Source organism: Loxodonta africana, chromosome 18, assembly GCF_030014295.1.
Source record: "Loxodonta africana isolate mLoxAfr1 chromosome 18, mLoxAfr1.hap2, whole genome shotgun sequence".
Taxonomy (NCBI): domain Eukaryota; kingdom Metazoa; phylum Chordata; class Mammalia; order Proboscidea; family Elephantidae; genus Loxodonta; species Loxodonta africana.
Window position 1 is genome coordinate 68,178,037 of NC_087359.1, and position 60,948 is coordinate 68,238,984.

The 60,948-nt window shown below is 46.5% G+C and overlaps 1 protein-coding gene and 1 pseudogene across 1 annotated transcript; both read left to right on the forward strand.

The window, feature by feature from the left end:
• The first annotated feature begins 13,005 nt into the window (after positions 1-13,005).
• Positions 13,006-21,847, forward strand: LOC111752491 (NACHT, LRR and PYD domains-containing protein 1-like; annotated as a pseudogene).
• A 6,986-nt stretch (positions 21,848-28,833) lies between these two features.
• On the forward strand, positions 28,834-44,036 carry LOC100653868 (NACHT, LRR and PYD domains-containing protein 1). The gene is given in 11 exon segments (XM_023556142.2): positions 28,834-28,879; positions 29,044-29,330; positions 29,766-29,965; positions 31,626-31,857; positions 33,663-33,696; positions 37,840-37,899; positions 37,902-37,955; positions 37,958-38,097; positions 38,650-38,721; positions 43,014-43,185; positions 43,188-44,036. Coding segments are annotated over 11 exon segments (1,416 nt in total). The 3' UTR covers positions 43,307-44,036.
• Positions 44,037-60,948: the final 16,912 nt, after the last annotated feature.

Genomic DNA, 60,948 nt, shown 5'->3' on the forward strand with positions numbered 1-60,948 from the left:
GGAATATCGAAATAAGTAAGGTGTAATTCTTGTTCTCAAGCAGCTCATGGTCTGGGGAGGCGGGGGACAGATAAGTACACAGCTATCCATAATAGGAAATGAATAATGTATATGAGCCCAGAAAGGAACTCTCCCTGGGAAAATGGGGGAAAGCTTCCAGCAAATGGTGATGTTTGAACTGAATCTTGGATGAGAAGGAGTTCATTAAGTAGGAAAAACACATTCCAGATAGAGGGAACAGTCTGACCAAAGACACCAAGTTGATGATGAAATGTGGTGGTTGAGGAACGCTGAGAAGGCAGGGCTGGAGCAGACAGTGCATGGAGAGAGGGGTATAGAAAAGGTCTGGAATGTGTGTGAAGAACCTTGAACACCATATGGGCAACCACTGAAGGGGTTTAACCAGGGATGTGATATGACTATGACTCAGGCTTTTGTTCTAGAAAGATCTCTCTGGCCTCCCATGGAGAGAATGGATTGGAAGGTGTGAGATTGGAGACTGGGAGAAGAGTTTGGGAGGTGACTGTCTTAGCTATCTACTGTTGCTATAACAAAAATACCACAAGTGGGCGGTTTGAACAAGAAAAATCTATTCTCTCATAGTCTAGGAGGCTAGAAGTCTGAATTCAGGGTGCCAGCTCTGGAGGAAGGCTTTCTCTCTGTCGTCTCTGGGGGAAGGTCCTTGTCATTAATCTTTCAGGTCAAGGACTTTTTCAGCACAGGGACCCTGAGTCCAAAGGAAGTGCTGTTCTCTAGGCTCTTGTTTCTTGGTGGTATGAGGTTCCCCGTCTCTCTTCTCGTTTCTCTCTTATGTGTCTCAAAAGAGACTGACTTAAGACACAACCTAATCTTGTAGACTGAATCCTGCCTCATTAACAGAACTGGGGCTAATTTCACCTCATTAACATCATAGAGATAGAATTTACAACACATGGGAAAAATCACATCAGATGACAAAATGGTGGACAATCACACAATACTGGCCTAGCTAAGTTGACAGATGTTTTGAGGGCGGACACAATTCAATCCATGACAGTGCTTGTCACAGTAACCCAGAGGGAAAATGATAAAGAGCTAAACCAAGACAAGAGCAGTAGAGGTGGAGAGGAGGGGAGACCCAGGAAATGGAGACGTCTTGGAGAAAGATTGGTGTGAGCACTGGTGGAGGGATGCAGGCTCCTGGTACATGACCACTCACTGTGCTTCTGCAGTCTCAGTGTGTTTCCAAGGTGGTGTGGAGACCAGAGCTGAGCCCAGAGTGCTGAGGGTGGGTGCTCCAGAGCTTTACAAAGAGAGGGAGATTTGCCTTCTGATGTCCAATGCCCTGCCTGATGGACCTGGCCTTGGGAGCTCTTTTTGCTGCAGATATGCACTGGATGCGACATCAGAGTTCCCTGCATCATGGAAGAACTTTCAAGGTTTGAGTCATTTTTCCCAAATCACTCCCTGTATCCACCTCCTGGCTCAGCTACTTTGGGAGCCCTGAAATTTTCCCTCTTTACCCACTAGTTTCTGAGCTGGGCGGCAGAAAACTACTTTCCCCAGAGCCTATTTACTACACTGCAATCTTGGGTCTTAGAAACATGCTCCTAGCTCCACATTTTCTTCTTGATTCTTATCTTCTCCCTTTCGGTCCTGACCTTGTATTATGTGAGGGTCTGCGACAGTGAGAAGCAATAGAGAAGAACCAAGAAATGGCTCTTTTAGTCAACTCAGATGTGATTCCAACTCATGGCGACCCCACGTGTGTCAAGTAGAACTGCTCCGTAGGGTCTTCAATGCTCCACAGGGTTTTCAATTCAGAAGGAGATCACCAGGCCCTTCTTCCAAGGCAACACTGGTTGGATTCAAACCACCAGCCTTTCAGTTAGTAGTCGAGTGCTTAACCATTTACACCACCCAGGGACCCCTAAGTAAGCAAAAACAAGTGAAAGATAAATGGAAATAGGGATTCTTCACCTCCTACTCCTCGGCTGGTATGAACTGGGTAGTTCAGGGTGCCGAGTTTAGAGCCAGAGCTGTATGGTTCATCTCCTTTACACAGTCCTGCACAATTAGAAATTCAGCGTTGCCTTAGTTTCCTAGTGGTGCCATAACAAAATACCACAAAGTGGATGGCTTTAAAGCATAGAAATTTATTTTCTCACAGTTCTATCAGGGCTTCGGCAGGACCATGCTCTCTGACTCTCTCTCTGTCTACTCTAGAGGAAGACCCTTCCTTGTCTCTTTCAGCTTCTGGCAGCCCTGGGTGTTTCTTGCGTTCCTTAGCTTTTAGATGCATCTCCACTTGTGTGACACTCTCTCCGTGTCTGTTCTCCTTTTTCACACACCCCTCAGAAAGGATTAGGACCCACACTACTCCAGCATGACCTCATTAACTTCACTGATAATAAAAGAAAAACCCTGTTTCCTAAAAAGGTCACATTTGCAGGTACAGGGGTTAGAACATCAACGTATGTTTTGGGGGAACACAATTCAATGCATGACAAGCATCCCATATTGAGCACTTACTTTGTGCCTGGAATGGTGCCGGGCACTGTGAGCACTCGGAGACGGATCAGCCACACTCCCTGCCCCATGAATTGGCACCTTAAGTCCTTCTCAACGGGGCTCCAGCTCACTTCTCCAGCATCATCACCTGCTGCTTTCTCACCACACACCCTGCCTGTGATGACAAGGGAGAGGAAGGAACCGAGAACTAAAACCTCCACGGACGCAGATGACAGATGAGGCGCTTAACCCATCTCATGCAGAAAGAACCACTCTTTTGGGCCTGCATCAGCAGGCTCCTGGGTGGCCATCACGGGCACGGTAAGACTATTGAGCAAGTACATAATTCAAAAAATATGTGTGAGGCACCTCCTACGAAGGAAGCCTTGCGTATTTTGTGGCAAAGCCCTGGGGAAAAGTCAAGAAGCAAAGGACCAATCTGCCAAAAGAAGCCAGACTCTGGCAAAGAGCCTGCACAGCTCCATGGAACCCAGCTCTTGTCTTACTATTCATTCATTGCTTGTTCAACAATTACATAGTGAGCTTCTACTACATACAACTAACACACTGCAGCACGGATGTGGGTATGGTGGTGTACAAGTTAGACATTCTCCCTACCCTCAAAGAAGCCTCAATCTAGGGGCTAGACGGGCAAGAAGAAGTAAAAGATCAGTGGAATCTCCCTGTGGGTTTTATCCTTATAGCCACAGGCCATCCTAGTGGGCTCAGCTTCTGGAAGAAACTACGCAGATCAAAAGATCTTGACTTCATGGTTCCAGACCATGGCCTCCTTGACGAAGGGCACCTTCCTCATCTCCCCAAGACCCAGTGGGTAGCAGGGCCCTGTCCTGTGCTCTGACCAAAAGTGATCATGGCAGAAGCCCAGGAGACGTATACCTTGAGTGGCATCTTCTTCCTCCTCTGAGTTTCTGTTGCTCAGAGTTCCTCTCTAGGGCCTAACAGGAATAACTAAAGAACTCAACATCTGAATTGTACTTCAACCCACTCTGCAGGACCCCTGGGTTCACAGAAATGTTTCTGAGAACTATGAAGGTTAGGACCAGAGGAGCATCCCCTCTTTGTCCTAGAGCCTTCCAGGCTGCAAAATCACAACCCATTGTTGTTATTGTTGTTAGGTGCCGTTGAGTCGGTTCCAACTCATAGCGACCCTATGCACAACAGAACGAAACACTACCTGGTCCTTTGCCATCCTTACAATTGTTGTTATGCTTGAGTTCATTGTTGCAGTCACTATGTCAATCCACCTCATTGAGGGTCTTCCTCTTTTCCACTGACCTGTACCTTGCCAGGCATGATGTCCTTCTCCAGGGACTGATTCCTCCTGACAACACGTCCAAAGTGTGTAAGACGCAGTCTCACCATCCTTGTTTCCAAGGAGCATTCTGGTTGTACTTCTAAGACAGATTTGTTCATTCTGTTGGCAGTCCATGGTATATTCAATATTCTTCACCAACACCACAATTCAAAGACATCAACTCTTCTTCAGTCTTCTGTATTCATTGTCCAGCTTTCACATGCATATAATACAATTGAAAATACCATGGCTTGGGACAGGCTCACCTTAGTCTTCAAGGTGGCATTTTTGCCTTTCAACACTTTAAAGAGGTTCTTTTCGGCAGATATACCCAAACCAATGTGTCGTTTGATTTCTTGATTGCTGCTTCCATGGCTGTTGATTGTAGATCCAAGTAAAATGAAACCCTCAATAACTTCAATCTTTTCTCCGTATGTCATGATGTTGCTTATCGGTCCAGTTGTGAGGATTTTTGTTTTCTTTATACTGAGGTGCAATCCATACTGAAGGCTGTGGTCTTTGATCTTCATCAGTAAGTGCTTCAAGTCCTCTTCACTTTCAGCAAGAAAGATTGTGTCATCTGCATAACACAGATTGTTATTGAGTCTTCCTCCAATCCTGATGCCCCGTTCTTCTTCATATAGTCCAGCTTCTCAGATTATTTGATCAGCATACAGATTGAATAGTTATGGTGAAAGGATACAACCCTGACGCACACCTTTCCTGACTTTAAACCAATCAGTATCCCCTTGTTCTGTCCAAACAACTGCCTCTTGATCTATGCAAAGGTTCCTCATGAGCACAATTTAAAAAAAAAAATAAAAAGTGTTCTGGAATTCCCATTCTTCACAATGTTACCCATAGTTTGTTATGGTCCACACAGTCGAATGCCTTTGCATAGTCAATAAAACACAGGTTTTGTTTTTTTTTTTTTAAACATCCTTCTGGCATTCTCTGCTTTCAGCCAGGATCCATCTGACATCAGCAATGATATCCCTGGTTCCATGTCCTCTTCTGAAACCAGCCTGAATTTCTGGCAGCTCCATGTTGATATACTGCTGCAGCCATTTTTGAATGATCTTCAGCAAAATTTTGCTTGGGTGTGATATTAATGATATTGTTCTATAATTTCCACGTTCAGTTGGATCACCTTTCTTGGTAATAGGCATAAATATGGCTCTCTTTCTGTCAGTTGGCCAGGAAGCTATCTTCCTTATTTCTTGGCATAGACGGGTGAGCACCTCCAGCGCTGCATCCGTTGTTGAAACATCTCAATTGATATTCCATCAACTCCTGGAGCCTTGTTTTTTGCCAATGCCTTCAGAGCAGCTTGGACTTCTTCCTTCAATACCACTGGTTCCTGATCATATGCTACCTCTTGAAATGGTTGAACATGGATTAACTCTTCTTGGTATAATGCCTCTGTGTATTTCTTCCATCTTCTTTTGATGCTTCCTGCATCATTTAATATTTTCCCCCATAGAATCCTTCCCTATTGCAACTTAAGGCTTGAATGTTTTCTTCAGCTCTTTCAGCTTGAGAAACGCCATGCGGTCTTCTTCCTTTTTGGTTTTCTATCTCCAGCTCTTTGCACATGTCATTATAATACTTTACCTTGTCTTCTCAAGCCACCCTTTGAAATCTTCTGTTCAGTTCTTTCGCTTCATCCTTTCTTCCTTTTGCTTTAGCTGCTCGACGTTCGAGAGCAAGTTTCAGAGTCTCCTCTGGCATCCATCTTGTTCTTTTCTTTCTTTCCTGTCTTTTCAATGACCTCTTGCTTTCTTCATGTATAATGTCCTTGCACAACTAGTCTGTTCTTCAGTCACTAGTGTTCAATATGTCAAATCTATTCTTGAGATGGTCTCTAAATTCAAGTGGGATATACTCAAAGTCATATTTTGGCTCTCATGGACTTGCTCTGATTTTCTTCAGTTTCAGTTTGAACTTGCATATGAGCAATTGATGCTCTGTTCCACAGTCGGCCCCTGGCCTTGTTCTGACTGATGATATTGAGGTTTTCCATTGTCTCTTTCCACAGATGTAGTCAATTTGATTTCTGAGTGTTCCATCTGGCGCAGTCCACGTGCATAGTCCCTGTTTATATTGGTGAAAGAGGGTACTTGCAATGAAAAAATCATTGGTCTTGCAAAATTCAATCATTCGATCTCTGGCATTGTTTCTATCACCGAGGCCATATTTTCCAACTACCGATCCTTCTTCTTGGTTTCCAACTCTCGCATTCCAATCTCCATGATTATCAATGCATACTGATTGCATGTTCAATCAATCTCAGACTGCAGCAGCTGATAAAAATCTTCTATCTTTGGCCTTAGTGGTTGGTGTGTAAATTTGAATAATAGTCATAGTAATTAGTCTTCGTTGTAGGCATATGGATATTACCCTATCACTGACAACGTTGTACTTCAGGATAGATCTTGAAATGTTCTTTTTGACAATGAGTGCAACACCATTCCTCTTCAAGTTATCATTCCCGGCATAGTAGGCCATATGATTGTCCGATTCAAAATGGCCAGTAAAGTCCATTTCAGCTCACTAATGCCTAGGATATCGATGTTTATGCATTCCATTTAATTTCTGAGAATTTCCAATTTTCCTAGATTCATACTTTGTACCGATTATTAATGGATGTTTGCAGCTGTTTCTTCTCATTTTGAGTCATGCCACATCAGCAAATGAAGGTCCCGAAAGCTTGACTCTATCCACGTCATTAAGGTCAACTCTACTTTGAGGAGGCAGCTCTTCCCCAGTCATCTTTTGAGTGCCTTCCAACCTGCGGGGTCATCTTACAGCACTGTATCAGACAATGTTCCACTGCTATTCATAAGGTTTTCACTGGCTAATGCTTTTCAGAAGTAGACTCCCGGGTCCTTCTTCCTAGTCTGTCTTAATCTGGAAGCTCAGCTGAAACCTGTCCTCCATGGGTGACCCTGCTGGTATTTGAATACTGGCAGCATAGCTTCCGGCATCACAGCAACACGTCAGTCCTCACAGTACAGCAAACTGACAAGTGGGGAAGAACCCATTAGGGTTGCTTTTAATGCACGCTTATTGCTCAGAGAAGCCCTGCACATCCTTATTTCTGCTGAATTATCACCACCTGGTGGCCCTAAGATGAATTTTGTCAAGAAAGGACAGCTGGGAGTAATGGAGTTTAATGACCAGTTGACATGGCAGATTTGTAGTTTTCTAAAGAGGCTCGACGGGGCTGTCACAGGGGCCTTATTAATTCTCCATGCTTATCCCCAGACAGCTGAGGGTTTGGCCCGTTCTGAAAAGCTCCAAGGAGGGAATTCCATGCTTACCTCCCATAACTCAGCCCTGCATTTAGCACCTCTGACTGGGCAGAAGTCCTACCTCAGTGCTAATCCCAGTCCTCCTGCTACAATTAAAGCTCCTTTGCTTTGATTGACATCAGCGGGCCTGGATATATACCCAAAGTCATCATGTGATCTCTGTATTTTCAATTCAAAAATGCCCATTCCGCCCCCCCCAAAGTCCTTTAATGCAATGGATATAGGTGTGTTCCCAGAGGGTCAGGGCTCTCCTCACGATGGGGGCCAGAGTAGGCTCAAGGTGCACATCCGACCTGCATCCAAAATCACCCCTTGAGAAGCAATCTTAGGAGTGACAAGAGGATAAGCTTTCTAGAAACAGATAGGTTTTTTGGTAGGGGTCCTGGATGGCACGAGCGGTTTGCACTTGACTACTAACCGAAAGGTTAGATAAGATGAAACCACCTAACAGCACTGCGAAAGCATGCCCTGGCGACCTACTGCCATAAGATTACAGCCATTAAAAACCCTAGACTGTTCAGGTCTACTTGAAACACTCAGGGGTGCCACGAGTTGGAGTTGACTTGACGATAATGGGTTTTTGTTGTTGATGATGGTGTCACATTTGTTGGTGACCCTGAGAGAGCACCTCTCATCACGCTGGAGGCAGAACAATGCACGGGAATGAGGACATGGGCTCTGGAGTCCCACGGTCTAGGTCTGAGACTGGAGGAGCGGCCTTTGACAACCTTCTTCCCTTCCCTGAGCAGGAACTTCTTGTCTGCAGAATGAGGATGATGGATCCCAATCTTAGAGGGGCGTTGGGAAGATGGGGGGGTGGCTAGCTGTGCAAAACGCCTAGTCTGAAGCAGCTGTCACTCCATAGATGTCAATCACCTGCCCCCTCCCCCCTCCCAAGGCTGTCCTCAGAAATCTCAACTCGACCGATTTATAGTCTTGCGTACAGCCCATCTTGTTCTGAAATGACTCGGTGTACAAATTTATATACACATGAAGATAAAATGAAAATTTCATCAAGTTGGTACGTATGTCAAGCAAGGTTAAAATGAGCATAAGGAGGTGATAAGATGAAACAGGAGTAGAAGTAGTATGTGCATAATGTGCTTTAAGATTGCATTTTGTATATTTGTAAGAGGTGGGCAAACATTTTACCCAAAAGCTTCCTAGAAGACAAACCAAAAAAGCACATATGACAGTGCCTGAAAGAAAAAAATCAAAAAAGGACCTCATCTGTGAATCCTTTTAGGCATGTAAGGTGGGAGCCCATCACTGTTCTTGGTTGAGACTTAAATGCAAATAAGAATATCAGATGAGAAAGAGTGAGAGGTTGTGTTCCACTGTAAGCGATGTACATCAATTGTCCTTTGGAAGAACTATGCCCTGCAGGTTATGTTACAGAACTGTTTCATTTTTTTCTAAATCTGTATTGAGACTATTTTGCACCTCAACATAACGAAAAATCCTCACAACTGGATGAAAGAGCAACATCATGATAAATGGAGAAAATAGTGACGTTGTCAAGGATTTCATTTTACTTGACTCCACAATCAGTGACCATGGAAGCAGTAGTCGAGAAATCAAAGGTCGCGTCACATTGGGCAAATCTGCTGCAAAAGACCTCTTTAAAGTGTTGAAAAGCAAAGATGTCACTTTGAGGGCAAGGTACACCTGACCCAAGCCGTTGTATTTTCAATCACCTCTATGCATGTGAAAGCTAAACAATGAATAAGGAAGACCAAAGAAGAGTTGACACCTTTGAATTGTGGTGTCGGTGAAGAACATTGAATATACCATGGACTGCCAGGAGAACAAGAAGTTTGTCTTGGAAGAAGTACAGCCAGAGTGCTCCTTGGAAGCAAGGATGGCGAGACTTTGTCTCACGTACTTTGGATATGTTATCAGGAGGTAGGAGTCTCTGGAGAGGGGCATCATGCGTGGTAAGGTAGAGGATCAACGAAAAAGAGGAAGACCCTCGACAAGGTGGATTGACACAGTGGCTACAACAATTGAGGGGATGGCGCAGGACAGGGTAGTGTTTCATTCTGTTATACAAGGGTCACTCTGAGTTGGAAACAACTCGATGGCACCTAACAGCAACAACAGAGTATTGTTTGTTCTTGGAAACAGGGGATGTGTGTGTATGTGTTCTTGTCAAAGTTCACAGGAGATTAAAAACAGATCTTCGTAGGGGAGACACTGAGTGCCAATATTTTCTTCACAATGAAGGAAAGATTAGAATAAGGAGGAAGAGCAAGAGGAGGGTGACTGGATGGACTAGGTTATGTTTTTAAAGAAGATTTTGACATTGGTGTTCAGTGCACAGTTCTATAGAAGCCCGAAATCCACAGACTGTTGCCGAAGAAATTGTCAAACTGTTGTGATTGCCTTGTTGGGACCAGAGTGCCTGACCACAAACCTTAAGTGGGTAGACATTTCCACATTTATCATCCCGGAAGGAGGTTAATCCTGGAGCTGGCCTTAGGAGTGCGGTGGGGATGGGGAAGTATGTTCACTTTCTGGGACCGGAAGCCAGATTGGCCTGCCCTCCAAGGTGTGGAGGTGGCTAGGGAATCTCGGGGGCTGGGCGATGATCAACCCCTGTTAGATGTTGACCCGTCAGAGCTTCAGAGACTTTCAGCTGGAAAAGGTGCTCGAGGTAGTCCTGGACCTGTGGGCTCTGAGGACAGCATTGGCAGCAGCCACTCTAAGTGACCCACTGCTCTACTTACTTCCTCCTATCCCTGATCCTTCAAGAGAGTCTTGTTCAAAGCCACATCCTGGCCTTGGCTGGACTGTGGAGAATTGGAGACAGCCTCTCCCACACCTCAGAAGTGCTGGTCCCTTTAAGGACCAGAATTGGAAGATCAGCAAAGAACAGCTGGGCCCAGCAATCTCAGGAGGATAATGGACCACGGAGACAACAAAATGGTAGTAAGAGAAGAAAGTCGGGGAGAAACTAAGGCAACCCTGGGAAACTCCCAGGAACAGCCAGATGGAGGGAAATTTTGAAGAGGCTAATTTCCAAAAGGTCTCCAGATTTGAATTCACATCATAATAACTTGAAAATGAAATTAAAGTGTCACTTTAATCTGGTAGGAGGTGAGAGATACATTTTATTCTCATACAGTTAATTTTTATTTTTTTTATCATTATTTGAATAAAAGTGGGTTTTTAACGGGCTCCTAAGGATCCCTGAACAGCAGGAAAGAGGCAAGGACCCAAAGCACGTGTGGTGAAAGGATTTCCTTTATGTGGCCTTTTGCCTCAGTTCTTTGGAAAAACAGTTTGAGAGATTTTTCCCCTAAGCCCTGAGGAGTTACCTTCACCCTAGTTTTCTACCCCAGAGGATTTGTTACTTTTCTCCAGGTTGACTGATTGATGTTTCCTGGGTAAGCTGTAAACAACTTGTGGTTTGATACTTTTTGTCTGGTCCTGGGCTGCAGCCTACCCAATGATTGGTATCCACCTTGCAGGGATTGGTCAATAGACTATGCAAATGAGGTGACTATAGCCAGCTATGCAAATGAAGTGTCTGCGGCCTACGAAGAGGGGGTTTTTTTTTTCAGCTTGTGCCCCACCCACTGGGAGGGGCCATGCCTTGAAATTGACAAGAAGTATGTATATAAGCAGCCAAACCTGCAGAGGTTTTGGAGACAGAAAGAAGCAGGAATAGAAGCAGCAGGAAAATGCAGAAGGAAGAAAGAAGAAGCAGAGAGAGAGAGGAAGTAAGGAACCTCCCAGAAGAACTGTAACACAGGTCAAGGGCTGTAACACTCAAGACACCAAGAAGTCGGGAAGGGGCCCAGCAGTAGAATCAGTGATGACAAACAGCAGGGCCAAGAGAAGCCTGTCCTGAGATGGCCAATTGGAGGCCTGTACAGCCAAGGGGAGCTGAGAGAGCTGTCCTGCACTGAAGAAGGGAGACTTTGCCTACACGCTTCCTGACCTTGATCATGAGTTGTAGCTTGACACTTTCTTAACGAGCCATTTAACTGTAAGTACGGTCTGTGAATCCTGTGTGGTCGTTGCGACAGATTATCAAATCCAGCAGAGAAGCAGAGGGTGCCGTGGTGACGACAGCTGGCGTCAGAATTGCTAAAAAGTTTGGAGAGTGAAAGTATGACCTCTACCACATGGGACCAGCTTTGTGCTGATGGTAATTCTCATCATTCCACCTCGTGAATTTAGCCAGGTTCTGACGATGCTACTTCTACTATTCTCACCCTTTCGCTGTGCCCCCCAAAAAAGATTAAAAATTCAGGCTTCAAAAGAAGGGTGCCGATCTGTCTGTTGACAAAACCTATTGCTCTTTAAAGCACAGAAAGTACTTGAGTGCCATCTACTGGTCTGGGTGAGTAGTTGTTTAAAAGAATAAGGAAATCCTTCAATAGGTGCTCAACGTGTCCGGCATCTATCGTGCTGGTACGATGGATACACACTGTTTTAGGAACAGGGGATACAATAGTGAACCCCGTCTTTAGGGAGCTAACATTTTATTGGCGGCCATGGGTGACAGACAATAAACAAACAAACATATACCATCAGGTGGTGGTAAGTGCTGTGGAGAAGACTAAAACAGGGTAAGGAAACTAGATGGAGTCCCTAGGTGGTGCAAACAGTTAACACGCTCAGCTACTGTTAGGTTATCTAGTGCCGCTACAACAGAAATACCGCAAGTGGGTGGCTTTAACAAAGAGAAATTTATTCTCTCACAGCCTAAGAGGCTAGAAGTCTGAATTCAGGGTGCCAGCTCCCAGCGAAGGCTCTCTCTCTGTTGGCTCTGGGGAAAGGCCTTTGTCATCAGTCTTCCCCTGGGTCTAGAAGCTTCTCAGTGCAGGAACCCCACGTCCAAAGGATGCACGCTCCTGGCACTACTTTCTTGGTGATATGAGGTCCTTCTGTCTCTCTACCTGTTTCTCTCTTTTATATCTCAAAAGAGATTGGCTTAAAACACAACTTAATCTTGTAGATTGAGTCCTGCCATTAACATAACTGCCACTAATCCCACCTCATTAACATCACAGAGGTAGGATTTACAACACACAGGAAAATCACATCAAATGACAAAATGGTGGACAATCACACAATACTGAGATTCATGGCCTAGCCAAACGGATACACATTTTTGACAGACACCATCAATCCAAAACAGCTACTAACCGAGAGGTTGGTGATTCGAGTGCGCTCAGAGGCCCCTTGGAAGAAAAGCCTGGTGATCTACTTCCAAAACTTCAGCCATAGAAAGCCCTGTGGTGCAGTTCCACTCTGGCACATATGAGGTCACCACGAGTCAGAATTGACTTGACAGAAGCTGAGTATTTTTATATGGTGTGCTTATTGGCCATAAAAATAAAATTTAAAAGAACTTACATTTCTATTACATTTTTAAAGAGCAGTAAAAGCTTTTGCTTAATTTGAGCCTCTTGGCAAATCTGTGATGCCCCCATTTAATAGATAAGCAAACTGAGGCTCAGAGAAATGAAGCGAGTCAGTGTCCAAGCAATGAGTGAGCTGAAGCTCCTTAAGCCTGCTTCCAGCCTAGGTCAGGACATCTTCTAGAAGCTCCTGGCGCTATTACACAACAGCGAAGGAGTGGGTAATGTCATTCTTCAGCCTGGACTCCCCACCGTCTGTCTCTTCTACAAAAGAAAAAAGCCTGTGCCAGACTCCCCCAGGGCCTGGCTCTCCTTTCTGGTGGGAATGTTTACTAGCCAAAGCAGACAAAGCCCAACAGCCCCCTGAGCCTGGACCACACACCTCAGGGCCCCTCCTAGCACGGCAGGCCATGCGGTGGGGCTCAGGGAGCCCCCAAAACTGCAAGACACCAGGAAAGATACTCTCTGGGCTGGCTGTAATGTTTCCCGATTAGGAGCCACCCTGGCAGACATGGGGGCCCACCCATCTGGAGAGCATGGGACCCGGCCCCACACCCACCTGCCTGGAGAGTCTGCCCCCGGCCCTGTGGCGACTCTGGGCAATGGGCTGCAGGGCGTGGGGGAAGATTCCTGTGCCTGTATGTGCATGCAGGGCTGCACCTGGCGCCTTGTCAGCCTGTCTGCGCCTGTGGACACGGCCTGTCTGGAGTCTGGTTCTGAGCTGCTCTCTGCGTGTGCCTGTCCCTGCCCCCGTCCTCCCACTCCTGGCCACATCCCCATGTGCTTTCCTCTTGGTGACTATTGTTCCTGCTCTGGCTGGGTGAGGACTGTCCTCCCTGGCTGGTATCCCAGAAGGGGTCTAAAGAGGCCCTGCAAATGGACAGCCCTGATCTCCACACTGGGCTCTGGAAGCCGACCCAGCTTGGCCTGTCCCCCACCCCAGCCTACCAGAATTAAGGCTGAAGAGATGGTCCCAGGAGCCCAGGTCCCAGAAGAGGGAGGAATCTGAGGGACACAGAACAGTGAATGTCACACGCACACCCTCCTCCCTGGACCCCACCTCCAGGCGCCTGACCGCTTCCAGTACCTCCCACTCCCCTCCCAGCTCCTCCCTCCGATGGCTTTTCCTACCACTCCCCTTCCTCTCCCTCCTCCCAACACCATCTATTAGCAGGTGCCCAAAAAAGCCAAACCTGCTGCAGTTAAGGCAATTCCGACTCATAGCAACCCTATAGGACAGAGTAGAACTGCCCTATAGAGTTTCCAAAGAGCGCCTGGTGGATTCAAACTGCCAATCTTTTGGTTAGCAGACCTAGCACTTAACTACTGTGCCAACAAATTTTCCGGCAGGTGCCCTGGGGTTTACAGAGCTGGGTTCTGGATGCTGAATAGAAGTTTACCAGGGAAAGAGGAATGATCCCAGTGGGAGCTTGTGCTGGGAGATGGTAGGGGTCTAGGAGAAGGGAGAAACTCTTCTCTGCCTGCCTGACACCTGCCACTCTGGCCCCTAAACGTCCCCACCGCCCTCTTATGACAGAAATGGCTGGCAGAGTCCAGTGGTGGCTGGCCGGGTACTTGGAGGAACTGAGGAAGAAGGATTTTCAGCTTCAGCTGTCAATCGGTGGAGGCTCTCTCAGTGTATTCCCTGCTCAACCAGAAAAAGTAGGGGGCATGGAGGTGGCCTCATGACTGGTGGCTCAGTGTGGGGAGCAGAGGCCTTGGGACCTGGCCCTCCACACCTGGGAGAAGATGAGCCTGAGCAAGCTGTGCTCCCGGGCCTAAGGAGAGATGGCCTTGATGGCAGGTGAGTAGACAAAGGCCCTCTGCCCACTGTGGGTCCCTGGCCCCCACCCTCTCCCCTTAGAGCATCCTCCACTGAGTCCTCCCTACCAGGCCTTTCTCTGGGCAGTGACAAGGGACTCCCCTGGGCAGGGGAAGGGCACAGACTAGGCTGGAGCTGGTAGTCCTGCTGGGAGTCTCTTGCTGGACCTCAGGTCCCCACACCATCCCCTGTCCTCGCAGAACCTGGGAGGGAGCACTCAGAGGCCAGAGAGGGAAGAGGCTGCCATTCCAAAGGGTGCTGGGAAGGCTTGTATGGGTTTCACACCCAGCCCCTCAGCAAGGTACTTGCCTGGCATTGTAGTTATAAGTACAGACTGGGAATCGGGCAGGGGCAGGTTCCAGTCCTGGCTGGACCACTTTTTAGCTCACCCCATGGGACAAATCACTTCACCACTCTCTGCCTCTATTTCTCCATCTGTAAAATGGGAGAGTAAGAGTTAATGCCTGAATCATAGGACTGTGTGCTGGTGGAAATGATGATCCGTGTTAAGCATTTAGCATAGAGTCTAGTACATAGGACATAGGAAGTGCTCAATAAATAAGAGCTCTTGTCATTGTTGTTGCTGCTGCTGCTGTTACTGTTATTTTTATTATTCGTGTTAGCAATCTGGGGAAGCAGAAGCCCTTAGCTCCATATGAGAGGGCTGAGACTCAGAGAGGAGCGACTTACACAGAGAGGTAGGGTCAGAGCCAAGGCAAATCAAGCCCCTCGCCGTCGGGTCAACCCTGACTCATGGCAACCCCATATGTTACAGAGAAGATCCAAGCTCCATAGCCTCTTCTTGGCTGTAATCCCTGTGAAAGCAGATCACCGGGCCTTTCTTCCATGACGCCTCTGGTCGGGTTCAAACCGCCAGCCTCTCAGTTACTAGTTGAGCACAAACCTTTTGCATCACGCAGAGAGGAGAACCAAGACAAAGACACAAATTTCCTGGATCCCAGAGCAGGCCTTTTTGCCCAGTGGTGTTTGTGAGAGCATTATTCTCCAGATGAGCCCACCAGGGGCTTGTGAGACGGTTGCAACAGATTCACTGGTTTCTCTTGGCCCCTCCTGGGGAAGCCATGAGACTTGCCCAACATGAAGAGCCCCCATCCTCTTCGTCTCCAGACCCTTCTGCATTCCTCACCTCCCTGAGCACTCCCAACCTGGAATCCCACAGCTGGCCCACCGCCGCCAAGGTGCTGAGGTGCCTGGTTCCTTGGCGCCCCTCTAGGAAGAAAGGAGAGATTTTGAAGTTCCTGCCTGACACATCTGGACACAGCTGGAGAGGTGAGGCTTGCTGCATTGCATAGGCCCAAGGGCTCCTGGTGGGGCTGTAAGTCAGCAGCTGGGTCCCTACCCAGGTGAATATGTACCGGCATGGGGACCTGGGCTGGAGGAACTACAGAGGAGGGAAGGAGGAGCCAGGATGGGGCGGTGGGAGTAGTAGGCCTATAAATGGTCTTTCCGGGTCTTGATGCTAATATTACACTCTCTCCCATTTGACAGATGGGGAAACTGAGACCCATGTGGGCCAGGCAATTAGTCTTATTTACACCGGAAGCCATGTGTGACATGGTCCTTGCCCAGGCAGAGCTCAGCTCATTTTCTGGTGCTCTCTGGGGATTCTTGGAATCAGAGCAGTCCAGAAAGTTCCAAGGATGACCCTGTTCTGCACATGGGCCCCAAGAAGAGGCTAGGCTTATTCCTCAGCCCAAGCCAGTTCCCTCTCCTGACTCATCTTATTTTAATATCTGCCATCCTGAGCCACCCAGGCTGCAAACCGTGGCAACCCTCGCCTCTTCCTCTTCTCATGCCAGCACCAAGTGGCCATCTTTTCCCGCTGTAGAAGGGCTCCCATGGAAGGATACTGTCCAAGCTCACGCAGCTCTTAAGGCAAAGCCAGGGCTAGAACCCAGAACACCCCATTCCTGATACAGTGGTTTCCCCCTCCACCTTGCTGCTGCTTTGTGAAAGCTCCCCTCCCCCAGCTCCCCCCACCCCTCCCTTTCTCGTTCTCATCCTCCTGTGCCCCCTCTCACCCTCCCCCAAGCCTTGGCAGCAGTGGTTACTGAAGCTCAGTTGTCCTCAGATTTCACCCTGACTTCACCCATTTGCTGTGTGACCTGGAACAGGTAGCTTCATCCCTGTGACACAGTTTCCTCATCTGAGTCTTAATACGACCCCCATTGTTCTCTCTTCACACCACCTCCCAACCCACTGTACCGAAATTGCAACTCTTTGAGCTCTACACAAAAAATCCATTCGCACAAAAGTCTGAATGCATGGTATAGACTCTACTGAAGATATTTTCAGAGAGGATTAGACTGCTCACACTCTCTCTCCACACTGGTTCCCCCTCTTACACCCCACCAGCATTCTTCTTTCTCCTGCCCTTTCCCCACGCCTAGCCTCACTGGCTCTTCCATTCTCTAGGACACAGAGCAATTCCATTCTGCCCTCAATTTGTATGCCCCATGAGTTCTCATTGCCTTGTGAAACAGTGCCTGTCAGTAAACAGGACGCATCTTCCTCAGGTGCCACTTAGTAACTATTTGTTGTCACTCAGAATGGGGAGCTCAACCCTCCAAGTGGCTTATCAAAATCTTTCTACCTGATATACACTGTACTCCCCACCAAAAGGAAGTTTCATACCAGCTACTAAGAGATAAAATTGTATCTCTACCTTTACATGATTTTAAAAACAGGATCACCAACACTCATCTAACAGGATTGTTGTGTGAATTCAAAATACATGCGCCCGAAACACAATGGATACTCAGTAATTTCTGTCTTCTCATTCCCTCCAGAAAACCCTCCCTCCATCCTCTTCTTTCCCAGCTCCCCAGCCCACAGCTCTCCAAACCAAGAGTTGTCTAACACCCCCACCTCCACAGCAGTGCTGGGAGCCTGGGAGCCCCTACCTCAGTCCAGCACAGAACCCAGAGAGCAGGAGGATCCTAGGACTGGGTGGCCTCTGGGCGAAACATCTGGAAACGGCTGCACAGGTGAGACCCTGCTGAACTCCTGGAGAGGGGTGGGTGACTCAAAGGAGTGGACAAAGAATCCCCCGGGGGCTGGGTCGGCTGGCTGAGCACAAAGAAACTCTCCTGGAGGGGCGGTCATCACTCAGGGGCAGATAGGGGTGGAGACTAGCAAAAGTTAAGTGTGAGAGTCTAACCTACCCGCCAGATCAAAAAAAAAAATCGCTTCCCCTCTGAGAAGTAACTCTCCCATTTACCCGCCTCCTCCCTCTTCCCCCCACTCCAGTCCCAGTCTGGCTTTAGTGGTTGCCTTGTGGGAGACCCCTGGGCCAGAAGTGGGATCCCTTGCATGCCCAAAGCCATCCTCCCAGATTTGGAGAGGGAAAAATTAGCAAACAAATAACAGGAAAAAGTAATTTATCAGGACCTCAGAGCAGACATAGCTCCTTTGCCTAGACACAAGCATAAGGGGTCCAGGGACTTTGAACACCTTTCACCCCTGCCTAGACCTATGTGGGCCCATTTCAACAGTGTAGGCCCTCATTAGCATAGCACAACAGGGTACATACATACCTGAAGCCTATTTTTAACTGCAACAGGTAAGGGAGAGTGGCAGATTTGTGACATTTGACACCGTCCTACTTTTTTTTTTTTTTTTTTACCGGTTAAGCAGGGTCCTCACCTATCCACATCAGGGGACTGAGGACTGGTGGCTTCACCCACTCCACGTAGACACCAGAGACAGGGGTCTGAGCATAAGTGGTACCTCTCAGTTCTTACAGCCAACAGCACTGAGTGTCCAAAGTCCAGCTGCAAAACCCACCCACCTACATGCTCTAGGAAACAGGGACAGGCCTTCTACCCAGGCACTCAGGGACAGCTGTCAGCCCCCTACCTTGCTCAGCACATAACCCTTGACTGCAGCCAGATACCTGTGTCTGCTCCAATCACCCCTACGTAACCCTGCCCATCTAGGACTGTAGGTGAGATCCTGCACTGCATACTGAGTGACCGATAAAACTTTATTTATGGACACTGAAATATTGACTTGTACAGTTACCACATGTCATAAAATATTATTTTTCTTTTGATTTTTCCAACCATTTAAAAATGTAAAAACCGTTCTTAACTCACAGGTTGGACAAAAACAGGTGGTGGGCTGGATTTGACCTAGGGTCTATAGTTTGCCTACCCCTGGTCAAGGGCATAACTTTAAAATGTAACTTGTTAGAGGTATGTGGCAGGAAGAGGTTAAGATAAAACTTGATTCAAGAGGATGAGACATGTGGTAACAGATCCATAAAAGCCAGAACGTTCTGGAGAGCCTGACATGGAGAAGAGCCAAGCCCTCTCCTGGTATGTGAAGCAGACACAGCTCTCTGAGCAGGGCAGGTCATGGCATTACCCAATTTGGCCATCCCATTGCTCTTAGGAGATGTTCCTTGCCAGAAATATTCGCACAGGAGAGAATAAAGAATATCTATCGATATGGTTCCAGAAGTCGGGGTGGCCTTCTGACACCCCAGTCTCACCCAGTGCTGGAGACATAAAGTGACCCCACGGCCCCAACTCTCCCCAGAATTCCTTGGCATTCCTCAGATATATGCGGCATCTTCACGTGGCCATCTTCACCTGTGTGTTCCTCGGTGTCTGTTATCTTTTGTATAGGCAGCACTCAGATTGGGTTGAGATCCACCCTGCTCTGATAGGACCTCATATTAACTGATAAACTGTGATTCTTCCAAACAAGGTCAAATTCACAGGTGCTGGAGTTTAGGACTTTTAATATATCTTTTGAGGGGACATCAATCTGTAGTAGGGTTGTAACAATTATTTGGAATCTGACTAAGATATGAACTTGAAGTCCCACCCTGAGACACAATCTCTTAAATGTGCTCAGCTCTTCACAGTGCACAGGACACTTTCCCATCTCTGTCTTTACATGATTATAAGGTCTGTCTTATAATCCCCCAGAAGCAGACCCTGAGATAGAATGTGACTGCAGACAGTTTATTTGGTAGGTGATTTCCTGGAAGAAGAATGGAGAGTGCAGAAGGAAGGCAGGGAAGGGAAGCCAGACAAGGATGCATTATGGAGTGGGTTACCTCTGAGAGCAACTGAGGTTCAATCTAGCTGGGAATCTCTGGAAGACTATGTAGAGCACACCTCAGTGTTGTCTGTCCTGAGGGGCAAAGGACTCTTATCCATTGTTGGTCAAGGACTCCTCCTGAGGTGTTAATTGCCCAGCATTTCTGGCCTGCCCCACTCAAGGGTCAAGACATGGCCCTCACCCAGAGAACCACAGGTGCTTGCAGAAGGACATCGTTAGCTTGTACTGGTACAGCTGAGTGCTGGGGGAATACTGTCAGTAGCCAACAGCATCTACTATACCATCCATTTACCTCTTTCTTGAAGCACAACAGGTGTTGGCAGCCAAGCAGCTCAACAGCCCATTTCTTATGTGTAGGAGCCCAGCCAGTCCTCCATGACCTCTGACAAGGAGATAACACAATACCCAACTTACAGATGAGAAAACTGAGGCTTAATAGGGCTAATTTCCCAAGTCATGGACTTAATAAAGGCAAAGAGCTATGTTTGTTTTATTCTCTCTTTATCCCCAGCCCCTAGAGCAGTGCCTGGCCCATACCAAGCACTTGACAAATATTTGAAGAATTAAAGAAAGTCATATAGGGAGTATGACTTGATAGAGTCAAGACTTGAACGGAGATCTTCTTCCCCAAAGGCTATGTTCCTTTCACTACACTGGAGAGAAGGTACCCGTGTCTGTAGCCAGCAGTATGTGGCATAGAGTGGGTGCCTAAAACAGAGTTGAATGAATGAATGAACAGACGAACAAATCTATTTTATATCTTTATGTCACATCTTTCCCTCCCTTACTTAGGAAACAGAGAAAGCTACCAGAACCAGAGAGGAGAGAGGACCTGTCCCACATGAGGCCAGAATTCTCAGTCCTGGAAAAATGAGGATTTGCACCAAAAATCACACAGCTGCTGCTTCTACGCAAACCTCACCCCAAAGGCCATGAGCCCCTGGTGAGAGAAAGCTGGCATCATGGAGTAGTGGAGGAGCAAGGGCATTTGATTGAAGTCTAAGACTTATTTGGCCCAGGCCTGGGCACCCAGGAAGAGCCTCACAGTCATACTGCAGGGGGCTGCTGAATTGGGAAGTCAACACTGGCCAGGCAGGTGAAGGGAGCCTGGGAGCAAGGCCAGCTGTACAGGACCACTTCCAGCCGGTCTTCTACCTTGACTGCAGAGAGCTGGCCCAGTCCGCCGTGGGATGTCTCTCTGAGCTCATCACCAATGACTGGGCTACCGTTCTGGCTCCCATTGGACTGATCCTGTCTCAGCCAGAGCAGGTGCTGTTCATCCTGGACGGTCTGGATGAGCCAAAATAGGTCTCTGAGAAGCGGGCATCTGAGCTGTATCTGCACTGAAGCCAGCAGTAGCTTGTACTGGTGCTGCTGGGCAGTTTGCTGGGGAAAACCATACTGCCTGAGGCGTCCTTGTTGATCATGGCTCAGGCCACAGCTCTCGGCAAACTCATTCCTTCTTTGGAACAGCCACGTTGGGTGGAGGTGTTGGGGTTCTCTAAGGCCGGCAGGAAGAGCTATTTCTACAAATATTTCCCAGATGAAAGCCAAGCAGCCAGAGCCTTCAGCTTTGTTGAATCAAACCATGCCCTCTTGACCTTGTGTCTGATGCCCTGGGTGTCCTGGCTTGTCTGCACTTGCCTGAAGCTGCAGATGGTGCCGGGGAAGAACTTGCACTGACCTCCCCTACCACTACAGCCCTCTGCCTGCACTGCCTGGCCCAGGCTCTCCCAGCTCAGCCCCTGGGCCTTGTGCTCTCTGGCTGCTGAGGGCACCTGGTGAGGAAAGACACTGTTTAGTTCAAGAGACCTCAAGAAACATGGGTTAGGTGGGGCTGTCATCTCCACTTTCTTAAAGAGATGTTTTTCAAAAACACTCTACCTTTCTGAGCTACAGCTGCAGCCACCTGTGTTTCCAGGAATTCTTGGCAGCAATTCTTGGGGAGGAGGCAGATGGCAGTGATAATCTGGACAACATCAGAGTTGTTAGAAGTATAAGGAAAGCATGACCTGTTTGGGGCACCAAGCACGTGTTTCCTCTTCGGCCTTTTAAGTGAGCATGTGCCCAGGGAGAGAGAGAACATCTTCAACTGCCAGCTGTCTCGGGAGCCCCAGTGGGAACTGCGGGGGTGGGCTGAAGCAGAAATGCAGCACAAAGATCCTCCCTGCAGCTGTACTCTTTGGAGTTGCTCCACTGCTTGTATGAGATTCAGGACAAGGCATTTCTGACCCAAGCCATGGCCCACTTCCAAGATGCAAGGATGTGTGTTCACACAAACACGGAGCTCCTGATATTGGCTTTCTGCCTTAAATTCTGCCACAGTGTGAAGAGCCTGCAAGTGAATGGGAGCAGTCAGCATGGACAGGCATTGAGGCCCCCCAGTGTGGTTCTGTGGGCACTCCCACTGCCCCCTCTCTCCATCCCCTCTCTGTAGGTTCCATGAGCTGGAATGTCCTGAGCACCAGAGGCGTGCTCTTTAAGCCTCATGCCAAGGGCTCAAGGCTCAAGGTCACCAGTGATTTCTAACTGCCAAATGAGACCTCCATTCTCTGCCTAAATTCCTCTGCAGCATCTGACTCTGTGGATGGTGCTCTGCTGTGGCCCTGCCTTGACCTGCTGCCTCTCCTACCCCTGTGATGGCCTGGATGCACTTCCACCTTCACACTGACCCGAGTTCCCCTCGGCACTTCCCAAGGGGTTCAGGCAGCCACCTGCCTCTGCTCCTTTCTCTTGACACTTTCTTTTTCCTTTATCAGTTTCATCATATTAATACCCTAAAGCAGAAAAATCATAGGATTATCCCAACCGATGTAGGAAAACCATCTGATCAAGTATAGAACCTATTGATGATTAAAGCTCTTTGCAAACTAGGAATAGAAGAGAACTTCCCTAACTTAGTAAGTACGTCCACACTCAAGAGATAGGGAATTAAGCTCCAGTTCATCAAAGGAGGAGTATCAGAGAATTCCCAGGCACATTTTAAAACCCTCACAGATAACTGCCCATAAACAGGCAATTTACAGAAGAAGAAACCTCAAAGCCTATAAAGATATAATAACCTACAAAGGTATTGTCATCGATGATCAGAGCGACCATGGAAGAGTAGACTCTTGAGCCATTCTGGAGATATCTGTCAAGATTTAGCCATATTAAACATTTGCTTAAAGTCGATAAGGGGGCATTCATGAGCCTGTGGATTGCAATGGTTTGTGGTAGTAGGGAGTTGGAGAGATCACCCCATTGGCCTTGACATTATTTCTGTCCAAGAAATTGTCTTCTCAGCTGCTTCAGGGATCCCCTTGATGGGAATGACTGTTGGGAATGACATTGCACCTGGGATCTTCCCCCATCACCTTAGAATGCATGTGTCTGGAAGAGTCTCTACCTTACCTGCAAAATGGGCTTTGTTGTTTGTGTCAGTGATGTCACCACTGTCCCAGGAATTTGGCCTGAAACCACAACCTGAACATAACAGAGGAGCTTTCTCAAACCATCCCCCAATCCCAGCAAAACCATTAATTTCCACATCTAAGTTCCTCTACCTCCATTGCGGTATTGATCATATAGCATTTTTATGTGTCTAGCTCCCATTTTGCAGGGGGGCAGTGGTGGTTCAGTGCTAGAATTCTTGCCTTCTATGTTGGAGACCCTGGTTCAATTCCCAGCCAGTGCACCTCAAGCACTGCCACGACCCATCTGTCGGTGGAGGCTGGTGTGTTGCTGTGATACGAAACAGGTTTCAACTGAGCTTCCAGATTAAGACAGACTAGGAGGAAAGGCCTGGTGATCTACTTCTGAAAATCAGCCAGTGAAAACCATATGAATCTCAATGGCCAGCTCATGGGCATGGCGAAGGACTGGGCAGTGTTTCATTCATTATGCCTGTGGCCACCATGAGTCGAGGGCTGACCTGATGGCAGCGAACAATCTTCCCCTTTAGAGGATTTACACCTTAAGCATTTATTAAGCAATGATTTTATAGCAGGCCCTGAAGATAACAGGTTAATAAAATACGATAATAATCTCTGTCCTCAAAGAGCTCAAAATCTGGATGAGAAGATAGACGCCTACCCAAATAATTACAATAGAATGTGATGCCTAGAATAATAGAGGTATGAACTAGGTACTTCAGTGGTCTGAGGAAGGGAATGGTCACACAAGTGGGCCAAAAAAGGAAAGATTCACAGAGGAAGAAATGCTTGAGTTATATCTTTTAATTTCAGATTAAAAAAAAATCACAAAAAAGCAACCAACAGTCATCAAAGAAAAATAAGAATATATAGATAAGTAAAATGATAAAAATTAATATCAACCAGAATCCTATCACTCAGAGATGACCATCATTAAGAATTAAGGTATATCTTTCTAGTTTTTTTTTTTTTCTATGCACATTTCTACGGCAAAAATTGAACCACACTTATACAGTATTTTACGGTTTTGTTTTCTTTTTTAAATTCTGATGAAAATATACATAACAAAATATACTTTACAATCAGTTTCATTTTCATAATATACAGTGAAACCAGTGAGAGCTGGAACTCAATGGAACTGCCTTGTTTTTCCAGGTCTTGCAAGTTTTCCACGTTTGACAAGGTGCAGTCTTACTACTTTTCTGTCACCCTACGTTGGTGGAAAATATTTGAGTTTTCTTCTCTGACAGGTCTCCACCTTACACAGGTTTCAGCTCTTGCAGTTTTTACTGTATCAATTTCTGACAAAAAGGACTTTAAAGTTAAATCCACCACAAAGGATAAGGAAGGACACTATAAAATGATTAAAGGGACAGTATTTTTTTTATACCAGGAGGATATAACCATATTAAATATTTATGCACCCAATGACAGGGCTTCAAGATACATAAAACAAACTCTAACAGCATTGAAAAGTGAGATAGACAGCTCTACTATAATAGTAGGAGACTTCAACACACCACTTTCGGTGAAGGACAGGACATCCAGAAAGCAGCTCAATAAAGACACAGAAGATCTAAATGCTACAATCAACCAACTTGACCTCATAGACATATACAGAATACTCCATCCAACAGCAGCCAAGTATACTTTCTTTTCTAGTGCACATGGAACATTCTCTAGAATAGACCACATATTAGGTCATAAAGCAAGCCTTCGCAGAATCCAAAACATTGAAATAGGACAAAGCATCTTCTCTGATCATAAGGTCATAAAAGTAGAAATCAACAACAGAAAAAGCACGGGAAAGAAATCAAACACTTGAAAACTGAACAATACCTTGCTCAAAAAAGACTGGGTTATAAAAGACATTAAGGATGGACTAAAGAAATTCATAGAATTCAATGAGGATGGAAACACTTCCTATCTGAACCTTTGGGACACAGCAAAAGCAGTGCTCAGAGGTCAATTTATATCAATAAATGCACACATACAAAAAGAAGAAAGAGCCAAAATCAAAGAATTATCCCTACGACATGAACAAATAGACAGCAACAAAAGAAACCCCCAGACACAAGAAGAAAGCAAATAAAAAAAATTACAGCAGAATTAAATGAAATAGAGAACAGGAAAATAACTGAAAAAGTTAACAAGACCAAAAGCTAGTTCTTTGAAAAAATTAACAAAATTGATAAACCAATGGCCAAACTGACAAAAGAAAAACAGAAGAGGAAGCAAATAACCAGAATAAGAAATGAGATGGGCGATATCGCAACAGACGCAACTAAAATTAAAAGAATCATACCAGACTACTACGAAAAATTGTACTCTAAGAAATTTGAAAACCTAGAAGAAACGGATGAATTTCTAGAAACATAAACTACCTACCTAAACTAACACAAACAGAGGTAGAACAACTAAAAAAAACCCATAACAAAAGAAGAGTTGAAAAGGTAATTAAAAAACTCCCAACAACAAAAAAAAAAAAGCCCTGGACCGGATGGCTTCACTGGAGAGTTCTACCATACCTTTATAGAAGAGTTAACAACACTACTACTAAAGGTATTTCAGAGCATAGAAAAGGATGGAATACTCCCAAACTCATTCTTTGAAGCCAGCATAGCCCTGATACCAAAACCAGATAAAGACACCACAAAAAATTACAGACCTATATCCCTCATGAACTTAGATGCAAAAATCCTCAACAAAATTCTAGCCAATAGAATTCAACAACATATTAAAAAAATAATTCAGCATGACCAAGTGGGGTTCATACCAGGTGTGCAAGGATGGTTCAACATTAGAAAAATAATGAATGTAATCCATCACATAAATAAAACAAAAGACACAATCTTATTGATTGATGCAGGAAAGGCATCTGCCAAAGTCCAACACTCATTCATGATAAACACGCTCAGCAAAATAAGAATAGAATGAAAATTCCTCCACTTAATAAAGGGCACTTATACAAAGCCAACAGCCAACATCATCCTAAATGGAGAAAGTCTGAAAGCATTCCCCTTGAGAATGGGAACCAGACATGTATGCCCATTGTCACCACTCTTATTCAGCATTGTTCTGGAAGTCCTAGCAAGAGCAATTAGGCTAAAGAAATAAAGGGTATCCAGATTGGCAAAGAAGAAGTAAAAGTAACTCTATTTGCAGATGACATAATCTTATGCACAGAAAACCCTAAAGAATCCTCAAAAAAAGTACTGAAACTAATAGAAGAGTTCAGCAGAGTATCAGGATACAAGATAAACATACAAAAATCGCTTGGATTCCCCTACACCAACAAAAAGAACATCAAAGAGGAAATCACCAAATCAATACCATTTACAGTAGCCCCCAAGAAGATAAAATACTTGGGAATAAATCTTACCAGAGACATAAAAGACCTATACAAAGAAAACTACAACACACTACTGCAAGAAACCAAGAAAAACCTACATAAGTGGAAAAACATACCTTGCTCATGGATGGGAAGACTCAACACTGTAAAAATGTCTATTCTACAAAAGCGATCTATAGATACAAAGTAATTCCAATCCAAAATTCCAATGACATTTTTTAATGAGATGGAGAAACAAATCACCAACTTCATATGGAAAGGAAAGAGGCCCGGATAAGTAAAGCATTACGGAACGAGAAGAACAGAGTGAGAGGCCTCACTCTACCTGATTTTAGAATCTATTACACCGCCACAGTAGTCAAAACAGCCTGGTACTGGTACAACAACAGATACGTAGACCAATGGAACAGAATTGAGAATCCAGACATAAATCCATCCACATATGAGCTGCTGATATTTGACAAAGACCCAAAGTCAGTTAAATGGAGAAAAGACAGTCTCTTTAACAAATGGTGCTGGCATAACTGGATATCCATCTGCAAAAAATTGAGACAAGACCCATACCTCACACCATGCACAAAAACTAACTTAAAATGGATCAAAGACCTAAATATAAAATCTAAAACAATAAAGATCATGGAAGAAAAAATAGGGGCAATGCTAGGAGCCCTAATACATGGAATAAACAGTATACAAAATATTACTAACAATTCACAAATACCAGAAGAGAAACTAGATAATGAGGAGCTCCTAAAAATCAAACATCTATACTCATCCGAAGACTTCACCAAGAGAGTAAAAAGATTACCTACAGACTGGGAAAAAGTTTTTAGCTATGATATATCCGGTCAGTTTCTGATCTCTAAAATCTACATGATGCTGCAAACACTCAACTACAAAAAAGACAAATAACCCGATTAAAAAATGAGCAAAGGATATGAACAGGCACTTCACTAAAGAAGACATTCGAGTAGCTAACAGCTACATAAGGAAATGCTCACAATCATTAGCCATTAGAGAAATACAAGTTAAAACTACAATGAGATTCCATCTCTCTCCAACAAGGCTGGCATTAATCCAAAAAACACAAAATAATAACTGTTGTAGAAGTTGTGGAGAGACTGCAATACTTATACACTGCTGGTGTGAATGTAAAATGGTACAACCACTTTGGAAATCAATCTGGTGCTTCCTTAAAAAGCTAAAAATAGAACTACCATATAAGTCAGCAATCCCACTCCTTGGAATATATCCTAGAGAAATAAAAGCCTTTACAAGAACAGACATATGCACACCCATGTTCACTGCAACACTGTTTATAATAGCAAAAAGATGGAAGCAACCAAGGTGCCCATCAATGAATGAATGCATACATTATAGTATAGTCACACAGTGGCATACTAAGCATCAATAAAGAACATTGATGAATCCATGAAACATATCATAACGTGGAGGAATCTGGAAGGCATTAGGCTGAGTGAAATTAGTCAGTTGCAAAAGGACAAATATTGTATAAGACCACTATTATAAGAACTCAAGAAACAGTTTAAGCAGAGAAGAAAATATTCTTTGATGGTTACGAGAGTGGGGAGGAAGGGAGGGAGAGGGGTATTCACTAATTAGATAATAGACAACAACTATTTAAGTGAAGGGAAAGACAACACACAATACAGGAGAGGTCAGCACAACTGGACTAAACCAAAAGCAAAGAAGTTTCCTAAATAAACCGAGTGTATCGAAGGCCAGCATAGCAGGGGCGGGGGTTTGGGGGCCATGGTTTCAGGGGACATCTAGGTCATTGGCAAAATAAAATTATTAAGAAAACATTCTGAAATGCTAGCAAGTGGCCATCTAAGATGCATCAATTGGTCTCAACCCACATGGAGCAAAGGAGAATGAAGAACATCAAAAACACAAGGTAAGCATGAGCCAAGAGTCAGAATGGACCACATAAACCAGAGACTACATCAGCCTGAGACCAGAAGAACTAGATGGTGCCCAGGTACAATGCTGACTGCCATGACAGGGAACACAACAGAGAATCCCTGAAGGAGCAGGAGAGCAGTGGGATGCAGACCTCAAATTCTCATAAAAAGACCAGACTTAATGGTCTGACTGAGACTAGAAGGATCCCGGAGGTCATGGTCCCCAGACCTTCTGTTAGCTCAAGACAGAAATCATTCCCAAAGCCAACTCTTCAGACAGTGTTTGGACTGGACTAAAAGATAGAAAATGATACTGGTGAGAAGTGAGCTTCTTGAATCAAGTAGATAAATGAGACTATGTGGGCAGCTCCTGTCTGGAGGGGAGATGAGAAGCGGAGGGGGACGGAAGCTGGCTAAATGGACACGGAAATGGAAGGTGGAGAGAAGGAGTGTGCTGTCTCATTAGGGGGACACCAACTAGGAGTATATAGCAAGGTGTGTATAAATTGTTGTATGAGAAACTGAGTTGATTTTTAAACTTCCACTTAAAGCACAATAAAAATTTTTTTAAAGAAAAGAACTTTGTGTTTTACCTTAAAAGCAATGGACTTTAGCAACAGTGATGAGCTTGGTCATATATTCAGAACAGCTTCTGGGTAGAAATGGATTGGAGAGAGACAAGAGTAGAGGCAGGAAGACCTTTAAGAGGTTGTTGTCATGGGTGGGGCCAGAGATGGCAGGGCCCAGGACTAAGCTGGAGGTTGTGGAGGTGCAGAGACGTGAATAGAAGGAGAGCTATCTTGGAGGCAGCACCAAGGTGATCAGTCAGCTAGAATAACACCCCAGTTCTGGTATGGATGGCTGGGTGGATGGCGGGCCATTCACAGAGACTGGGATTACAGGAGTGGTCCAGGGTGGGGTCATGAGTTTAAATTCAGATGAGTTGAATTTGAGGTGGGGGCGTCATGTAGGAACTCAGCCCCCTCCAAGATCTCAGGGAGAACAATCAACTCTGTTTCTAGGAAGCAAAGTGTGATGATCTTTAATGAAGGCCCAGAAAGGGGAGAGGTAAGTAATAACACACCCTCGCTCAAGCAGCAGAGATCAGAATCAGGTAATATGAAGAGGCCAGGCCGGAAGCATTGTGATTGGAGCAGAAATTGGGCAACTGCTTCTGACATGGGACGGGCCAGGTTCCCCACCCAGGACAAGATGGCTGCCTCCTCCCCATGAGAGATCTTCTTACTCTTAGAACATGGCAGGATTTTGGCTTCCCTCTCTCCCAGCCTCAGGGGCTGGTGCTGCTCCTCTCCAGAACATCTATGGCACGTATCAGACTCTGAACCAGGGCCCAATCTCCCAAGGTTCGTTCCGGGATCCTAAGGCCTGGGAATCACCTTTCCATCCTTACCCATCCATCGTTTCAGTAATGTTCCTCTTTCAACCTACCCTCCTGGGGCATGCTGGGAAGAGCACACTTCTGGACCAGTGGAGAGGAGAGGTGGGCAGAGGCTGGGTCAGGGACAGCTGGGGCTGAGCCTCCGCAGACATCAGGTGGACAGCCAGGAACAGGTGTGGAGGCTCTAGACATAGCCTTGGGAAGGGGTCCTCCATGCTCTAGCTGTAGGGGTCTGGGGGAGACCAGGCAGGAGAACCTGGAGCTAGCCACTGCCCTGCCTGTCCTGGAGGGAAGCTTCCCCACAAGGAGCTCAAGTGGAACCCTTCTGCCTCTCTTCTCCTACTCCTTTAGGGGACCTGCACATGGAGCCTCTTGGGACTGGTGATGACTTCTGGGGACCCACAGGGCCTGTGGCTACCAAGATGGTTGACATAGAGAGGAGCCTGTCCCACCCACCACCCCCACACTGAGTACCCATGCAAAGTCAGCACCGCACTCCCCTTTGGGTCCCCTCCTCTTGTCAAGCCAGCAGGCAGGGGCAGGGCTGAGCTACTGGGTCTGCACTTTTTATTATGGACAAAAAAATAGAAAGTTTTATTAGGAAAACTTTCAAACATACACAAAACAGAGAGTACAAGGAATATCCATGTAGCCACTACTCACCTTCAACACCGCTTTGCCCAACTGGTGTCAACTATTCATCCTTCTGTGTTTTTGATGTTGTTATAATGTTTTAAATCTAAGACATTAGATGATTTTATCCTTAATTATTTCATTATGCATTTCAAAAATAAAAGTAGACACTTTGTTCCATAACCACAATGTCATTATCACATCTAACAAAATTAACGATAAGTCTTTCATATCATCTAAAACCCAGTTCATATTCAGATTTGCTCAGTTGTCTAAAATGTGTACTTGCAGTTGGTTTGTTCTAATCAGGATTCAAACAAGGTCCACTCACTATATATGGTTTGTTATGTTTCTTAAGTATCATTTAAATCCCTTTTAATAATAACTGGTAAGTAAAAACCAACCCCATTGCTGTTGAGTCGTTCTGACTAATGTCTGCTATGTGCTAGGAGCCCTTGGCTGCTGACCAAAAGGTTGGTAGTTTGAATCCACCAGCTGCTCCTTGGAAACTCTATGGGGCAGTTCTACTCTGTTCTATAGGGTCACTATGAGTTGGAATCAACTCGACCACAACGGTTTTGCTTTTTTTTTTTACTATGTGCTAATCACCATCACGGTGGTTAGGAACACCAAGATGAGTATGGCAGCCCTTCCCTCTAAAGGCATACAGCCTCAAAATTAATAAATGTCTATATTCATAATAACGATCTTTTGTATAACACTTCTATCACTCAGGAAACACTGGCACAGATTTTATCTCAGCTGGGAAATAGTGTAACTCTTAACTTACACTCACAGAAGCTCACATCCAGGGACCCCACCCTTTACCAGATGGAGAGCCTTGAGAAAGTCAGCTCAGATCTCTGTAAAGTGTTGCTTTCAGCTCCAAGAATTTATCATTAATATTACATATTGATTGTTATCAATTACTGGTAAATAAAAAAAAGAACAAAATCCGTTGCTATTGAGTTGATTCTGACACATAGGGACCCTTTAGGATAGAGTAGAACCATCCCATGGGGTTTCCAAGTTGCAGCTGCTGATCTGAACTGTCGACCTTTTGGTTAGCAGCTGAACTCTTAACCACTGCGCCACCAGGGCTCCAACTGGTAAATCCCAGTGCCATCAAAATAGGCCCCTTAAAAACAAAAACACTTGCCTATTTCATCACCATCATCACAGTGGAAGATGACCACTCCCAGGCGTATGTTAAGCCGTTAGAATGCAGTGGGTGGTTTATTACCCACAACCCTGTGAGATAGGTGCTATTATTAGTCCCATTTACAGTGAGGAAGCTGAGACTTGGGAAGGTTGAATAACTTCCTCAGGGCTCCAAAGTCAGAGATCAGAGGAGCCAGGACTCAAACCTGATCCATCTGACTTTGAAGTCTAGGCTTGTAGCCACAGTGCCCACAGCAGGGTCTGGCACTGAGTAGGAGCTCAGTGAGTGTGTGTAGAGTAATTTAGAGTCTGCCTCTTCCTGTTCCTCCCAGAATTCACTTCCAAATGGCCAGCTCCTACCACTGGCCCAAAAGAGGTCTCCACTTTGTAGCGAGAGGGTCAGGGACCACTGAGATCGAGTTCTGTGCCTGGGACCAGTTCCTGGATGGGACTGTCCCACAGCACAGCTGGGTGGTTGCAGGGCCTCTGTTTGATATCAAGACTGAGCCAGGATCTGTGACAGCTGTGTGCCTCCCTCACTTTGTGGTCCTCCAAGATAACCAAGTAGGAGGGGATAAGGGAAGAAGGGTAGTGAAAGTAATAGTCCTAAAAGGGGCTATAGGATATCCTGGGGAGGAGGTTATGACTTCCTTTGAGAGACTGAGAGAGGACTATGGAGATGAGATTTTCCCTCATTGCACAGTGCTCTGGACATATCTTTTTTGAAGCATTTGTCTCCCAGCCTCCTGTTACTTTTGTCTGAGCTTACTTGTAAGTCCCCTAAATAGAAAGTGGTCTCCTCAATAACAATAATAATTAACATTTATTAAGTGCTCTTTACATAAATTGTATCATTCAGGGTCCCAGCAGGAAACAAACGATGTATTTGTTGATACTTTTGAAGAAATGTTTCAAAAACAAGTCTATTTAAAAAGTAAGGCTATGACCACTCTGACCAAGATCACAGTAGAGGGTCCCAGCCAGGTATGGACAGGAGTGAACTTACCAAGTTGGTAACACTTTCCTGTAAGGGCTCCTGGGACATGACTAATAATAACAATTGTGAACACATACTGAGCAGTCTGCACCAGGAACTGTGCAAGGTAGTTCCATAGATATTAATAACCCCTCAAGTTTCTAAATGACCCTGCAAATTAGGTCTCTTGTTTTTCCCCGATGTACCAATGCGGAAATTGAGGCTCAAAGAGGTGAATTCCTTGTCTAGACCTGGGATACTAACCCAGGTCCTGCTAATCTCAGGGTAAGGCCTACACCAACTCCCACCCTCACCCAGGCCCACCCAAGCCCATGTCCCCCAGTGTTCCCTAGACCTCATTCTGAACTTCATCCTGTGGCTGGACAGGATTTATTCCCTTTAGATTCTGTGCACAGGGCGAGAGGCAAAATGCACAGAGGTTGCTATTAGTTGGCAGTGCCAAGCCCAGCTCAGGAAACCAAGCCCTGGAGTCAGGCAGGGCCCCTTCAGGAATCCCAGCTGCCTGCTGTCTGGGCAGCAGCTGTTTGTCATCCTGGGAACCATGACCTCGCTCCCTATCGCAGGTCTAATTTAGGAGCTGGACACTGGTTGATTCTTCACCCTAATGTTCTACATTGAGTTATTAACTTTCCTTGGTGGGTTTCTCCCACTGGATAGAACCTAGAACATTCGGCATCTCAGCTTCACCCCAGGACCTAGCAGACCTAGCCACTTTGACATTCTTGTCCTCTTGCAAGACTGGCTACATCAATTGCAGGGCCCCGTGCAAACTGAAAATATGGTGCCCCTTGTTCAAAAGGAGCCCCGATGGCACAGTGGTTAAGAGCTCAGCTGTTAACCAAAAGGTCAGCAGTTCAAATCCACCAGCTGCTCTTTGGAAACACTACGGGGCAGTTCTACTCTGTGCTGTAGGATCGCTGAGTCAGAATCAACTGGACGGCAATGGTTTTTGTTTTGTTTTCTTGTTCAAAAATCATCAAGAATTTCAAGATGGCAACCAAACCGAAAATCAACCCTTTTGCTGTCAAGTCATTCTAACTCACAGGACCCATGTGTTTACAGAGTAGAACTGCTCCATAGGGTTTTCTTGGCTGTAATCTTTATGGCAGCAGGTTGCTAGGCCTTTCTTCCATAGTACCGCTGGGTAGGTTTGAATCAACAACCTTTAAGTTAGTAGACAAGTAAAAACCATTTGTGCCACCCAGGGACCTAAGATAGCAACAGCAGAGAATTAAACCTCAAATGCAGGGCCCTTCTGAGCACAGGGCCCTGTGTGACTGACAACATAGTCCACGTACCTATGAAGCTAGCCCTGCCCTTCTGAACCCTTCACCGCCCGCTCCCCCACGCCCATCTCCCTCTGCACACATAGACCCCTGCTCTCCACATGGACTTTCTCCTGGAAAGTGAGTTTGCTCACTTTCACTTTTGTTCTACTCCCTTCTCTAGGTGCTGCCCTGGAGAACTCTAGTTGAGCTCATTTTCCAGCTCCTCCCTCTCTCTTCCCCCCTCCCCACCCACCCGGAGCTGACCCAGACTAGATTGCTGGGCACCACAATGGTATCCCATGTGCCTCGAAACTGTTGGTTCTCTGGGATCAACATCTTCTGAACCTTACGACAATAAAGAGTCCAGAAACTCCTTGGATTCTGCAAAATGTGCCTCAAAAGATATTCTGCACCTTTTTCTTCCCAGACCCCAAGTGTTACCCAGGAGGAGAGGGTCAAGTTGTCTGAGAAAGAAACAAGAAAAAACCACAATAGTCAAGTTATGGTTCTTGGTCAAGCTGTATTTTATCCATAATAGTAACAAGTAACCCGTAGTAGTCCAAGCGCCCTACAGGCACAGACTCATTTAACAGAGTACGCTGTCAAAGCTGTCCTTGACAGATGCACAGAGATGTTAAGTAACTTGCTTAGCATCTCATAGCTGGTGAGTGCTTTTCCTGGGAGTCAAACTCAGGTGGTGCTATCATTAAACCAGTTGCCATCGAGTTGACTCTGACTCGTGACAACCCCACGTGTGTCAGAATAGAATTGTGCTCAATAAGGCTTCAGTGGCCGATGCTGGAAGTAGATCACCAAGCCTTTCTTCCAAGCAGCCTCTGGGTGAACTCAAACAGCCAACCTTCCAGTTAGCAGCCAAGTGTTTTAACTGTTGGCCCCACCCAGGAACTCCCGGTATCACTAACCCCTCTGTTATGTGGCTCTCTCTGGCTCCCATCCCTACATGGTGAGGCTCCCTGTGTCCCTCCTCCAGCATGAATGTGGGTTTACCCCTCAACACTCACCTGAGCCTGGAAGGTGCTGATGACAAACTCAGCAGGGAGGTCGGGGCTGTGGTGTCAGGCCTCAGGCCAGAGGGCAGGGTCCGAAAAAGACAGAACCCCAGGCTCCTGGGCGTGGGAGCAGCTGTGACCTGAGGCAAACACCAGGCACATAGCTGGGAAACGAGGGAGCCAATGGGCTCCCCCCTGTCGCAACACTTGCTATGCTTTGGTTCATGGTTCTACTCCCTGTCAGTCTTCCCTGTTGGGCCATGAGCTCTGCAATTTGGCGCCCATGTAACTACCTGTCCTCATCGGTCACTGACTGAGTGTTAGCGAACCTCTTTATTCACCAGAAGCCTCGAATAGCCTTCGTGGGCAGTCAAGGACGTGGGTGTGCGCAGAGAGATGAACGAAGCGCAGCTGAAGTTGAATGACCCTGGTTCAGTTGTCACTAATCCTGACATAGTGGTTAAATGCTATGGCTGCTAACCAAAAGGTCTGCAGTTCAAATCCACCAGGCACTCCTCGGAAACTCTGTGGGGCAGTTCTACTCTGTCCTATAGCGTCACTCAGTCAGAATCAACTCCACGGCAAGGAGTTTTTTAATCCAGTGTTGGCGGGGACTTTATACACCATAGAGTCCCTGGATGATCAAGCCATTAATTAAAGCACTTGGCTACTAACCAAAAGTTTGGAGGCTCAAATTCACCTTCAGAGGTGACTTGGAAAAAAGTCCTGGCAATCTACACTGAAAAATCAGCCACTGAAAACCTATGGAGTCTATAGCTCCACCCTGACATACTCACGGGGTCACTCTGAGTCAGAGGGACTCAACGGGAACTGGCTTGGTCTTTTGGGTTTATAGACCGTAACTACTGTGAATAACAAGACTCAGCTGCACATCCACAGGGCCTGGGACACTGTAAATACTTAATAAACTGTTGGTTAGTGAAGGGTTGTGAGGCCCTGGGTCTTAGACTCTGCAGCAGAAACACACTTCCCTGTGATGGGTTGTCCTGAATGTTTCTAATAAGACCATCCAAAGGGAACACAAGGTAGAAAGGCCTGGTCCTTCAGCCAATAATATTTGCCGCAGTCACCACTCAAGCTTCTTTGCCTTCAAACCAGGATCTTCCCTTTTGCTTCCCTTCTCTCTCCGACCTATGAGCACAAATCTGCTGAAGGAAGTGATTCTGCTGCAGTCTGTGGAAAGGTCTATATGAGCGAAAAGTAGGATGAACGACTCACCTCGGTTTTTCCAGGACTTTCCTGGTTTTAGCACTGCAGGTCCTGCATCCAGGAAGCCCTTCTGTCCTGTGCGTACTGGGACAGTTAGTCACCCTAGTAAGAAGGTGAGTTAGAGATGCACAGAACCTTCCAGAATTCAACCAAAATTAGCTTGGCACAGATCTTTTGTGAGCATCAGGGACTATGGCGCAGGGATCCAGTCTATTCCAGGCTGTTGCTGGGTATGTGGGCTTTGGAAAATCACTTCCTGGCCCGCAACCCCGGGGTTTATTTCCCCCATCTGGCAAATAAGGAAGTTCTAGCATGGTGGAGGGCAAGGGGACACCAGTGCACTTAATGTCGCTGATGGCAGTATCTCTGTGAAAAGCAATTTGGCAAAACGGAGTAAATCATAAAAATCTTCATGTCCTTTGATACACTTTTCTCATCCTTTGGTACTTACTGATTCTAAGGCCATAACCCAAGACCAGAACCAAACCAAACCCATTGCCATCAAGTCGATTCCGACTCATAGCGACCCTATAGGACCCAAGGGAAATAGAAAAACTCTCCGCAGAAATACGTGCGTTGAGATACTATTTGTCATGTGAGGAGTGGAAAACAACCTCGCTGCTGAAATAAGAGACGAAATGTTAATTACAGGATGCTGCACCCACCTGCAGAAATCATATGTGGGCTCTAAAAAGGTCTGACAGATGCTCGGGACAATTTAAACTGATGAGGAAAAAGCAGGAGACAAAGCTACATGTACTGTGATGAAACGTGAGGATGTGTTCCTGGAGAGAAAGACCGAAATAGGAAAGAAAAAGTAGGTAATAGTTGTATTGTCTGAGTGGTAGGGTCATAGGTGAATTCTTGCTTATTTTGTTCAGACTGTGTTATGTTATTTTTCAAAGAACAAAAGCAATTCATAAAGAGATGCTGAAGTTATGGCTTCCATGAACCTTTCTGCAATTACGATCATTCTGCAATGTTCTGACTGGTACCCACCCAGGCTAAGAGCCTTGTCCGGCTGGCTGTATGTCCCTGTGGGCCAGAAACCACCTGCACTGAGGCAGTTGCTAGGCAATGCAGGGATAGAGCCAGGACTCCTGACCTCTAGTCCAGTGTCTCTCCCACCACCAGTGCTGATCTGAGTTCTTGAATACAATCAAAGGAACCAATTTGGGCTAATATAGCCAGAAAATAAATGTATGTACTGCATAGACTTAACAAAAGGTTAGGCAGCAGGCTTAAAAAAGAGCAGTGACCAAGGGACGCTGAGAAGCCAAGGGCATAGCCAAGGTCACACCAAGAAAAATCTGGGGAGGCCACTGCTGCAAACGCAGCCCCTACGGGACCCTCCCTGCCATGGTGGCCACTGGACACTGACACCACCAAAATGATCTCTGTTTTTTCATCTTTGCTTCACTTTCTCTAGACTCAAGGTCCTGATTAGAAGCATCCATTCAGTCAAGTCTCAGACACACACCTGTGTCGTAGCTTCCGGGTAGTAGGAGCTTCCTGAGTGGGGATGCTCAGCTTGCCTCCTACCAGCAACCACTAGTGGGTGTAGGGAGGGTCTTTCCAAAAAGAGTTTGAATGGTGGGTGGCCAAGCACTTGACAAATGTACCCAAGTGTTGGCCACTCCATTTTCCCACGCTCCCTTCCTCATTCTTGCTCTCTACCTGCCTGGAGTCAGACCTGCCGGTATCACTGAATGCCCACTCGTAACCATGTGTTTAATACGGGGCTGGCCTGTATTTGAGCTTGGATTAAGGGGGTCCTGTGATGCTCCCACCCTAGGGACAAGTGTTGCCCACAGCCTCCAAAGCCTGAAACTCAAGCATATCCCCTCCCTGTAGTGATGCTCCCACCCTAGGGACAAGTGTTGCCCACAGCCTCCAAAGCCTGAAACTCAAGCATATCCCCTCCCTGTAGTGAGTTCCCCCAGGAAGGCTGCTGTGCCTAAGCCTTGGAGCCCGCTACACAGCCAGAGCCTGGCTCAACAAGGGGACTAAATCTATGCATCTTGAATCCATTCTTTGACAGAGAGCCTTGCAGACATTTCCATGTTGCAAGTGGCCTACATTAAAGAGGAGGGGATGCTTCTGGGGTAGCCAGAGTAGAGCAATCTTCCACAATCCTGGAAAGCCCCAACTTTTCCCCATGGGAGTTTCACTGAGAATACCCTGTGCTGCTCAGAGCTACATCCCCATCACCTCCATCATGTTGCGTTACCATCACTTCCACTGTGAAGAAGTCACGTTCCACCTCTACCTGATCCCCAGTGACTGCTCCACTCAGAAGGTGACTCTGACAGCGAGAAAGGCCAGGCCAGGCTGGGCTGACGACCAGCAAGCAATGCAGCCAGAGAGTGCCCTAGATAAGCCCTCAACTGGGAGTAGGGGTTGGCCTCTTATAAGTGTGAAACTTGACAAGCACCAGTGATCCTGCCCCTTGCTCAGCTGTGGACTGGCCTTTATTCTCGCTCCACCCCCCCCAACTCTCCCCCAGTTGGACTTGCAGCTCCATCACTATCGCTAGACGACCTTTTGCAGCCTCTTTCCAGGAGCCAAAGGATGAGAGGGATCCCTGCCCAGAACTCTAGCCTTTCCCCATTCTCTCTTCTTCTCTTGCAATGCCCGTATTCCCACCCTGGACATGGCAGAGACCAAGTGTGGGGCTTTCTGTACAGCACTGCATGGGGATCAGAGATGCAAGGGTGCTATAGCACCCCTCGCCCTCACAAACACACTGAAGCACAGCTCATCTTATTCAGAACAGACTCCACAGAGATGAATCTCTGAGCCAGACACCCGTCCTCCCTACCCTTTCGTCATTGCTCCATATAGTCCTTAGGCCATAGATGATGAAGAAGAGAAGTTCCAGTCTGTTGGATTACACAATCCACCCCTGCCAACCCCACTCTACGTGGGCTCCCGCTCGTTGTGTCCAACTCAGAGAACCTGGAAATGATCCCTGAGGTGAGCAGCCCAGATGTTCATCCCCTTACGGGGATCAGAAATCCTGCTTGGGAATAGCGTGTGGGGCAGGAATTAAAGTTTTCCCAGGGATGGGGTGAATTGGCATTGGGCAGAAAGAGAGTAGGATTTGGGGTGAGCAGGAATGTTTGAAAGATTGTGGGGAAATGAGGTTAGGGAGAATCCCATCTAGGATAGGGAGGATGATGAGGTTTGATTTGGAAGCTGTATTGGTTTCCTAGGACTGCTGTAACAAAATACAACAAACTGGTTGGCTTAAAATAGCAGAAACGTACTCATAAACAGTTTTGGAGGCTACGAATCTGAAACCAGAGTGTTAGTAGTACTAATTCCTTTTTAAAACTCCATGTCTCTCTCCTAGCTTCTGGTGATGGCTGGCACTTCTTGGCGTCCCTTGGCTTGTGGCAGCATACTCCACAGTCTCTGCCTCTGTCTTCACATGGCTGTCTTCCCCAAGTGTCTGTCTCTGTGTCACTTCTGCTCTTTTTATAAGAACACCAGTCACGTTGGGTTAAGGCTCACCGTACTGCAATATGACCTCATGTTAACTAATTACATCTTCAATAACCTTATTTCCAAATAAAGTGACAGGTGTCAGGGGTTAGGAATTGAATATATCTTTTGGGGGAACACAAATCAATTCATAACAGGAAGACTGAGAAATGTCTGCTTTATAAGATATCAATGCCCTCCAGTCAATAACCCCCAGGAACACACCTGTAGTTGAACATGTTGGGTCTATGACTCACTGCAGTGAAGCTGAACACACACCATGGGGAACCGTGGGGCAACTCAGTAAGAGGGTGTTAGAAAGAACCTAGGATTTGCGCCTTAGTTGGGAAGAGTTAAGGAAACAGAAATTCACTCTAGATTGGGTGCTGTCAAGAAGCACGTGAAAAACCCTGTTGGGTCAAGTTGATTCCCAACTCATAGCGACCCTGTAGGACAGAGGAGAACTGCCCCATAGGGCTTCCAAGAAGCGCTTGGTGGATTCGAACTGCTGACCTTTTGGTTAGCAGCTGACCTCTTAACCATTACACCAAAAGGGTTTCCAATATGTTGGCATTATAAATCTCAATAAGCCTATAGAGAGGGCAGACTAGAGCAAGGATAAAGCTGCAATTGCTAAACAAGTAGCAGCCATCCAATTAACAAGGAGGGGTTGGCGTTGGGTATTTTTGGGGTTGCCTAGCAACCCGGTCTGAAATGGATGTTCTGTGACATTGCTTATGTCCAACAGGAAAATAACATGGCTTAAAAATAACAACACTGAGGTCCAGCCGTGAGTATCGGATCAGTTCCTGGACATCAGGAGCTGCTTTCTGTTTCCTTCTCAACTCCCACTCTCCCCCTGCCTGTCCACCACCACTCCCTTTGCTCAAGGCAGATGCAGTTTGGCCACTGGACAGCAATTCATAATATCTAGCTCTTCACCATTACTGAGCTTTTGCTCATTAGGATCAGAGATGTGACCATTGAACGTGGTCTATATTTGAATCAGAATTAATCTTCCTTTCTCCTTCTGTTATGATTTGTTGAACCATCTGATGTAACAATGGCTGTGCAGTAATATTTAGGACTCAGGACAGGATACATCGGCCAACTACAACACAGGCAATGATCAAAAATGAAATGACTATTAGTCTTTGCCACAGGCATCGAAACCAGAGATCTAAATTATCTCCCAGAATCCACGAGGGTCTGTTTTAGAAAGCCAGGAGGCTTGCTTTCTTTTCTCCCTAGTCACAAACCGTTCTCCTTGTCCTGCAGTATTTACACAGGTACAATAGGAAGTATTTGTTATAGCACAGATTCACCTTTGGCTAGCTATTAAATTTTTGTCAACAGGGTCAGGTAGGGGGATTTACACAGGTACAATAGGAAGTATTTGTTATAGCACAGATTCACCTTTGGCTAGCTATTAAATTTTTGTCAACAGGGTCAGGTAGGGGGTGATAGATCCAGCAATTTAACTAAACTGAATTAAATGTAACTAAATTCAGAGCATTGGCTATGGTCTAGGAAAAATGTATAAGAGAATTTTGTTCTTGCCCAAGTGCTAGAGGAGACCATAGGTGAGTTAGAAATAATAGGACAGAGACAAGGGAGATCAGATTAGTAGAATAATAAGCAAAGATTATAGTTGAATAAAGGGATAGGAAAGGATGTTGAAGGATTAGAAAAATTAATCTTGTTCTTCTTGAGCAGAAGCTGTTCATCTCTAAAGTCAGGATTCTTGGGAATCCTCAGTTGAAGGTCTCCAGATGGAATAAATGCCTAGTAGTCAGAAGGAATGGAGTTGCTGTGTGCTACAAATGATTAAGCACTCAACTACAAACCAAAAGGTTGGTGGTTCAAGCCCACCCAAAGGCACCTTTAAAGTCCTGACAATCTACTTTTGAAAGGTCACAGCCAGTGTGCCACCATGACTAAGAGTCAACTTGGTGCCAACTATTTTTAGCTTAGTTAGGAGAGAGTGATGTATATCTTTTGAGTTGGGAAACATGAATCCAAGAATCAATATCTTGGAGTTTTACTGCTGTGTCAGTTGTTAATAAGGGATGAGAGACATGATTCAGTCATTCAAAAAATATTTATCAAGTGCCAAGTATGTGCTGTCCTCAGCACTGTGGATATTTCAGTAAGCGAGACAGGCTAATCTCTGCCCTAGTGAATATTACATCCTGGTATGATGAGACCTACAGTAAATAAAAAAAAAATAATGATCAAGTACCACGAAGAGCTGTGAAAAAAATAGAACAAGGCCATGCAAGAGAGTGACTTGGGTTACCCTAGATGGGGTGGTCAGGGAAACCTCCCTGAGGAGGTGATATTTGAGCTGAGCCCTGAGTGACAAGAAGGTTTAAGCACCTGGAGATTATAGAGGTGGAAGCAAACTTGACACCTTCAGGCGACAAAAAGGAGGCCAGTGTAGCAGGCCTTAGTAAGTATAGCAAAAGAGGGGAGAAAGATGGGTTCAGACAAGAGGTAAATGTCTCCCAAGATTTATTGGTCCTGTTGGCTCTGATATGGAGTTTGAATTTTGCTCTAAGTGCAATAGAAAGCCTTGCAGGGTATGAAACATGGTTAAAGCAAGACCTGACTTTCTTTCATAAAGAAGCCTCTGGCTGCTGGGTGGAGAATGGATGGATGATAAGGGGGCAGAGAGATAAGTTGAAAGGCTGTTGCAAGTATTGGTGGTGGCTTGATTAGGGAGGTACAGTGTAGATAAAGTTGATGAATTTGGGGTATATTTTGGAGATATAGCCAACAGGACTTTGTGGATTGGCTGTATATGGGTAAAGAAAGGAAGAAGTTAAGAATGGTGCCTAAATTTGGAACCTGGGTGCTCAGTGGATGGTGGTGCCTTATACCCAGTATGGGGAAAAAGGAGGAGGAGCATGTTTGGAAAACATTTGGAAATCAAGCGTTCTGTCTTGGATGTTGTCACGGGTTGAATTGTAACCCCCCAAAAATGTGTGTATCGACTTGGTTAGGCCATGATTTCCGGTACTGTGTGGTTGTCCTCCATTTTGTGATTGTAATTTTATGTTAGAGAGGATTAGGGTGGGATTACCAGGCAACTCCAATGTAAAGGGCATTTCCCTGGGGTGTGGCCTGCACCAGGTTTTATCTTACATGATAAAAGGAACCAGAAGCAAGTAGAGAATGGGAACCTCATACCACCAAGAAAGCAGCACCAGGAACAGAGCATCCTTTGGACCTGAGATTCCTGCACTGAGATGCTCCCAGACCAAGGGAAGACTGATGACAAGGACTTTCCTCCAGAGCTGGTAGAGAGAAAAAGTCTTCCTCTGGAGCTGGCGCCATGAATTCAGACTTCTAGCCTACTGGACTGTGAGAGAATAAACTTCTCTTTGTTAAAGCCATCCGCTTGTGGTATTTCTGTTATAGCAGCACTAGATGACTAAGACATATGTGATTTAGGAAAGAGAATGGATATAAATTTTCTGTTGATTCAAAGTGGGTGAAGTTTAGGATCCACTGAGAAGACAGGCTTTGGGCTGGAGGAATGAGAGTTTTCGTTCAAGATGGGGGAAACAGAGGGAGAAGGACCTGGTTCAAGATGGAACGGAGAAGAATCTGGTTTAGGATGTGTGAGCAGTACTTTTACGGATGTCTTGTTCTGCATCAGGATTGTAGGAAATTATGAAAAGTACAGTGTCTGAAGGCTCTGATTGATTTCAGCACAGGACTTAATCAGAGTATCCCTATGGGATTGAAGAGGGCCAAAAAGGTGTCGGGTGGAAAAAGCCTCACTTGCAGGAGGAATGGTGGCTTCCCGCATGGTCTCTCCTCTTTCTCCAGGAGCTGGAGCTCTGCTGTAGGAGCCCTGGAGAATCCCAGCTCTTCTCTGAGTTCTACACTGGCCACTGGGGTCAGGGATCAGGCTGGAAATGAGAGACAAGAAAGATGGGGTACAGGGAGTCCCTGACAGAGCTGGAGAAAAGTGTGGTGCAGAATTAAGATTCATGAGAAAAGACCAGACGTAATGGCCTGACTGAGACTAGAAGAACCCTCGAAGACATGGCCCCCCGGATTCTCTGTTAACCCAGGGCTAAAACCATTTCTGAAGCCCCCTCTTCAGACAAAGATTAGACTGGACTATAAAATATAAGATAATACTTGTGAAGAGTGTGCTTCTTAGTTCAAGTAGATACAAGAGACTAAATGGGCAGCTCCTGTCCAGAGGCAGGATGAGAGGGTAGAAAGGGACAGGAGCTGGTTGAATGGACATGGGAAATGCAGGGTGGAAAGGGGGAGTGTGTTGTCACATTATGGGGATTGCAACCAGTGTCACAAAACAATTAGTGTATAAATTTTTGTATGAGAAATTATAAACTTTCACCTAAAGCACAATTAAAAAAAAAAGATGGAGTTGTGATATGGAAGGCCTTGGTAAAATCAGGACAAATCTAGGGAGTTCAGAGATGAAAAGAAAAGTCAATAAAAGTGTGTGTGTGTGTGTGTGTGTGTGTGTCAGGGAGGCCATTGTATCATCACAATTTACTGACAAGAAGACATATCCCAGAGAAGTGGCTTTTTCAAGCTACATCATAGCTGGTATGACCAGAATTTAAACTCAAGTCAATCTGACTCCAAGATCCACGCTCTTTCCATGCACCATGTTGTCTACAAACTGCCCTTGAATTAACAGAGTTTGACGTTCACAAGGCCTTTGGCAAAGTTTCTCATGATAGCTTGGATGCGACATGAACGAGTAAGAACTAGGTGGTCACATGGTTGTGTGGATGAAGCCACCTTTGGCAACATCAGAGACACTCTCACTTCAATCATTCAGATATTTTCAAGGCAGACAATAGAAAATCAAGCAGGAATGGGGGAAACCTAATGGCCTCTTAGTCCAGCACCCCCCAAGAGCCAAAATCCCCTAAATGTCCCTTTCAGGGGCGACCAGCCCGTTTCAGCTGTTGAAATATGATAGGGCTGCCTCTTGAGCTGCTAGGAGCAGCTTCCTTCCCAACGTGGTGGAAGGAGGGTGAGGTTTATTCAGTCTAGGTTTGGGTGCAGCCACAGATGGAGAACTAACTAAGCCCTAGCATCAGGCCTGGGTTTGAATCCTACTCTGGCAGTTACTTGTGTGATCTTGGGCAGTTACAGCATCTGAGTCTTGGATTCCTCACCTGTAAAGTGGGAATCATAATACCTACCTTGCAGGATTGCTGCAAAGATTAAATAAAATGGTGTATATACATGCCTCACGCACATGCCTCATGCGATGGTCCTTAATAAATTGCAGCAACATGTTTCTTTGTCCTCATAATAAGCCTATATCTCCCTCCTATCAGTCTTAATTCTGTTACTCGGAGCTGACGGAAGTCTAATTCCTTCCCAATGAGAAAGCCCTTCAGATACTTGAAAACTGAGATCCCGGCCTCCCTTAAGCCATCTCTTATGCAAGCTAAACATCTGCAGCTCCTTCCGTCGTTCCTCTTATATTTTGGTTTTTAAATTCTTTGCCATCTCAACCGTCTTCCTTAGTAGATGCTCCCGTTTGTGGATGGAGTCAGGATTGACTCCAAGACTGTCCAGTGAGCAAGCAGAGTGTGGAACACCCTCCTCCCTCCACCCAAATGGACCTAGTGCTCCCAGTAATGCAACCTGAACCCCTTGTCTCATTGTGCCTGCCTTTCCACACTGTTAGGTCACTGAACTTGGGAGGAACCCAAACTCTCAGGGTTTGTTCACGTGAGCTGCTGGGAAGTCCTTTCCTCCCCTTATGCAAGTAATCATTTAAGCATCTTCCATTTTTGTTGGTTTTTTTCCTACTAAAATTCACCCAGTGCTCCCATGTGCCCGTATTTGTGTGATCTTGATTCTGACACCCAAATCCAAAACAAAGAGATTTGCTCTGTGTGAGTCTAGAAGGCCAAACAAGAACAAGATGTTAGGCTTCTGCTCAGAATAAGGAGATCTCAAATAGTTTAAGCTCTCTAGCAAAAGACTTAATTAGCTCTTCACCAGCGGTTCTGATCAAGCCAAGACTGGATAAAACCATGTCCGGGGTATTTAGGAGAAATGGCTGTTGCTCGTTCTGATGCCTTCTCTTCCTATTAGTCTGTGACCAGGGCTTCTGGGCCTCAGTTTCCCCATATGCAGAAGGAAAAGATTCACCTAGATAATCTCCAAGGGCTCTTTCAGCCTCCCAGATTTCACGGGATGACCTGTAGCTGGTTCACACAATCAAAGCATCTCAGAAGTGGACGGGCATTTGGAGGTGTGCTGTGTGTGTTAATAACTAGTGCTGTTAAACATGTACTTCATTTCTGTTTTCCTCCAGGAGATCTCAGACCTGCAGCTACCCCGGTCCCTCCACACCGGACAGGTTAATAATAGCCCTTAGAGACCACAGGAGCTGTGGCAGTTCTGAGGGTGTCTGATCCTGGAGGGAAAGAAAGAGGGAAAGGAGGGGACTCTGTTATTGCAAACGTCACAAGGGATCAGACCTTGGAGAGTGGGTGTGTGTTTAGAGTGTCCTCTTGCCTTTCCATATTCACTCTCCATGGAGGTCCTGGCACCTCTGCCTGGACACCCTCAAATGTCCCTATCATGACCTCCCTCCATCCCCAGCCCTCAATCTTAATCCCACCTCGCCCCCCTCAGGCAGAATGCTAGGCTGGATGCTGATGTGAGGGAGGGAGAAGTGCCTTTCTGGTGGTCAAATGGCCATACTGGGGAGAAGGAGGTCAGGGCCTTATAGGGGGAGGAGCAGGTCAGGACCTTATGGGGGAGAAAGAGGTCAGGGCCTTATGGGGGAGGAGGAAGTCAGAGCCTTAAAGAGGGAGGAGGAGGTCAGGGCCTTATAGGGGGAGGAAGAGGTCAGGGCCTTACAGGGGGAGGAAGAGGTCAGGGCCTTATAGGGGGAGGGGGAGGTCAGTAGCAGACCCTTCCGAGATTTGGAATGGTTTGTGAATATGTGCAAAAAAAAAGATGTATTTTTCAGTTGCTCGGTTGTTGGGCTTAGCTTTTCTCCCGGCTCAAACATGTGCTCTGCTGTTTATGAAGCCTAGATGGATTAATGGAGCCAGGAGAGGGGTAAAGAAAGAGGCAGCAGGAGGAATGGAGCCTAGGTCTCAGCTGGGACGTCTCCTCCTGTGGGAAGCCATTCCCTGGCCTTGCCCCTGGCTGAGACATCACTGCTTTGTGGTCCTACAGCAGCCTGTGTGCCCTATCAGGCACTCAGTATACTGCATTGTCCCTGCTGCCTCAGGGCCTCTCTCCCCCCAGCCTTTGGTAAGTTGCCTGAGGACAAGAAGCATGTGGGACCTGCTCATCCAGTTTTCCCAGTGCCTAGTACTGTGCCTCTACCACCCATCTGTCAATCTGTCATACTGTGGCAGGTTGCATGTCGATATGATGCTGGAAGCTATGCCACCAGTATTTCAAACACCAGCAGGGTCACCCATGGTGGACAGGTTTCAGTGGAGTGTCCAAACTAAGGCAGGCTAGGAAAAAAGGCCTGGCAATCTACTGCCACAAATCAGCCGGTGAAAACCCTATGGATCATAACAGGATGTTGTCCAGTATAGTGCTGGGAAATGAGCCCCCTAGGTTGGAAGACACTACACAATAGTTGCAACAATGGACTCAAACATGCCAGTGATCATGAAGATGGCACAACACTGGGCAATGTTTTGTTCTACTATATTTAATGTTGCTATGAGTCAGAGCCAACTCAGGACAACTAACAACGACAGTACAGTGCCTGGCACGTGGTGAGTAGTAAGTGAGGGTTTACTAATGGGTAAATGATCTAGGTCCCCAGAGACCTCTCTTAATTCCCTTCCTGGCTACCTTCCCATCCATGTGACATTGAGGCCCACCCTAGCAACAATCCCCAAATTAGTAGGCTACTCCCATGACCCCACTGAATCAGTAATGTTTTAACTGGACTCATTGGTATGCTATCCCTGCCCAAGATACAGAAGGACAAGTTGATTGCATCTCCCTCCCCACTCAGTCACCCTCCTTCCTCAGAGTCACTTCTCCCTGCCATCCACTTGGGCCCCCACCCCTGCCCTTCCCGTCCTCTGTACAGCCTTGAGGGTCTCTTCTCTGGTCTCCCTGTCTCTGAGGGCTGTTCTGAGGGTTAAATGAGACAATACATGCATGTGCTCAGATCAGTGTCCAGCACACAGTAAGAACACGATAAGTGATGGGTGCACTCTCTTGGTTTCACTGCTCACTGGGTGGGTGAGGGAGTTCAGCAAATCTCAACCTCCCTCAACTACCCTGAAGGGGAGTTCAGTAGGGCTAGTGCACAATCATCAAAACATTGAGAAGGGAAGAGCCCACGCCTGTGGCATCAGTTGCAGCTCCATCATAAGCATGCGCCAGAGGGGCCACCTTCTGGATCCACTGACTTGTTTGCTCACACCACATTGCTAACATTTTCAGTAAATGTAGTTGACTCTGCCGGGATCTTCCTCTGGAGAAGAGAGGGCGTTCCTGAACTTTTGGATCCCAGCTCTTGGAGCTGATCTGTGATGGAAGGGAATTCTGGAAGGACACCCAACTGTGACACCCTCTGGTCCCGGGTTGTATAAGCCTGTGTAGAAGTGAGACTGTCAGACCTCTGCACCTGAGACTCTGGCTCTGCATTTCCCAGGACAAGAAAGCTGTGCATAGTGAGCTTGCTGATTTGAATGGATTCCAGACCAGCTGCCTCTGTCAGCAATGTTCTATACATGTGGCAGGTGTATGACTTGCAACTGAATTTAATGTCCTTGGCCACCTTAAGAGAAAGACACATATTCCGTATTTAATTTAGAGCTCATTTCTGCTCCAAACGGCCAGAGCCATCATGTAAGCCCCGCAGAGCCATGGGAGAGTATTCTGAGGACAAATCTATTTGCTTCTATTGCCTTGCCCTGGGTATCACATTGCCTAGGACAGTGCTCATTGCTGGGTTCTGATCCATTCCAGTCTCAAGGTAAACCCGGATGTCCCTAGAGGAAGCTCTGATCCTCTCCACCAGGTACTGCAGCTGGAGTCTGTAGCTCTGCCCAACGCCTTGTCCTCCAATTTTTAACATTTTACCTGGGAGTATGATGATTGCTGGCGTCACATGGTTGAAAGTTGTTGCAGGAAGGGTTTCTGGGAAGCCTCCAACTTCCTCCCATGCCACCTCTAAGGAGTGTCCAACCTTTGGAGGAGACCCAACAGCCCTCACTGCCTTGCTGAGGGTATGAGGCTATTTTCAACAGCTTTTTTGTGGGTGTGTCAGATGCCTGGGTGATGCAAATGGTTTGCGATGGGCTGCTAATCTAAAGCTCAGCAGTTTGAGCCCACCCAATGGCACTGTGGAAGACAGGCCTGACAATCTGCTACCATAAAGATTACAGCCAAGAACACCCTGTGGAGCAGTTCTACTCTGTAACAGAATCGACTCAACAGCAACGGATTTAGGTTTTTTTTGGGGGGGGCAGGTGGGTGTGTAAAAAAGTGGAGCCCAGTTGACACACTGGTTAAGAGTTTGGCTGCTAACCAAAAAGGTTGGCAGTTCAAATCCACCAGCCACTCCTTGGAAACCCTATGGGGCAGTTCTACTCTGTCCTGTAAGTTTGCCAGGAGTCGGAATCGGCTCGAAGGCAACAGGTTTGGTTTGGTTTGGGTGTCAAAAAGCAACACAGTACTAGCATATTTGAAGCTGAACCCAGGCTGAAGTTATAGTCAGCAAGTGTAGCCACCTGTCCATGCCCTACTGTAAAAGTTCTATAAGTAGTAACTCTTTTAATCCTAACAACAACCCTATGGTAACAGGTACTATTATCATCTTCATTTTACAAGGAAACAGAGGCAGAGAGATATAAAGTGACTTCCCTAAAGTCACACAGAAAGTAAGTGGTAGAGCTGGGGCAGGTTGGCTCCAGAGTCTGCCCCTGTAAAGTTTACATTAAGTTTACCCAAAGAATTTGGTCTTTATCCTTGATTCCTGAAAGATAACCTCTAAAACTTTTGGATTTCCCTAGTCATCATAAGTGTCTTCAATGAGGGCTCCAGGCCACACCTAAGAGGTATGCTAATACAGTGACTCTTGGGTGGGGGCTGGCCAGGCTAGAAAGACTCACCACATGACATCAGCCTTGTAATCACATCCTGATATCTACTGATCTCAGAAGAGAGAGGTTGGAGTTCAAATTACCTAATGAGACCCCCGGTAAAGGCTCTGGACACAGAAGCTCCGTGGGCCTCCTGGTTGGCAAAAGACATGTTTCTCAGGAGGGTGACACACCCTCTTTGAGACATAGAAGCTCCGAGTTAGAGACACTCTCAAACCTCACGCTATGTGTCGCTCCTTTATGCTGATCCTGATTTCTATCTTTTATAATAAAACTGTAATCCTATGTATAGTGCTTTCCATGAGTTCTGTGAGTCGTTCCGGCAAATTATCAAAGCAGGTGAGAAGTCAGGGGAACCCTGGGGAACCGCAAGCTAGTGGCTGGCATCCTGAAGGGGTGGGTGTCATAGGGACTCCCAAGCTTGTGGCTGGCGTCTGAGGTCTTGGGCAGACTTGGCAGTCTGGAGGACTATGTCCTTTAACTTTTGAGGACAGACCCAGCCCTGGATGGTTAGGGTCAGAGGAAAAAGTCCTGCATGTGGGTAACAGAAGTGGCACAGAAGTGAAAAGTGGAGATTTGATTTTTATCCAAACAGTTCTCCTAACCACCACCCAAGCCTCTGTTAGCTAAACGACTTACCACCATCCCAGACCTGGAAATGTATCCAATATAGAGTTTCCTGAAATTTGTTCGTGAATGCCCTTTATAGGGCCAAGAACATAAATTTGGGATTAGGTTATTATTTCTTACTATCAGACAGACAGCTGGCAAAAACTGTAGGTTTCTACTCCATTTTGTGAACCTGAAATTTTTTTTTTTTTTAATTTACTATGGTACCCATGGACCTCTGGTGGTATAGTGGTTAAAATGCTCCTTGGAAAGTCTAGGGGACAATTCTACTCTGTCCTATAGGGTCGCTATGAGTCGGAATCTACTCGATGGCAACAGGTTTGGTTCTTTTGTTTTTTTATGATACTCATGGAGCCCTGCTGATACAGAGGTTAAGAGCTCAGCTGCTAACCAAAAGGTCAGCAGTTGGAATCTACCAACTGCTCCTTGGAAACCCTTGGTGGCAGGTCTACTCTGTTCCATAGGGTTGCTATGAATTAGAATCTACTTGACGGCAACGGGTATTTGGTTATGGTACCCAGTGAATTCCAAGAAATTCTAATATTCCTTAACTGGTGGAGTGTAGCCAGTTGGTAAAAGCAGAGCTGTTTTTAGGATCTGTGTTCTGGCCCAGTTGTGATAATCTGCACTAACATATTTTACCAAAGTCTGACAAAAATGACTTCAGTTTGGAGACTGGGCCCATGTCTCCTGTCTTAGTCACCTAGTGCTGCTCTAACAGAAATACCACAAGCGGATGGCTTTAACAAACAGAAATTTATTCTCTCACAGTCTAGAAGGCTGGAAGTCTGAATTCAGGGCATCAGCTCCAGGGGAAGACTTTCTTTCTCTGTAGGCTCTGGGGAAGGTCTTTGTCATCAATCTTCACCTGGGCTAGGAGCTTCACAGGCACAGCGACCCCAGGTGCAAAGGACAAAGGACGTGTCATTCACCTGGCTCTTGTTTCTTGGTGGTGTGTAGTCCCCCACTCTCTACTCACTCCTCTTTAACATAAAAGGTGACTGACGGAGGCCCCACCCCCAGGAAAACTCCCTTTACATTGGATCAGGGATGTGACCTAAGTAAGAGTGTTACATCCCACCCTAATCCTCTTTAACATAACCCAATCTTGCCTCATTAACCACAGGGCAGAGATTAGGGTTTACAACACATAGGAAAATTACATCAATCACAAAAATGAAGGATAACCCCTCAATACTAGGAATCACGGCCTAAGCAAGTTGACACATATTTTGGGGGGACACAATTCAATCCATGACATGTCCCACAGAAATTACTTGGGGTGAGTCCAGGTTCTTCTACCCCAGGGTTAACCATTCCACATGATAACTGACAGTGGGACTATCCAGTCCCTTCAGAGGGAACCACCCCCACCCCCACATTTCTCCTCTGCTCACAGGACCCAAATGCACATTTGGGAACTGTCACCCACTATGACAACAACTGTTTGCTATTTTACATAACAAAGGTAGATTTCCTTAGGCCAGGGTACAATTCAAAGGCGTCAATTTTTCTTCAGTCTTCCTTATTCATTGTCCAGCTTTCACATGCATATGAAGCAATTGAAAACACCACGGCTTGGGTCAGGCCACCTTAGTCTTCAAGGTGACGTCTTTGCTCTTCAACACTTTGAAGAGGTCCTTTGCAGCAGATTTACCCAATGCAATGCATCTTTTGATTTCTTGACTGCTGCTTCCATGAGTGTTGATTGTGGATCCAAGTAAAATGAAATCTTTGACAACTTCAATCTTTTCTCCATTTATTGTGATGTTGCTCATTGGTCCAGTTGTGAGGATTTTTGTTTTCTTTAAATTGAGGTGTAATCCATACTGAAGGCTGTGGTCTTTGATCTTCATTAGTAAGTGCTTCAAGTCCTCTTCACTTTTGGCAAGGTTGTGTCACCTGCATAACGCAGGTTGTTAATGAGTCTTCCTCCAATCCTGATGCCCCTTCTTCTTCATATAGTCCAGCTTCTTGAATTATTTGCTCAGCATACAGATTGAATATGGTGAAAGGATACAATCCTGATGCACATCTTTCCTGACACCATATCCTGATCCCCTGATACGTGACATAAAATCGAAAGAGGCATCTGACCTAAAGTAAAATGGCTCAGGATAACCTTTCACACAGATTCAAAGCTTGTTGCTTAGGAAACAACCCTGTCATTTAACCCTGTCATTCTTTGTGGTCGAGCTAAGAACGTGGATACTATGTGTCCTGGGGTCTGTAGCCAAACCTTATCAAAACTCTTTGTGTTAGATCTCCCCAGGAGACCTTATGGTCTGAACAAGGCAATGTTTAACAACATGTCCGGACAGTATCCGTCATGCCATTGTTTTGTGACAGTCATGAGACCCCCTTCATGACCACATACCTCGCAATTACATCCTTTAGCCAATCAATGTATTCCAGCTGTATTAATGTATGCAATAATGTTAAAAAAAATCACACTGCTTTGTCCCATCTTTGATTGATCTCAATCGCTGGAAACCAATCAGAATATTGTGTTTTGTAGCCCTTCCTATGGCACTATAGCTATGTGTGTTTTGTACCTCCTCCCTTGGATCTGTGAGCTTCAGACTCTGAGGTTTTCATGATCCCCATTCGAATGATACATTGGCTTCAATAAATCTCTTTGATTTTACTTTTAATAGAGTTCGAGAGTCTGTTCACCACAACATCCCCTTCCCACTAACGTAATATAGCCAGCTCCTTACTATCACATCAGTATTTGATTCTATTAACCCCTAGTTATCTAGGACCAAAAGCCAAACCAGTTGCCATCAAGTCGATTCCGACTCATGGCAACCCCGTGGGTGTCAAAGCAGAATTGTGCTCCATAGGGTTTTCAATGGCTGGCTTTTCAGAAGTAGATTGCTAAGCCTTTCTTCCAAGACACCTCTGGGTGAGCTCAAATCTCCAACCTTTCAGTTAGCAGCTGGGCACATTCTACAGCACCAAGGGACTCCCTATCTCATGCCCAAGTGTGGCTCAAATAGGGCACCAACAGAGCATGACCCCCTCCCCCAGACTCTCTATTATTAGGTAACAGCGGAAATTTATATATCATGAAACTGCAGTCTTCATACTGGGGAACAGCAGGGCAGAATGCTGGGTGGACAGGGGGCCTAAGATTGAAGAATATGTGGGAGATGTTAGAATTCAGACTGTAGACTGAATTGTGGAACCATATGGAGGGGCAGTGGAGGGAGCCAGTGAATTCTAATAGAAAGACAAAGACAGACTATTGGGAAGGCAGGGGAAGGCCTGCTAGTAGGAGAAAAGGGGAATGAAAGGATGAGTCCAGATACTGATGAGTCAATAAAAGGCAGAGAAAGGCCAGTTGGAAGAACTTTGAGATTCTGCAAGGCCAACCCCTAGGGATTAGGGTCTGAGTGTAGGCATCCCCTCAGTGCCCCAGGAACTTCCACATGGAAACCTTGGTGCCATAGTGGTTAAGTGCTACAGCCGCTAACCAAAAGGTTGGAAGTTCGAATCCACCAGGCACTCCTTGGAAACTCTATGGGGGCAGTTCTACTCCGTCCTACAGGGTCGCTATGCATGAAATCAACTCGATGGCATCAGGTTTTGGGTTTTTGTGTTTTTGTTTTTTTTTGGAATGCACAGCCTTGACCAGGCCAGGGGCCCCTCCCTTTGCTCTGGGCTAAAGGTCCTCAGTCCTCCCCACCTGGGCAGCTTTAGCCCTTGGGAGTGCAAAGAGAGCTTAGGGCCATCAATGTGCAGAGAACAAAGCTTTACTCCTCTGGCCCTCATGAGACAATTTCCACGCCATACCGTGTCATTAGAATACACATCTGGCAATATCCACAAAGCCTCTAAGTTCTTGCAAGCAGCATCACATGGAAGCTCCAAGCACAATGAGTTAATAAAGTGACCAGCTAGTAATAACCCCACCCCCTCCCCCCACAGTAAAAACCAGCGACTACTTTCCCACACTTCCCCTACCCTTCCTATCCTCCCCCCACCCACATTTTTTCCATTTTGGCCCGTCTTCCTGCCCTCTGTGCATGGATGATCCCTTTCTTTCCCTTCATGCCCTCTCCTCCAACAAAAGCATACTCCTTCACCTGAGGTATTTTAGTGTTGAGCAGCTCTCTCGGATTTCAGCGTCCAGGCTCCTCCCCATGCCCGGATTGACTCGCCCAGCAGTCCACAAGGAAAGTCCTCCTGCGGACCCCAGTGAGTGCCCCAGAGTCTCATTCCGCAGAGCACGCGCATTCTGGGCCTGCATCCCGGGAGGTCTGCAGCCTCGGGTCCCACGTTGCCCGGGACACGTCCGGAGCGTGGCGTCCTAGCAGGACAGCTCCTCAGGCTGCGGGTCTCGGTCCGGCTCGGGAGCAGCCGCAAAGCCTAAGGCAGGAAGAACATCGTGCAAGTCAGCTGGAGCCCCTAGGGTCGCGGCGCGTGGCCTTAGCAAACGCCACTCACCGTGTCCCGCGCTCCTGCAGTGTCCGTTGCACGCTCAGGTCCGCCAGCTCCCGGCGCTCTGAGTTCTGGCCGTGCCAACTCTGGCGCCGAGCTGGCTCTTCCTGGGGGGCAATGCAGCATCACCCGGCTCTGGCCCATCCCGGGCCAGGGCGCCGACCCTCCCCACGGAGCCCTCTGTAGAAGGCCGTGGGCCCGGGTCTGGCTTATTTGGGGAGAGACCCGAGCCCATTCATCCAACTTGCATACAGCGCAAGAACGGAAGGGGACGCAGAGACTCCCAGACCTAGGAGAGGCCAAGAGGACTCTGCCTCCGAGGGCCCCCAAGTCCACTCCCCTAGGCCCACCCACCAAAGGGGCCATGAAGGGTGAAGTACACCCAGGGCTCCAAAGCATCCCCTCGGCAAAGGAGAAGGAGCGGAGGGCTGCGGCCCCATCCCCTAGCGTCCGGTTCCACGCAGACCAACAACCCTTGGGTGATGCAGGGACCTCTCCCCAAATCACAAAACATTTGAGCACACAAAATATGATTCAACAACAACCGCCAAATAAAATTTGGAAAAATTTCCATGCGCACACTGCATCTCATTCTGGTGAAGGCAGTTGTCAGTCATAGTTGTTTTCCCCTGGGGGGCCAGAACAAAGGATAGGCTTACAGAGATCGATTACTAGACACGGAGCAGAGATATTCCCCCAGTCACGAGACGACAGCGTAGTGAACACCCCAAACACAAAGCACGGAAGTCCCGTGCCTCACCTATTTTCATCCCCTGTCCCATCCGGCCAATCTGCCCTCCCTCCCAGGGCCTGCCTGGGGGCCTCTTTGAGCTGGATGCATGAGAGGACAAGGGCCCATCAAATGGAAACAGAGGGTGCGACCGAGGAGAGGGCGGCGTCCGCGTCCCGGGAGACATCCCGACCGCCCGGCCCTCCCGCGCCCTCCAGGAGCAGCTGGGGTCGCACCCCTCTGTGGTCTCCGCACCGGTGCCCAAGCCTGGCAGGCGTGTCCCGCGGAGCTTTCTAACCGGTGACGCGACATACCGGTCCCGGCCCTCCGCTTACTAAGTCCGGGGGAACCCAGGGCAGCGGGGGTTCACCCATGAGTGCCGGGGCGCGGGATGGGCTCCGGGCCTGCTCCCGGGCTCTCAGGTCCGCGCGCGGGACGCTAAGACCGCGGGAATTGGGGGACAGAGGAGGCGGGGCGCTAGGAGCCGGCAGGCGCTTGTCAAGCAGGACGCTCCGGTTTGCGCGCGCGAGGTGGGCGCGGCCAGCGGAGGACCCGGGGGCGCATGAGGAGGGGGAGGGTGGAGGGGGAGGATGGGATGGAGAGGGAGGGTGGAGGGGGAGGATGGGATGGAGAGGGAGGGTGGAGGGGGAGGATGGGATGGAGAGGGAGGGTGGAGGGGGAGGATGGGAGGGAGCGGGTCGCCAGGAGGAGCTCGGCGGCAGAGCTGTAAAGGACCGCCTGCCCCGCCCACTCGTGCAGAGCTCCCCCACTATCGCCTTGTCCCCAGCGGGTCGCAGCCATTTGGGGCAGGAAGCCCGGGAAATCTATTCTCAAATCGGAAGCCGTTTCCATAGCAGTCAGCTCCGAAGTGGGGCGGGTCTTGGAGTAGGAGAAAAGCCAGCAACAAACAGGTTCTGCTCTCGATCCCAATTAAATTAGAGACGGCTAGGTTTTTGAAGGAAAGGCCGTGAGCCCAGCCCTGGCTCTACCACCCACTAGATGCGTGATCTTGGAAAAGCCTAAACTTATCTCTGAAGCTCGATGTCAGCGGGTTGTTTGAGGATTTCACGGGCTAGTGTGTGTGAAGGGCTGGTACACAATTACACGGGCTAGTGTCTGTGAAGGGCTGATAGTGTGTGCTCGTAGGGCTGGTACACAAGTATTCATTCAGTAAGCAACCAGTCAGTCAACAAACCTTACTATCTTCATTGTGCCTGGCGCCTTCTAGGGGGTAGTGCTAGGGGTACGAAGGTGACATAGTATCTGCCCTCAAGGAATTTATATTCTAGTGGCAAGGAGACAAGAAATATGTAAACAAATGCTTATACAATTTCAGGTATTGTTCAGTGCTTTAAGGAAATAAAACTGGGGAGTGTGATAATGCTGCTAAGATTGGCAGCTGGAACTCACCCAGCGGCTCCACAGAAGAAAGGCCTGGCAAGCTGTTTCTGTAAAGATTACACAAGAAAACCCTACTCTGTAACACGTGGGGGTTGCCATGAGTTGGAACAACTCCATGGCAACAGGTTTTTTTGATAGTTGGGGAAGTTGCACAACTTTAGTTAGGATGCTTAGGGAAGATCACCTGAGAAGGTAGCGTTTAAGTCAGATCTTTGCCCACAGACAGACATACTGGGCTGTTTGTCATACTGCTACAGGTTTGTGCACCACAAACAAATTTTAATAACACCCTTGATGTGTCTCCTTCCATACCTGTTTGCATTCTCATATAATCACATACAGTTATATACACACACACACTCACAGGATTTTTGACTGTCTTATAAAAGTAGGATCAAATCTTTAAGACCTACCCCTCTCCCCAACCTCTTGGACTCCTCTAGATTTCATGTCACGCTGGCCTCTTTACCAGACATCCTTCCACCTTTGGGCTTTTCTGCTGGCTGTCTTCTCTGCCTGGGATGATCTTTCCCTCATATCCACATGGCTACCTGCCTCACCTACTTCAAAACTTGACTCAAGTTTCACATTCTCAATCAGGCTTTGTCCACCCTTTGGCCCCCCAAATTCACGTCCTTGCCACTTGCAAAACGCATTCACCCCATCACATCATCCCAAAAGTCTTAAATCAACTCCAAGTCCAAAATTTCGTCTTCTGAATCATCTAAGTCAAATATGGGTGAGACTTTAGGCGTATTCCATCCTGGGGCAGAATTCCTCTTCATCTGTGAACCTGTGAAATCTAGACTACAAGTTGTCTGTTTCCGAAGTACAATGGTGGAACAGACACAAAGTAAACACTTCCATCACACATGGCAGAAATTGGAGGGAAAGAAGGAATGACGGGCACCAAGCAAGTCCAAAACCCAGCAGAACGAATTACATTAGCTCTCAAGCCTTGAGAATAATCCTTTCTTCTCTGAGACCATCTAGACAATGGCCCTGCCCTTCAGACTCTTGATGTTAGCCATGCCCCCTGGATTCTGGATGGTGGCCTCTCAGCCCTGGGCTTCAACTCTGCCTTCCAGGCCCACTGGGATGGCAATTCTGCTCCCTCAGCTTTGGGAGGCCCCATTCTGATAGTCCATCGGAGTGGCAACCCCACCGCCTTGGCCCCAGTGGGCCCCATTCTTCTGTACCTTGTGCACGACAGTCCTACCCCCTCAGCTTTGGGTTGCAACCTTAAACTCCTGACATACTTTAACAGCAGCCCCATACTCCAGAACCGAGTTGGCAAATATCTGACTCTTCAAAACCTAGGAGGCTGTGCATCCAGGAGACCATGACCCTACCCTTTGAAACCTAGAAGTCTCAGCTTCCCTGCTCCTTCCAAAACTTCTGCTGATTTCCGAGCTGCTCCAGCAATGGTCCTTTTCTTTTTCTTGAAGGACAACAGGTGTAGCTCCTTTGGCCTGTTTCCTGCCTGTAGAACTCCAAGAGGCAGACGGTTTCTTTCCTGTCTCTTATCCCTTCGGTCTAAGCTGATGGGCTTTTGCCTGTGGTAGTTGGTTAGAACCATCAGTCATAGGCTTAAGCTCTTTAACAAAAGATTGTGTAGCCACATCCTTGGTAAAAATTCTAGGACACGGATCCTTAGTTTGTACAACAGAATTTTCCAAATCTTTTAGTTTTTTTTCCATTTTGTACAGTTCATTTTTTTTAAATAATTTTTTTTGTGCTTCAACTGAAAGTCTACAAATCAAGTCAGTCTGTCACGTACAAGCTCAATACACCTTACTCCACACTCCCACTCACTCTCCCCCCAATGGCTCAGCCCGCTCCCTCCCTCCAGTCTCTCCTTTCGTGACCGTTTTGCCAGTTTCTAACCCTCTCCACCCTCCCATCTCCCCTCCAGACAAGAGATGCCAACACAGTCTCAAGCATCCACCTGATACAAGTAGCTCACTCTTCATCAGCATCTCTCTCCAACCCATTGTCCAGTCCCTTCCATGTCTGATGAGTTGTCTTTGGGAATGGTTCCTAGAAGGTTTGGGGACCATGACTGCCGGGATTCTTCTAGTCTCAGTCAGACCATTAAGTCTGGTCTTTTTATGAGAATTTGGAGTCTGCATCCCACTGTTCTCCTGCTCCCTCAGGGGTTCTCTGTTGTGCTCCCTGTCAGGGCAGTCATCGGTTGTGGCTGGGCACCATCTAGTTCTTCTGGTCTCAGGATGATGTAAGTCTCTGGTTCATGTGGCCGTTTCTGTCTCTTGGGCTCATAGTTATCGTGTGACCTTGGTGTTCTTCATTCTCCTTTGATCCAGGTGGGTTGAGACTAATTGATGCATCTTAGATGGTCGCTTGTTAGCATTTAAGACCCCAGATGCCACACTTCAAAGTGGGATGCAGAATGTTTTCATAATAGAATTATTTTGCCAATTGACTTAGATGTCCCCTTAAGCCATAGTCCCCAAACCCCCGCCCTTGCTCCACTGACCTTCGAAGCATTCAGTTTATCCCGGAAACTTCTTTGCTTTTGGTCCAGTCCGTGTATTGAGTATTGTCCTTCCCTTCACCTAAAGTAGTTCTTATCTACTAACTAATCAGTAAATAACCCTCTCCCACCCTCCCTCCCTCCCCCCCTCGTAACCACAAAAGTATGTGTTCTTCTCAGTTTATACTATTTCTCAAGATCTTATAATAGTGGTCTTATATAATATTTGTCCTTTTGCCTCTGACTAATTTCACTCAGCTTAATGCCTTCCAGGTTCCTCCATGTTATGAAATGTTTCACAGATTCGTCACTGTTCTTTATCAATGAGTAGTATTCCATTGTGTGAATATACCATAATTTATTTAACCATTCTTCCGTTGATGGACACCTTGGTTGCTTCCAGCTTTTTGCTATTGTAAACAGAGCTGCAATAAACATGGGTGTGCATATATCTGTTCATGTAAAGGCTCTTATTTCTCTAGGGTATATTCCGAGGAGTGGGATTTCTGGGTCGTATGGTAGTTCTATTTCTAGCTTTTTGAGGAAATGTCAGATCGATTTCCAAAGTGGTTGTACCATTTTACATTCCCACCAGCAGTGTATAAGAGTTCCAATCTCTCTGCAGCCTCTCCAACATTTATTATTTTGTGTTTTTTGGATTAATGCCAGCCTTGTTGGAGTGAGATGAAATCTCATCGTAGTTTTAATTTGCATTTCTCTAATGGCTAATGGCTAATGATTGAGAGCATTTTCTCATGTATCTGTTAGCTGCCTGAATATCTTTAGTGAAGTGCGTGTTCATATCCTTTGCCCACTTTTTGATTGGGTCGTTTGTCTTTTGTGGTTGAGTTTTAACAGAATCATATAGATTTTAGAAATCAGGCGCTGGTCGGAGATGTCATAGCTGAAAGTTTTTTCTCAATCTGTAGGTGGTCTTTTTACTCTTTTGGTGAAGTCTTTAGATGAGCATAGGTGTTTGATTTTTAGGAGCTCCCAGTTATCTGGTTTCTCTTCATCATTTTTGGTGATGTTTTGTATTCTGTTTATGCCTTGTATTAGGGCTCCTAACCGTGTCCTTATTTTTCCTTCCATGATCTTTATCGTTTTAGTCTTTATGTTTAGGTCTTTGATCCACTTGGAGTTAGTTTTTGTGCATGGTGTGAGGTATGGGGTCCTGTTTCATTTTTCTGCAAATGAATATCCAGTTATGCCAGCACCATTTGTTAAAAAGACTCTCTTTTCCCCAATTAACTGAAACTGGGCCTTTGTCAAATATCAGCTGCTCATATGTGGATGGATTTATATCTGGGTTCTCAATTCTGTTCCATTGGTCTATGTGCCTGTTGTTGTACCAATACCAGGCTGTTTTGACTACTGGCTATATAATACGTTCTAAAATCAGGTAGAATGAGGCCTCCCACTTTCTTCTTCTTTTTCAGTAATGCTTTACTTATTCGGGGCTTCTTTCCCTTTCATATGAAGTTGGTGATTTGTTTCTCCATCACATTGAAAAATGCCGTTGGAATTTGGATCGGAAGTGCATTCTATGTATAGATGGCTTTTGGTAGAATAGACATTTTTACTATGTTAAGTCTTCCTATCCATGAGCAAGGTATGTTTTTCCACTTAAGTAGGTCCTTTTTAGTTTCTTGCACTAGTACTTTGTAGTTTTCTTTGTATAGGTCTTTTACATCTTTGGTAAGATTTATTCCTAAGTATTTTATCTTCCTGGGGACTACTGTAAATGGTATCGATTTGGTGATTTCCTCTTCGATGTTCTTTTTGTTGATGTAGAGGAATCCAGGTGATTTTTGTATGTTTATCTTGTAACCTGAGACTCTGCCAAACTCT